Genomic DNA, 70,361 nt, shown 5'->3' with positions numbered 1-70,361 from the left:
TATTTTTCTTGAAAAAATGATAATGTGCAGGTATATTAATGTTTGATAAAATGTAATACTCTACTCCACTGTAGAAACAAATTTTTAAGATTTTTACACAATTTGTCCAAGATTATTTAGAAAACAAATGTTTCCAGCACGTCTACCACTTGATATTGCAATAACAAATATAATTTAAATTTAGAAGTAATCCTAATAAAATCTATTTTTGGGTGAAATTTGGAAATAGGAGTTATATTTGAGTGCACTCACAAACAATGTAGTGGATGAAATATTAAATATTAATCATTCCTTTGTGGTTACACCACTTGACATTTTAGGTCCATTTGGTCCTACCTTTGATAAAAAAATGGTGAAAATCCTATTTCCAATGAAATAAAATGTACAATAACACAAAATATACATTTTAACGAAACTCAAGGATGCCTTTAAAAAAGCTTTTTCAAAGTTTTTTAATTTTTTCATCTGGCCAACCCTTATTCGTCATTGACCCACATACAGACTCCAAGAAAAGATAATGCCTCAGGCCACACAGGCCGGAGAGAAGGCATAACACCTACCTTGCAGAGCAGCTGGTTTCTCGCGAGATCATGCGAGTATCGCAGGATCACACATCACAGGAAAATCCATCTTGCCAGGCTTTAAGTAATGCGTGTGTGTCCGAACAGCACTTGACCGAACCAATCAGCCTGCGGCAGCTACAGACATGGGTTTGATGTGTGTGACGGCCACAACGTGATACCTGCCCGCATATTTTTTTCCTCTTCCAAACAAGTTCCAGATGGCTCTGTATAACAAACCATCTAGCGCAGGGGTGGCCAACCAGTTAGGTATAAAGAGCCACAAAAAAAAACGCACCATAGCAAAAAGTCACACAACACATGCACGTCCACACTACAACAGCAACAGTGTCTTCCAGATCTGATGACAGTCATAATACATAGCAGTTTTCATAGTTTTTTTTCTCACTTAGACTGACTCAGTGGGAAACCTGACAGTCTTTGTTATCCACAATCCTTTTCAGGTCTTGCTTGAACTCGGTTGTGGCCACTCAAAGAACTCTCTCACTCATTTGTCACTGAAGGGGCTTTCAAACAATCAGATTCAGCAGTGAAAGGGTTAACGAGGAAGGTGATCTGTGGCCGCTGTTTTTCCTCAGGTTGCAGAATCTGTCCTCAACTCTGCTGCATTATTTTCCATTTTAAAATAACTGGCAAATGTATTGGCAGATGTATTCAAATATATTCAAAAATTTTTTTTTTTTTACTTATCTGAAATACTGTATGTTTCAGAAAAGTTAAAAACAACAATCAACCAATGACACAGCCCCCAGCCACACAGTAAGAGCCTCACAGGAGCAGGCAAAGAGCCGCATGCGGCTCAAGAGCCACAGGTTCGCCACCCCTGATCTAGCGTGTCAGGTTATAACACCTCCAAAAGACATGACAAACCATGCCACATGTCCCACAAACAAAAGACACACACACACACACACACACACACACACACGCATACCTAAAATAAAATGTGTGAGAATCACAAAGGCAAGCAATGAAGACTCCACCTCCACATTACCATTATAACATGGGTCAGATATTATAAGTTACTGAACAGAACTTGCTGTCAACAGCCGAGGTAAGACCCCTGAGTTCTCACCTATCTAGTCTAGTAGACAGGGGAGTATAGCATAGTATTTACATAGTATAGTACAACATTTTTGCATCCAATTCCTCTTATTCCTCAGTCATTAGTTTAGTGATATCCAATGTATATTGAAATATTACATGCATTGTTTAACTGATTCTGTGTCCATGCCTTTTATCTTCTGTTGCTTTTTATTTCTTCCATACAGATGGCAAGGCTGTGGCATCTCATGCTCCTGTTCTGGGCATGGTGTCCTCTGTGTCTTCTATCCAGTGTAAGCTTCACTGGTACACCGCAGCAGTGTGAAAAGGCTCCCTTTGTCCCTGGTTACAATCTGGGTGGAGAAGGCTTCGACATCGTCACAATGGGGCGGAAAGGTGCCTATGTCATCGACACTGAAACATGGAAGCTTGGCAATGGCACTTGCAGGCTATACACAAACAGCTACATGAATGGAGAGAGCCAGAAGGTTCCAGCTGTCGTGGTGGACTGGAGAACCCTCCCCAAGTGCAGTTTAAAGGTCTCCGGTATCCAGTATGATTCTGTCGAAACTCTTGTCAATGATTCTACATCATCCGTGTCCAATGATTGGAAAATTGGCCTTGAAATCCCTGTAGATCCGTCTGTCAAGCTTGGTGTTGGTTTTGGAGGTTCCCACTCCAAAGAATCTTCCTTTGCCATGCAAAAGTCGAAACAAGACCACTACACCTTCTTTAGCCATTCTGTCTACTGTAGCTTCTACCGGTGAGTATGTGCACAGATATTTGTCTTTTCGTCATTAACTTCATGCTTAAAGTGACAAATATGAACATTACTGTAATCTTAATACTTAATACTGCAATCGACAGTAACTTATGTATATGATCCCTGTGTTTTACAGCTATAGAATGGCAACAAACCCTCCACTGAGTCATGACTTTGAATCAGCTGTGAACTCCCTTCCATCCTATTCATGTAAGACAGAACCATCATATCGCAGTCTGATCGACACATATGGTACACATTACATCACACAAGTGTCTCTGGGAGGGGAAATAAAAGCAAGCACTGCTGTCCGGACCTGCCAGACAACCATGAGTGGACTGTCTGCAACAGACGTCAAAGACTGTTTGTCAGTCGAGGCCTCTGCTAGCTTTGCAAGTACTGCTAGCATTAAGGCCGAGTACCAACACTGTCAGGCAAAGAAGCAGAAGTTAGGCTCTGGTCAAAGTTTCAGCAGCACATTTAATGAACGTACCACAGAGGTCATTGGTGGAAACATCAACGGGGCTGACATCCTCTTTGAAGGCCAATCAAACCCCTCTGTCTATAACAATTGGCTTACCTCACTGAAAACCACACCTGATGTGGTCCAATACAACATAAATCCCCTGCACACCATACTGCCAAGTGGTCATATTGCCAGAGCCGGACTGAAGCAAGAGGTGGAGAAGTACATCAAGAAAAATGCAGTGTTGAAAACATGCTCAGAAACCTGTAAGATTGGGCACAGATCCAGCAAAAGAGATCCTTGTGCTTGTGTTTGCAATAGTAATCAGAATATCAAGTCAAACTGCTGTCCTGCTGGGAAAGGTCTTGCAACATTGAAGGTTTTCAGTCTCTATGCAGAAAATCTGTATGGTGATAAGTGGACTAAGACAGATGGTTCAGTGGTGGTTAGTTACGGTGATTTGAATAGGCGTACTGACATCATAAGTAACAATGACAATCCTAAATGGCCAGAGACATTTGAGTTTGGGCCCATCGTCATTAACATGAAAAACAGACTGAAGTTCAGTGTTTATGATGAGGATACTTACTGGAACAGTGATCTGCTTGGTGAGTGTTCATTTGATCTGCGTAGAGGAAAAGTGAGCGATAGCTGCATGTTAGATCACGGTACCTTCTTCTTCTCCTACATAGTAGAGTGTGCACCAAGTCTTGGTGGTGACCAATGTCAAGAATACATGCCCTCCCCGATGAGTCCCTCTTTGGCCAAGGACTTCCACACTAGAAACGGGGTCCTTCTTGGAGAGACAGGGAAGAGGAATGCTAAGGTTAAGGTCAGCGGTCAACATGAGATGGGGTGATGAGAGAATAAGGATTTAATTTTTTGATTATCTTGCATCTAGTTAATTGCATATTTCACACTGTTACTATTTCTTTATTTGACTTTTGTTAAGAAAATAATTACACATTCTCAATTTCTCAAATGTAATCCAAATACTGCATGTTTGTGAGGAATGTTCTTTTCTTCTGCTTCTTTCTGTTAGTTAAAAAACTCGGCCAATAAAGCATCAACAAAGACAACACAGGTGTCAGTGTGATTTATTGTATTAAAAATACTGTGTAGTTTTGTGGTTACATGTAAAATTGAAATGCATAATTATACAAATGCAAGCAAACGACTAAAGTCAAGACGGCACACATAGAAGGCTCTTCTCATTTTTCCTCTTCATTTCATCCGATCATTCCTATACATGTCAGGGCTGACAAAACTGACCAAAAATGTTCTGGGCATTATGTCCATGAGAGGGCAAATGTAAGAGATACATAACTACTTTATAGGTATATTTATTTCAACAGAAACATATTTTAACAGATATATATACCTACACATTACAAAATAAACCATAAAACATCATATACTGTAAATCTTAATTTAAAGATTTACAGTATGCAGTCATACTGTAAAACAGAGGCATTGAAATGCATAAATTGTTTTTTATATTGCAATTGTAAGTTACAGTGCTCAGAATAAGTGAATACACCCATGCTAAAAATGGGGAAAAATCCAACCTTTAAGGACCCCAATTTTCTTTGTGAATGAATAATGTATCATAAATAAATAAATGTTCTTCCTTAAAATACAGGAGGCATAAGTAAGTACACCCCTATGTTAAATTCTTGCTTATCCTCGTGGACTTTTTTACCAGCTGTTCCAGACCAAAAGAGTGACACAGGTCCTCCAGCATTTTGCTGAAAGGATGAGCACAGCCCGACACTTTTGTGTTCATATCCCCCATTAATATCAGCTCTGAGCTCTCTTTGTCTGATAAGTTTAAGAGAACCTGTTCTAACTTGTCATAGAAGGTGGCGTAATTATTAATCATCTAACCAACTTTCCGTTAAACAGATAACCCCGACCTCTCATTGTTTCACCAGTTGTCTAATTTCCTCAATTTTTGGTGGCAGACTTCTAACATTAAGATGTAGGAAATTTCACATACAGTGTCTGTATACTTATCACCAGTGCTTCATCCTTTTTCAGTGAATATGAATTATTATATATACATATTTTGTAGTTCATACGCAGGTAAACTTCCTTTTTGAGGTTGCAGCAGTGCTTTTAGTCTCACTGTAGGTAGGTGCAAAATGACAACAATAAAAAAACATATGCAAACAAGGTTACCTTCCTCCCACCCTTGATTCTCATGAAATGCTGTTCCCTTTTTTCTGAGGTCATAAACTACCTGGCGCGCCGCTCTCACTATGGAACCGGCAGGAATCAAGTGCGTCTCCCCTGGAGTTCTTAGTTGAGCCTACCACTTATCAGCCAATCAAAAAAAAAAGAAAGGGGCTACACAATAGCCAATCAGAAAAAAACACTATTGTATCTGGGTAAGATTTAACGCAACAACCAATGAAAAAAAAAGCATAGAGCAGCGTACAGACACTTCCCTAAACGTTCGCTCATTCAGAGACCAGAGACCCAAACGGGGCTCTGTGTCTGTCAGACGGTCTGAGATCTACCGTCTCAGCAGAGCAATCACTTAACACACAGCAGACTATGGTGCAGGTACATTATTTTCTGAAATATAGTGAATATTATAACTTTATTTTTCTCAAAATATCACGACTCCTCCAAATCTCAGAGAACACAGATATATTTTGAATGTGCACAAAGTTTTGAACATGAGCAGAAATCTTGCTCAAACTTAACAATATTACAGTCCAGGGGTTTATTAATAAATTAAAATGAAATCATGTATCATTGAGGTGAATAATTGTCATATGCACATTTAAGGAGCTTACTTCCTCAACAAAAGATGCAAAAGAGGAGGGAGGAGTAAATGATGCCTAGGCTAAATGTGTGCTGACTCAGATATAATTAGAACAGCCAATCTAAAGGAGAATAAATAGTTGAAAGCAATACAGAATGCCTGAGAGCCTTATTGCAATATATTCCATTATGTTTTCATATTTGGATTATAATCTATGTTTCCCTTTACATAAAGATATTTCCAGCATAAATTGATTCAGAAAAAGGTAGATATAGGTGCATACAAATTCACCAGAATGCAGGAAATGAATTGTTTAATGCTCAAAATTTTCTAGGGGAGGACCCACAGACCCCCCCATCATTAGTAACCATGTGGAAATGGAATAAATAATTTGTATTTGGCTGAATTGTCAGTGCCATGTGTCAAATCTTTTCTTCTGCAAGTCTGACCAAATATTAATAACAGAAAACACTAATAATAACAAACAACCCCATTCCCGTGAACCATCCAAACCAGTTAGGTCCTAGAGATGTGGTGACAACAGCTGTGCAAAGGGGGCCCAATTTGATTTTTTGTCATGGGGCCCAAAATTCCTGGCGGCGCCCCTGTTGATTTGCATTGAGAGATGATTTTATGGAAAGTACCCCATGCCAATCTCTACGTATCCTGTATCCTGGATCCATGAAATAACTTTTTGCTGAGACTTGGCTGTACCTGGTGTCCCATTGCCATTTAACCGGGTGACTCTTTCTGTGTGCCGATCTGACGGCCACAATCTCCTTTATGATAAATCATGCACAAGTTGAAGGAGCTGATGGGATTTTTATTTTTACATACATAGTTTTACATTTTTACTGGAGTTGTACTTCATATGATTTCATGTGACAAAATGAATATACATAGTTTGCAGTTTAAGAGTTAAACCTTCAAAGAGGGTATGGTTCCTTACAGTAACCTAATGACTGACTAACTAGGCCTACATGGCCTATTCAATATGGTGCATCTTCCTTCTTAGTTTAAGCTCTATAAACGGTAAAGCTTTTGCAAACGCAAGCTTTCTCATTCAAGTAAATGAGCTCGACCACATGAGACACAGTGAGAAATACGTCAGATGAACAAAACTGAACCAAGAACAAATGTGGTTAATTGTAGTGTGGGAACTGGGAACAGGGCAGACATTGCTGCTTTGATGGAGGGCCGTTCAAACAGTAAAAAGAAAGAATTGTGTACAGACAATAAATGCTGCTTATAGTTTATTATTGCACAAATTATTCAATATATATACAGTATCTAGAGATTGGTTCGCAGTGTTTCAAAGTGGGATGCATCTGAAAACGTGCAGCGCTAACAGATAGCACAGTTTCACTGTGTGACACAGGAAGTTTGTATTTATCTCTGGAGATGACAGTAACTGTTTTTTATTCTTAGTTGCTATTTATACTGCATGTTTAAGCGCTATCATCCAATATATTTGTTCCAGGTATTTATACAGTAGTGCCTATAAAAATTAGATGGTTCACCCCACTTGGATTTCATGTTTAGTTGATTTAGTTGACCTTGTTTGCTCTTTTTTGAAATAACAGCAAAAGTGAAAACAAAATCCTTTAAATCCGTTTAAATGACACATACATAGGCATCTCAAGAGATGCATACATTATTTCCTGTGTCACACGATTGAACTGTGCTCTTTGTCTGTGCTGCAAGTTTGCAGATGCATCCCACCTTAAAACACAACAAAACATGAAAGTATATATTGGCTGATTTGTGAAATGATCACAAAATCTTGTTTTGCGAAGTTTGTCAAAGCTGCTTCGTGTAGGATTAATCATAGCAACGTAGCATTAATTAAAAGACACAGTTCCTCCTTTTAATGTGTGAATGTTAAGTACTCGATCATAGCAACCCTGCTACACCACATGAACCAAAATGTCACACGTCATCCAATATGACATTTGTTCCAGGTATTTATACAGTAGTGCCTATAAAAATTAGATGGTTCACCCCACTTGGATTTCATGTTTTGTTGTTTGCTCTTTTTATAATAACAGCAAAAGTGAAAACAAAATCCTTTAAATCCATTTAAATGACACATACATAGGCATGATGCCTTGTATCCAGTCACCAACTAATTTGAATGGAGATCACCTGTGTGTAATTAAGATGAAAAAACAACTGCTGGTTACTTTACTGCCAAAATCCCATTACAGCGTATAAGGATTTAGAATAATTGGAGGGAGCATTAGTTGAAGGAGAGAAGAATACCTTGGACTAGACTGGCCATATGGGTCAGCCATGTAGGAACCCAGTAGAGGGTCAGTTAAAGGAGAAATCCGGCCGATTTTTACCTGAATCTTGATCGCTAGATGTCAGAGTACTGTCGATAGGGAAAAAAACGCGAGACTAGAGCTAGCCTTCACTAAAGGCCGTTTTATAGTCGTGCGTAGAATCGACGGCGTACCCCCGCAGACCCCTCTGCGTCTACGCCGGACCCTACGCCGTAGCCTGATGTGCACCTCTCCAAAAATGTAACTACACGTCGCGGCCACGCACGTGGCTCGGCCGTGGCTTGGTAGTGTTGCATTTCCCCCGACTCATTTCCTGGTTCTCCTTCTCCGTAAACAATATGAAATCAAGGAGAGGGTTAACTTCTCCTGCTACAAATTTCCCACCGTGGTCAGAAAGCACAGGGGAGACACTTTGTTTCTCTCACAATGACTCTAGAGTCACAACTTGCTCTGAAGACAATTGCCGTCACTCTCTCACTTTCTCACCCACTCCCCCCACATTAACATTAATATCTGTACCACCTTTATGTTAAATCCACCTAATCCTAACACCCACTAAAAACAAAAACGTCAACCTCATAGTGGTGCTAGAGGAATAGTCAGAGAATCACCAAAGTCATCAGGATGTATCTTCTGCGGACCACAATTTCACGGCAATCCTTTGAATATAAAAAAAAAATCAGATTTATAAAACCGTGCGTACGCACATCTGTAAGCAATGTTCCCTTTATAAATCACAGATTACCCACAGGTGTGCGTACGTGAATCAGCCTCTTATCCCACCCGGTACACGCCCATTTTTAACAATAAATAGTCAATGCAAAGCACCTCATGAATGCTGATCAGTATGTTAATGGCCTGGCAGTTGGTCTTTATGCCGAATCATGACGACTGGTGGGGAAAAAGCAAAGAACTTCTCAGACGCTCAGGAATTGCAGCAAATTGAATTATAATTTTGGTCTGTTCTCGCACAGTGTAGGTAAACCTGATCTATAGACTACCTATATTAATAATAAATTCCAAAACGGCAGGCATTACGCCACTCGGGGACAGCTTCGATTTACCAGACGTATATAAGATTTAACAGAACTATATATTATATCCAAACAAGCCTTAGCGATAAAGTTGAAGATTATATATAATATTTATATAAGCTATCTGCCATTTCCCTCTGGAAACAGCTGGTGGCCCCCAGAGTGGTGAGGACCTGTATTTGGACCGGGATGGCACGGTTCCGGCGCGATGCCCTCTCTACTGGACCCAATTCAATACATAGAATTTAAATCGGCATATTAGCCAGTCATCATATGGGTCAGAGTTTGCGTGGAGGACCGCACATTCTCCCGTCAAGTTTGTTTTTTATAAATCACAACCTTTGCGTAGGAAGTGGCGTACGCACATTTTCAGCCCCATTTTCTGTGTACGCCACGTTTATAAATGAGACCCCTGAGCATTGGCAGCATAGCAATGGTACAGCCATGTGAGTGTATGACAGCACCAAGAGTCCCTGTGTAGAGAAATCTAATTAAGTTGCTTACTTTATTCAAGGACTGCACTCTTAAAGGGATAGTTTGGAGTTTTGAAGTAGGGTTGCATGAGTTACTTAATTACTTGTATCCATTGTGTTTTATCTACAGAAGGCCTAGATGGCAGTCACCACACCACCAGTTTGGGGAAGAAGCCCACACACACACACACACACACACACACACACACACACACACACACACACACACGCATGCACACATGCACAAACACACACACACACACACACACACACACACACACACACACACACACACACACACACACAGCTTAAATGCAGGTGGTTAAATGAAAAAAAATGTGTGAGAAACACATATGCAATCAAGACTCCACCTTCATATCAGACTTATATATAAGATGGGTCAGATATTGTAAGTTACTGAACAGAGCTTGCTGTCAACAGCTGAGGTAAGACCCTGAGTTCTCACCTATCTAGTATAGTAGATAGGAGAGTATATTATAGTATAGTTGAGTACATTTTTGCATCCAATTCCTCTTATTCCTCAGTCATTTGTTTAATGACATCAAATTCATATTGAAATATTGCATGCATTGTTTAACTGATTCTGTGTTCACGCATTTAACCTTCTGTCCCTAATTATTTCTTCCATACAGATGGCAAGGCTGTGGCATCTCATGCTCCTGTTCTTGGCATGGTGTCCTCTGTGTCTTCCATCCAGTGTAAGCTTCACTGGTACACCGCAGCAGTGTGAAAAGGCTCACTTTGTCCCTGGTTACAATCTGGGTGGCGATGGCTTCGACATCGTCACAATGGAGCGGAAAGGTGCCTATGTCATCGACACTGAAACATGGAAGCTTGGCAATGGCACTTGCAGGCTATACACAAACAGCTACATGAATGGAGAGAGCCAGAAGGTTCCAGCTGCCGTGGTGGACTGGAGAACCCTCCCCAAGTGCAGTTTAAAGGTCTCCGGTATCCAGTATGATTCTGTCGAAACTCTTGTCAATGCTTCTACATCATCCGTGTCCAATGATTGGAAAATTGGCCTAGACCACCCTATACCTTTAGATCCAACCATGACAGTGATCCTCACTGTTGGTCTTGGTTTTGGAGGTTCCCATTCCAAAGAATCTACCTTTGCCATGAGAATGTCGAAACAAGACCGCTACACCTTCTTTCACCATTCCGTCGACGTTAGCCTCTACAGGTGAGTACGTGGACAGATATTTGTCTTCTTTTGCCATTACCCTAACTTTATTTGGTCAGTTCACTGAGAAATGCTTGGTTTTACAGTGTTTTAGGTGGTTGGCAGTAATGACAGCAATTTAGCTTAAAACAAACAACATAAATATTGATATGTGATTAAAGTGGAACTGTGATGTAACTAATTTGTATAATTCCTGTTTTACAGCTACAGAATGAAAGCAAAACCTCCACTGAGTCATGAGTTTGAATCAACTGTGAACTCCCTTCCATCCTATTCACGTAAGACAGAACCATCATATCGCAGTCTGATCGACACATATGGTACACATTACATCACACAAGTGTCTCTGGGAGGGGAAATAAAAGAATGCACTGCTGTCCGGACCTGCCAGACAACCATGAGTGGACTGTCAGAAACAGAAGTCAAAGACTGTTTGTCAGTTGAGGCCTCTGCTGGCTTGGAGAAAGTTGCTAGCATTAAGGCAATGTTTCAATACTGTGAGGCAGAGAAGCAGAAGCTAGGCTCTGGTCAAAGTTTTAGCAGCACATTTAGGGAGCGTGAAAAAAAGGTCATTGGTGGAGACCTTGCTAACCGCCCTAAATCCCTCTTTGGAGGCCAATCAGACCCCTCTATCTATGAAAGATGGGTTACCTCACTGAAAACCATACCTGATGTGGTCCAATACAGCATAAAGCCCCTGCACACCATACTGCCAAGTGGTCATATTGCCAGAGCCGGACTGAAAAAAGAGGTGGAGAAGTACATCAAGAAAAATGCATTGTTTAAAAAATTTTCTGAAACCTGTAAGATTGGGCAAAGATCCAGCAAAAGGGATCCTTGTGCTTGTGTTTGCAACAGTAGTCAGAATATCAAGTCAAACTGCTGTCCTGCTGGGAAAGGTCTTGCAACATTAAAGGTTTTCAGTCTCTATGCAGAAGGTCTGTATGGTGATGTGTGGACTAAGACAGATGGTTCAGTGGAGGTTAGTTACGGTGATATGAATAAGCGTACTGTCATCATAAGTAACAATGACAATCCTAAATGGCCAGAGACATTTGAGTTTGGACCCATCGTCATTAACATGAAAAACAGACTGAAGTTCAGTGTTTATGATGAGGATACTTACTGGAACAGTGATCGGCTTGGTGGGTGTTCATTTAAACTGCGTAGAGGAAAAGTGAGTGACAGCTGCATGTTAAATCACGGTACCTTCTTCTTCTCCTACATAGTAGAGTGTGCACCAAGTCTTGGTGGTGACCAATGTCAAGAATACATACCCTCCCCGATGAGTCCCTCTTTGGCCAAGGTCTTCCACACTAGAAACGGGGTCCTTCTTGGAGAGACGGGGAAGAGGAATGCTAAATCAGTCAGTCAGGTTAAGGTCAGCGGTCAACATGAGATGGGGTGATGAGAGAATAAGGATTTAATTTTATGATTATCTTGCATCTAGTTAATCGCATATTTCACACTGTTACTATTTCTTTATTTGACTTTTAACAAAATAATTACACATTCTCAAATACTGCATGTTTGTGAGAAATGTTCTTTTCTTCTGCTTCTTTCTGTTAGTTAAAAAACTCAAACGCCAATAAAGCATCAACAAAGACAACACAGGTGTCCGTGTGATTTATTGTAATACAAATACTGTGTAGTTTTGTGGTGTGGTATCTTTAGTCTTGTTGCTGTGATGCTGTATGGAAGAAGTATTCGCCGACACTGATTTCGATAATAAAAAGTTTATTACATCAAAGATTCAGCATCAATTAACAGATTCCATGGAAAGTCTGGAGAGCTCCTCAGTCAATATGGCTACTCTGAAGATTTCCTCTTCAAACATGTGGATATATACTGTCCTGTGTAACATGAGATGTGGTGATGGGGGTGTCAGTCCTGGGGCCACTCAGTCAGTGGTCCCCATTTGCTCCAGCAAAGTCACTTCCTCTAGAAGGTGACCTCTAACCATTTGTTTTAGCCAAATGGAACCATGTGTGTAAGTAAATCATATACTACATATTCCCCCCTTCGAGACTTAATAAAGTCTCGAAAAACAAAGAGTAAGACATACATGTTTAAAATTACAACAGCAGAACAATTTCTCCGACACAGCCAAATGGAACCATGTGTGTAAGTAAATCATATACTACAGTGATTACATGTAAAATTGAAATGCATAATCATACAAATCGACTGAAGTCAAGACGGCACACATTCTTCTCATTTTTCTCTTCATTTCATCCGATCATTTCTATACATGTTAGGGCTGACAAAACAGACCAAAAATGGCGTTGTTTCTGCGCATTATGTCTATGAGAGGGCAAACGTAAGAGATACATAACTACTTTATAGGTATATGTATTTCAACAGAAACATATTTTAAAAGATCTATATACTTACACATTAAAAAATAATCCATAAAACGTCATATACTGTAAAACTTAATTTAATGACTGGCTTTCAAACAGAGGCATTGACCTTATAAATTGTTCTTTATATTGCAATGCAGTAAGTTAACTTGAACCCAAGCTGCTTATTGATACAACTTAAGGACACATATTTCTCCTTTGAATTGCTTGATGAATGTTTAGTAGTGTCAACAACAGAACATAGTGAATAGTATTTGGCCATAACTCTGTGTTACAACAACCAGGTGGTAGCATAAAATTCTGGGCCCTGTAGAAAGGCATTTTCTATGGGCCCCTCCCCGCATCCACAGCTATTCATTCTAGTATATTTTTGGGCCCTCGTCACATGAGGGCCCAAAAATATGAGCCCTGGGTAGTCCCCTTTTTCCCCCTAGTCCGACTCCCCTGACGACAACCACAACAACGCCTATTTAGGCTACAGATCTCATACCTATGAGATAACTGATCTTGTAAGTGCAATATCTTTTTAGAAATTAGACGCAAGTTTTCAGCCTGTGGTGGAAGTCTGCTGTTTAGACTTCAGTAAAGAAGTTATTGAACCACCACATAGTCCTAAGAGTTAGAGGGTAGGTACTTTCCCAGAGGCAAAGGGGTGCACAATGGCTTAAAGGTAAGAAGGAAGGAGTTGTTTCCTTCACTGCCCTGTAAGCTAGTTTTAAACTTGAAACAAGCTGCAACAGGGAGCCAGTGTGGTTGTGAATATCAGACTGGCAGCAGCATTTCAAACTAGTTGCAAATGTTTGGTGGCAGTCACAGGGGCTCAGGCGAGGAGGGAGGTGCAGTTTTGGTAGGAGATGACAAGCACTTGGATGACATACTGTTCTAGTTACCTGTCCTCTGCATATTATATATATCCTAACCTTTTGCACATCACTTAACATTTTTTGCACATTCATACAGCATCTTTTTTCTTAATGTTAATAGTTATGTTTGTGTTACTTGTGTCTGTATGTATTGTTTGTTTATTTCATATTAATGTTTAATATGTTTATGTAAGCACCAACAACCAAGGCAAATTCCTCGTAAGTGCTACTTTCTTGGCAATAAATCCTTTTCTGATTCTGATTATTGCTTTATTCAAGGACTGCACTCTGGACAGTTGGGATCTTTTAAAGTGGGGTTGTATGAGGTACAGTGATGAAGGGGAAATGGCCTTTTCACTACTTCCTACCCTCCTACTTCCTTCTTCAAACTCAGCCTTAATATTGATCTCAACTGCTACCTTTCGGCGGTTTTGTGTCTGCATTTTGAACGGTGCTATCACGGTGACAAAATTTGGCCGCAGACAGACCACCTGGCAAAGTACTCAAAACTGCTTTTGTGACAGATCCAGATACAACACGTGTCTCCAGGGCTACATTTTACCATAATGACACACACAGACTCACAAGGTAAAAAACAACACCAGCGACCCACATGCTGTAGCAGATGGTAATTATAAATTGTTTTATTTGTGCATGTATTTGGCAAAATTACCAACACTTTATTGTAGGGTTACCTGGGTAGCTCACCTGGTAGAGCGTGTGCCCCATGTGCCCCAGGCTCAGGCTTTGCTGCAGGAAGGATTTTGAAATTAATTTTAAGTTAATGTCAGACTTAGTTCTCTCTAAACTGGGGATGAAACTGGGCACCTACTCTTTCACAATTTTAATTCTGTTACTCGGCAGGAGAAAATAGGACCCAAACGCAGAGAGCAGGCAGGCAGGCAGCGGAAGGTTCAATCTGAGACTTTATTAACAAAAAAACGGCAGTACAAGGACTGGAAAAACTGTGGGAAAAACTCTAAGGGAAAACTCACAAAAGCAGGGCAACGGACACACACGGACACAAAACAATCCAACAAGAGGCAAAGGGAACACAGAGGTTAAATACACAAGGTAATGAACAAATGAGGGACAGGTGATACGACAAGTGAAACACATCAGGGCGGGGCAGGGTAATCAACAGAGGTGGGAAACACAGAAATTAAAACTAGACATGACAAGACAGAAAACAGACTATCAAAATAAAACAGGAAACAGAACCTAAACAGGGAAGTACACAACAAAATATACACAGACCACAATACACAACCAAGGATAAATTTACAAGACAGGGAACAGAAAAATACAGAACATACAAAACAGGAAACATACAGAAATCATAATACAAGCAACAGAAAAATACAAAACCAGGCAACAGAAATGTCCAAACCATAACAGAGCCCCCCCCCCTCAAGGGGCGGATACCAGACGTCCAAAAAAAACCCAAAACAAACAGAAAACAACCCAGGGAGGGGGAGGCAGAAAGTCACTGGGGCACAGGGAACAGAGAGTCACTGGGGCACAGGGAACAGAGAGTCACTGGGGCACAGGGAACAGAGAGTTACTGGGGCACAGGGAACAGAGAGCACCGGGGCACAGGGAACAACGCACCGGGGCACAGGGAACAGAGTCACTGGGGCACTCGGGGGAAACAGAGGGCACCGGGAACAACGCACCGGGGCATAGGGAACAGAGAGTCACTGGGGCACAGGGAACAGAGAGTCACTGGGGCACTCCGGGGAAACAGAGGGCCGCAGAGGCCTGGGGGAAACAGAGGGCCGCAGAGGCCTGGGGGAAACAGAGGGCCGCAGAGGCCTGTGGGAAACAGGGCCGCAGAGGCCTGGGGGAAAACGGAGGGCCAGAGGGCCGCAGAGGCCCGGGGGAAACAGAGGGCCTCAAAGGCCTGGGGGAAACAGAGGGCCGCAGAGGCCTGGGGGAAACAGAGGGCCGCAGAGGCCTGTGGGAAACAGGGCCGCAGAGGCCTGGGGGAAAACGGAGGGCCAGAGGGCCCACTTGGGGAAGCAGGGGGGCTACTCAGAACAAGGAACAGAAAGGGGCCACTCAGGACAGAGAACGGAGAGGGGCCCCTCGGGACAGGGAACGGAGAGGGGCCACTCGGGACAGGGAACGAAGAGGGGCCACTCGGGACAGGGAACGGAGAGGGGCCACTCGGGACAGGGAACGGAGCGGGGCCACTCGGGGGAACGGAGCGGGGCCACTTGGGGGAACGGAGCGGGGTCACTCGGGGGAACGGAGCGGGGCCACTTGGGGGAACGGAGCGGGGTCACTCGGGGGAACGGAGCGGGGCCCCAGGACAGGGGACAGAGAGGCCTCGGCAACAGGGGACTGAGAGGCCTCGGCAACAGGGGACAGAGAGGCCTCGGCAACAGGGGACTGAGAGGCCTCGGCAACAGGGGACTGAGAGGCCTCGGCAACAGGGGACTGAGAAGCCTCGGCAACAGGGGACTGAGAGCAGCAACGAAGGCAGAAGCCTTCAGGCGGCCGGTGACGAAGGCAGAAACCTTCTGGCCACCGGCGATGAAGGCAGAATCCCTCAGGTGGCCGTACTGGACGTCGAGGGGGCCGAGCAGGTCGGCCAAGGCGGAGTCCCTTGGGAGGCCGCGCAGGCGAAGGATCAGCTGGTCCAGGACCAGGCGACTGGTCAGCAGAGCTGGGGCCAGGCGACGGGTCAGCAGAGCTGGGGCCAGGTGACGGGTCAGCAGAGCTGGGGCCAGGTGACGGGTCAGCTGGACTGGGGCCTGGTGACGGGTCAGCTGGGCTGGGGCCTGGCGGTCAGGCAACGGGAGCAGAGGTTGACTGGGGTGCCGACAGGACACGAGGGGCAGGAGTGGGTCTGACCGCCGAAAGGACACGAGGGGCAGGAGTCGGTCTGACCGCCGAGAGGACACGAGGGGCAGGAGTCGGTCTGACCGCCACAGGCAAAGTCTCTGGGGGGCAGGACAAAAGCAAAGTCTTTGGGGCGGTCTCAAGGGCGGTCTCAGGGGCGCCGGAGACCAGCAAAGTCTCAGGCACGGTCTCATGGGCGCCGGAGACCGGCAAGGTCAACGGGGTGGTCTCCAGGGCGACTGGGAAGGCCAAAGTCTTTGGGGGATTGGCCATGGCCGATTCAGAGCGAATGGTAGTCAGCCGGGGATCAGGGAGGCCGCTAGCCAGCCGGGGATCTGAGGGGGTGCTAGCCAGCCGGGGATCAGGAAGGCTGCTAGTCAGCCGGGAATCTGGAGGGCTGCTAGCCAGCCGGGGATCTGGAAGGCTGCTAGCCAGCCGGGGACCTGGAGGGCTGCTAACCAGCCGGGGATCAGGAAGGCTGCTAGTCAGCCGGGGATCTGGAGGGTTGTTAGCCAGCTGGGGATAAGAAAAGCTGCTAGTCAGCCAGGGATCTGGGATACAGGACAACCTGGGGACACTAGGGAACTCAGGGACGCTAGGAAACTCGGGAATACTAGGAAGCTCGGGGACATTAGGAAGCTCGGGGACACTGGAAAGCTTGGGGAAGCTGGGCAGTGCTGGGACACTGGGCAGCTTGGGGACACTAGGGAGCTCGGGGACACTGGAAAGCTCGGGGAAGCTGGGCAGTGCTGGGACACTGGGCAGCTTGGGGACACTAGGGAGCTCGGGGACACTAGGGAGCTCGGGGACCCTAGGGAGCTCAGGGACACTAGGGAGGTCGGGGACACTAGGGAGGCTGCTAGCCAGCCGGGACTCAGAGGAGCTACTTGCTAGCCGGGACTTAGAGAGGCGGCTAGCTAGTCTGGATTCAGGGAGGCTGCTAGCTAGTGGGGAATCTGGGAGGCTGCTAGCCAGCGGGGAATCAGGGAGGCTGCTGGCTAGCCTGGGCTCAGGAAGGATGCTAGCTAGCCTGGATTCAGGGGGGTTGCTAGCTAGCGGGGAATCTGGGAGGCTGCTAGCCAGCCGGGGCTCAGGAAGGCTGCTAGCCAGCCGGGGCTCAGGAAGGCTGTTAGCTAGCCTGGATTCAGGGGGGTTGCTAGTGAAGGATTTCGATCTAAAATGTGACCAATTTGACCGGTCTGGCCCTAAAAAGGCCAGACTTGATCTGACTCCAATTCTTTGGTCACTATTTGTGTTCGTTTACTGGTAGATCAGAGAAATAAAACTCAGGAATCAAATCAAGACCAGGATTCATCCAGTTAAAATTAATAACAAATTTAGTGAAAGATATTGCAGAATACAAGTACATGTACATGGATCTGATACACAAAGGCAGAGTCTCTATCACCTAATGAACTGACAGAGTTTCCCCTAGCATCAGGTCCTGCTAAGTTGGGATACTCTCTATTTATCCATTTCTGTCCCATCCCTGGTAGTGCCCTCATCAGTTTGGATCTGGTCCAGATCTTCTGGCTCCAGCCGGCTCCTGACTAATTTGTAACACTGTATAAAAAACATGACCTTAACTTCCAATTCTCAGCTCAGAAGAAACAAGCCACTATTGTTGGATTTTGAACACCTGTGTTTTAATCTCCAGCAAACTTTAAGGAGTTTTCATGAGAGCCAGGTCATTTCCATACAGTGTCACAAATCCCGCGCTTGCATAGTGCTGACCATTGTTTGCCTCGTTCGTTTCCCCTGATCAGAGAGTTTCTTTCTCACCCTTCCTTTATTATATCTAATCACTGTAAAACTAGATGGTCTCTCATAACCCAGGGAAACAGAGGCATTGAGGTCAGCCCCATGAACTCTAAAACCTTTTCTTAACACTTTCACAAAATATATTCTAACACTAGCTAGCGGGGAATCTGGGAGGCTGCTAGCCAGCCGGGGCTCAGGAAGGCTGCTAGCCAGCCGGGGCTCAGGAAGGCTACTAGCTAGCCTGGATTCAGGAGGGTTGCTAGCTAGCGGGGAATCAGGGGGGCGGCTAGCTAGCAGGGACTCAGGGGGCGGCTAGCTAGCTGGGGCTTAGAGAGGCTGCTAGCTAGCACAGATTCAGGGGGGCTGCTAGCTAGCGGGGAATCTGGGAGGCTGCTAGCCAGCAGGGGATCAGGGAGGCTGCTGGCTAGCCTGGGCTCAGGAAGGATGCTAGCTAGCCTGGATTCAGGGGGGCTGCTAGCTAGCAGGGACTCAGGGGGGCAGCTAGCTAGCCTGGATTCAGAGGGGCTGCTAGCTAGCGGGGAATCTGGGAGGCTGCTAGCCAGCAGGGAAGTTGAGAGGCTGCTAGCTAGCTTGGATTCAGGGAGATTGCTAACTAGACCAGAGTCAGGAGAGCTGCACGCCAGCCCAGGATCAGGAGAGCCGCACGTCGGCCCGGGGTGCACTACCCCTCTCCTTACGTTGTACAAATTCTTTTCATTCTTATTTATCTTAGTTATTGTGTTGACAAGTATGGGGCGGACGTACATACAGACTGCAAGAAAAGATAATGCCTCAGGCCACACATAGAGGTGCATCGATCCGATATTAAGATCGGATGTCGGCCCCGATATTGACAAAATAGCTGGATCGGGGATCGGAAAAATTAACAGATCCACAGGCCGATCCAGTTTTTTTTTTATTTCCCTCAGTCGCAGCACTGGGACCCCTGTTAACTTTGTTTACAGAGTGTGGTCTAGACCTACTTTATCTGTAAAGTGTCTCGAGATAACTCTTGTTATGATTTGATACTATAAATAAAATTGAATTGAATTGAATTGAGTTGAAATTGAATTAACTATAAACCCGTCACTCATGGTAGTAACTTTATAACACAACAATTAATAACCCACAACTAACTTTCTTTAAACGGATAAAACACCATAGCACATAACAATTTGTGACTTAAACAGTTTCTAACACTAATAATTTTACATTTACAAATGTAGCTACACCGCCGAACGGCATGTTGGGTAACATTATAGCTGCTAGCTAGCCAGGTAGCATAACAGTCTGTTAAACTGGGAAAGGCTCTGGTCACTACTGCACATTCAAGAACAGAGATACACCAGAACAACGTATGCTCAGGAGAGGAGACGTCTGTTGTTGCAAGGTTTTTTGTTTCTAAAATATCGAACATAATTTAGCCACTGTTGTTGCCCGTCGCTCTAACATTACTCGGCCGTGCTAACGTTACCGTGCTAATGTTACAGTGCTAACGTTAAAGACATGTCACTTCAAGCATGCAGCAGAGCAACATTATGAACGCAATCCAACTACGGTCCCGCTACAGACCGTTGAGAAAGACGGGTTCAGAGCAATGATTAAAACAATGGATTTAAGATGCCTTGCCTTGCTGAAATATGTCCGCCAACGTACTAACATTATTCAAACAGCGAAGGAGGCTGACAGCGGAGCTACGTTCTGTCGCCCACTACAACCACACTACAACCTAACTTACCTGTGGCCAAGGTAGTGTTTATACAACTAGCTTACAACTATTTTGTTTTGAAAGGGAAACAATGTTAAAGTTGTTTGTATGTGTATTCATTCGATTTGAGTTTATTTTACTAGTTTGCAGTTTGCAGAAAAAAAAATAGTTTAGATTCTGTAACTGTTTCATGGATTCTCCTTCATATAACGTTATATAATGTTAATATGATAATAGTTAATAATATAATGTTCCTTCATATAACGTTATATAATGTTGTGGAGCCAGGCAAACCCTTTAGTAATCAAAGCTTTTAGTAAACATGACATTAAAATGCTTTTGTGATATTCTACGTACTTCTGACAGTAGAATAAGCCATTATAAACCTATATAAAGTCCCATTATTGTTATTTATTTAAATAAATTTTAAGAAGTTTGATTACATTATATTTTCGATTTAAATGCACAATTATTTTTTAAAATAACAAATAAATAAGAAGTCAATACATTACATCTATGTTATTTTGTCTTAGTTAGGAAAGTAATGTTTAGTTAGGAAAGTCTGGTGCCTTGAGTCTCTTCCACATGGTGGAAGGAAGGTATAAGGTGCAAAAGGTATACAGTGTATTATTAATTCAACAACAGTATCGGATCGGTATCGGGTATCGACAGATACACAAAGCCCAGGCATTGGTATCGGGACTGAAAAAGTCGGATCGGTGCATCCCTAACCACACAGGCCGGAGAGAAGGCATAACACCTACCTTGCAGAGCGGCTGGTTTCTCGCGAGATCACGCGAGTATCGCAGGATCACACATCACAGGAAAATCCATCTTGCCAGGCTTGCCAAGCACTTGACCGAACCAATCAGCCTGCTGTCGGGGACCGGCTGCGCAGTGAGAAGCCGCTGCTGATGGGCGCAGAGCTCTGCCGGAACTCCGACTGCTGTCTGTCCGTGCGGCCGTCTGACGGCATCAGTATTAAATTGAGACAGTTTCATTACCGGTTAAAAACGTCTCGTTATCGCATTAAATAGTAGTCTAATTCGCTACAGTTGGTTTTAACGCCTGATGTGAAGTGTAGGCCTATAGGAGTACACATGAAAACCCTGAACAAGCAGCGTCGTTCTGCTCCGTCTTTCTGCTGTGCCCCGTAGTAGTTTTACACTATGTAGGTTAAACTCTATGTATGAACTGTGGTGGTCCGTTACACTGTAGGCTATATTCAACATCACTGTGTGTTGTCGTATCCGGCCCATGTCACGGATGTGGAAGCCCCCTTTTCTGGACTACTGAATATAATAATATTCCATTATATTTTGTATTTTGAATTGTTACCTGCCACCAGAATTTTGTGATTTCCTTGTAATAAATATTGACATTTTTACCATAAATTGGTGCCTAAAAATGTATCAGAATGCAGGAATTGAAGTCTTTTACACTCAAAATTTTCTGGGGGAGGACCCCCAGACCCCATCCCCCCCACTGCTTTATGTGTTCCCCCAAAGACCAATTCTGAGCAAGGAAAAACCCTGAAGTATAATCACAGACAGCCAAAAAAAACATTTAAATTGCAGAGTTAGAGAGTTAAAACGGATGAAAAGATGGAGAACCAGACAGACAATATGTACAGTGTCAACAGAGAGAAACACGGACAATCGATCAGACAGACAGTGGCAACAAAGAACAACATACTGTAGAGAATGACAGTAACAGCATACAAACGGCATAAACAGACAGTATGTGTAAATTTGTTATAAACGTGTGCTCTTTAAAAAGTAGTAAGCATTGTTTGCCAGTTACATTAAATGTTTAAAAATCTGTTACATAAGGTACTGCTTATTTTGTTTCACCATCTGTACAGAAATGTAATTAGTGAATGCACGTGTCCATGGGTGGGGCTGCATGGACGTGGTAATGTGGGCTGGTGTGTCTACAGTGCCAGGGCTGAATTTTTGTCCCAGTCCGCCCCTGCACACACACACACACACACGCACACACACACACACACACACACACACACACACACACACGCACACACACACACACACACACACACACACACACACACACACACACACACACACACACACACACACATACACAGACACCTATAAAATGTGTGAGAAACAAAGGCAAGCAATCAAGACTCCACCTCCACATTACCACTATAACATGGGTCAGATATTGTAAGTTACTGAACAGAACTTGCTGTCAACAGCCGAGGTAAGACCCTGAGTTCTCACCTATCTAGTATAGTAGACAGGGGAGTATAGCATAGTATATCCTATTCCTCAGTCATTAGTTTAGTGATATCCAATGTATACTGAAATATTACATGCATTGTGATTCTGTGTCCATGCCTTTTATCTTCTGTCGCTTTTTATTTCTTCCATACAGATGGCAAGGCTGTGGCATCTCATGCTCCTGTTCTGGGCATGGTGTCCTCTGTGTCTTCCATCCAGTGTAAGCTTCACTGGTACACCGCAGCAGTGTGAAAAGGCTCACTTTGTCCCTGGTTACAATCTGGGTGGAGAAGGCTTCGACATCGTTACAATGGAGCGGAAAGGTGCCTATGTCATCGACACTGAAACATGGAAACTTGGCAATGGCACTTGCAGGCTATACACAAACAGCTACATGAATAGAGAGAGCCAGAAGGTTCCAGCTGCCATGGTGGACTGGAGAACCCTCCCCAAGTGCAGTTTAAAGGTCTCCGGTATCCAGTATGATTCTGTCGAAACTCTTGTCAATGATTCTACATCATCCGTGTCCAATGATTGGAAAATTGGCCTTGAAATCCCTGTAGATCCGTCTGTCAAGCTTGGTGTTGGTTTTGGAGGTTCCCACTCCAAAGAATCTTCCTTTGCCATGCAAAAGTCAAAACAAGACCACTACAGCTTCTTTAGCCATTCTGTCTACTGTAGCTTCTACCGGTGAGTATGTGCACAGATATTTGCCTTTTGTTATTAACTTCATGCTTAAAGTGACAAATATGAACATTACTGTAATCTTAATACTTAATACTGCAATCGACAGTAACTTATGTATATGATCCCTGTGTTTTACAGCTACAGAATGGCAACAAAACCTCCACTGAATCATGACTTTGAATCAGCTGTGAACTCCCTTCCATCCTATTCACGTAAGACAGAGACATCATATCGCAGTCTGATCGACACATATGGTACACATTACATCACACAAGTGTCTCTGGGAGGGGAAATAAAAGCAAGCACTGCTGTCCGGACCTGCCAGACAACCATGAGTGGACTGTCTGCAACAGACGTCAAAGACTGTTTGTCAGTCGAGACCTCTGCTAGCTTTGCAAGTACTGCTAGCATTAAGGCCGAGTACCAACACTGTCAGGCAAAGAAGAAGAAGTTAGGCTCTAGTCAAAGTTTCAGCAGCACATTTAATGAACGTACCACAGAGGTCATTGGTGGAAACATCAACGGGGCTGACATCCTCTTTGAAGGCCATTCAAACCCCTCTGTCTATAACAACTGGCTTAGCTCACTGAAAACCTCACCTGATGTGGTCCGATACAACATAAATCCCCTGCACACCATACTGCCAAGTGGTCATATTGCCAGAGCCGGACTGAAGCAAGAGGTGGAGAAGTACATCAAGAAAAATGCAGTGTTGAAAACATGCTCAGAAACCTGTAAGATTGGGCACAGATCCAGCAAAAGGGATCCTTGTGCTTGTGTTTGCAACAGTAGTCAGAATATCAAGTCAAACTGTTGTCCTGCTGGGAAAGGTCTTGCAACCTTAAAAGTTTTCAGGCTCTATGCACAAGGTCTGTATGGTGATAAGTGGAGTCAGACAGATGGTTCAGTGGAGGTTAGTTACGGTGATATGAATAAGCGTACTGTCATCATAAGTAACAATGACAATCCTAAATGGCCAGAGACATTTGAGTTTGGATCCATCGTCATTAACATGAAAAACCGACTGAAGTTCAGTGTTTATGATGAGGATTCTTACTGGGACAGTGATCTGCTTGGTTGGTGTTCATTTGATCTGCGTAGAGGAAAAGTGAGTGACAGCTGCATGTTAAATCACGGTACCGTCTTCTTCTCCTACATAGTAGAGTGTGCACCAAGTCTTGGTGGTGACCAATGTCAAGAATACATGCCCTCCCCGATGAGTCCCTCTTTGGCCAAGGACTTCCACACTAGAAACGGGGTCCTTCTTGGAGAGACAGGGAAGAGGAATGCTAAATCAGTCAGTCAGGTTGAGGTCAGCGGTCGACATGAGATGGGGTGATGAGAGAATAAGGATTTAAGTTTATGATTATCTTGCATCTAGTTAATTGCATATTTCACACTGTTACTATTTCTTTATTTGACTTTTGTTAAGAAAATAATTACACATTCTCAATTTCTCAAATGTAATCCAAATACTGCATGTTTGTGAGGAATGTTCTTTTCTTCTGCTTCTTTCTGTTAGTTAAAAAACTCGGCCAACAAAGCATCAACAAAGACAACACAGGTGTCAGTGTGATTTATTGTATTAAAAATACTGTGTAGTTTTGTGGTTACATGTAAAATTGAAATGCATAATCATACAAATCGACTGAACTCAAGACGGCACACACTCTTCGCATTTTTCCTCTTCATTTCATCCGATCATTCCTATACATGTCAGGGCTGATGACCAAAATGGCGTTGTTTCTTGGCATTATGTCCATGAGAGGGTAAATGTAAGAGATACATAACTACTTTATAGGTATATTTATTTCAACAGAAACATATTTTAAAAGATCTATATACCTACACATTACGAAATAAACCATAACATGTCATATACTGTAAAACTTAATTTAAAGACTGGCTGTCGACAGAGGCATTGACCTTATAAATTGTTCTTTATATTGCAATGCAGTAAGTTAACTTGAACCCAAGCTGCTTATTGATACAACTTAAGGACACATATTTCTCCTTTGAATTGCTTGATGAATATTTAGTACTGTCAACAACAGAACATAGTGAATAGTATTTGGCCATAACTCTGTGTTACGACAACCAGGGGCGTAGCACAAAATTCTGGGCCCTGTAGAAAGGCATTTTCTATGGGCCCCTCCCGCATCCACAGCTATTCATTCTAGTATATTTTTGGGCCCTCCTCACGAGGGCCCTGGGTACTCAGTCCCCTTCCCCCCCCCTAGTCCGACGCCCCTCAACCGACAACCACAACAACGCCTATTTAGGCTACAGATCTCATACCTATGAGATAACTGATCTTGTAAGTGCAATATCTTTTTAGAAATTAGACGTAAGTTTTCAGCCTGAAGCTGGAAGTCTGCTGTTTAGACTTCAATAAAGAAGTTATTGAACCACCACATAGTCCTAAGAGTTAGAGGGTAGATACTTTCCCAGAGGCAAAGGGGTGCACAGGTTGCGCCAGAGAGTAGAATTTGACAATGGCTTAAATGTAAGAAGGAAGGAGTTGTTTCCTTCACTGCCCTGTAAGCTAGTTTTAAACTTGAGACAAACTGCAACAGGGAGACAGTGTGGTTGTGAATATCAGACTGGCAGCAGCATTTCAAACTAGTTGCAAATGTTTGGTGGCAGTCACAGGGGCTCAGGCGAGGAGGGAGGTGCAGTTTTGGTAGGAGATGACAAGCACTTGGATGACATACTGTTCTAGTTACCTGTCCTCATATTCTATATATCCTAACCTTTTGCACATCACTTAACATTTTTTGCACATCCATACAGCATCTTTTTTCTTAATGTTAATAGTTGTATAATAGTTATAATGTTTGTGTTACTTGTTTCTGTATGTATTGTTTGTTTATTTCATATTAATGTTTAATATGTTTATGTAAGCACCAACAACCAAGGCAAATTCCTCGTAAGTGCTACTTGCTTGGCAATACATCCTTTTCTGATTCTGATTATTGCTTTATTCAAGGACTGCACTCTGGACAGTTGGGATCTTTTGATGTAGGGTTGTATGAGGTACAGTGGTGAAGGGGAAATGGCCCTTTCACTACTTCCTTCTTCAAACTCAGCCTTAATATTGATCTCAATTACTAACTTTCTGCGGTTTTGTGTCTGCATTTTGCATGGTGACATAATTTGGCCGCAGACAGGCCACCTGGCAAAGTACTCAAAACTGCTTCTGTGACAGATCCAGATACAGCAACTGTCTCCAGGGCTACAACATACCATAATGACACACACAGACTCACAAGGTAAAAAACAACACTTACCAACCACATGCTGTAGCAGATGGTAATTACAAATTGTTGTATTTGTGCATGTATTTGGCAAAATTACCAACTCTTTATTGTAGGTTTTAGGTTAACTGCGTTTCACGAAGGCCAAGCCAGGCTGATGAGGAGCGACTAGGTTGAGCTAGGCTGAAGTAATTCGGATAGATGCGCGTTTACAGCTTTCCTTAACAGACCGCAAGGTCGATAACACATTTACTGATGCTAAAATGGAGGATATGCATTGTTCATACTTTATACAGAGTGAGCAGCAGCTTCTTGTGGAAGTATGATAACAGGAAACACATTATGCTATATTAGCTAGTTATTAATGATAAGAAAACTAAATATATGTTTTTTAACAGAACCCGTAAGCATGGACCTTTCCTGCCTCATCTCCACACATTACAGGGCAGGCCAATAGAACTAGTTCCCTCATACAAATACCTGGGATTTATATTGGAGAAAGACATGTCTTTTAAATTGCATATTGAGCAGTTAGTCATTAAATCGAAATTAAAGTTGGGCTTTTACTTCAGAAATAGTTCCTGCTTCACACAGAAAGTCAAGAGAAAATTGGTTGAATCTACCTTCTTGCCAATTTTAGATTATGGAGATGTGTTTTATAGACACTCCACGATGTCCCTGTTGAAATCTTTGGATTCTGTGTATCACTCAGCATTGAAATTTATAACCCATGCCAAGTACTCTACCCATCACTGTGTATTGTATGAAATGGTAGGTTGGCCCTCACTCAACACAAGAAGGCTCAAACATTGGTTGACCTTTGTGTATAAATCAATAACAGGACATACTCCTTCATATTTAACTACACTCTTAACATCTAGTAGATCAGAACATAATCTAAGATCAAGTAGATACATACTGTATGATGTTCCACAAACTAAAACAAAGTTTGGAAAAACTGCTTTTTGTTACAGTGCTCCAACTTCATGGAATGAGTTACAAAATCAGCTAAAATTGCAGGTTTTAATTTCACATACTGAATTCAAGTCCCGCCTACATCAACTATATCAACATGTTTGCGCTTGTTTTTAAAATGTGATTTTCTGTTTTTATTTTCTTATTTATTATTGCTGTCCATCCCGGTCTGTCTGTTATTTATTGTATGTTAAAGTGTATTTTTATGTGCTGCCTTCTCGGCCAGGGCTCACTTGTAAAAGAGATTTTAATCTCAATGTGACTTTTCCCTGGTAAAATAAAGGTTAAATAAAAAAATCAATAAAAATTATTTGTAAAAAATAAACACGGCCGCTGTAATAAAACAGCGAGAGAAAGCGTGGCAGACGATCACGGACAGACTGAATGTGTATGTAGCCAAAAAATATACATTAACTGATGACTGCTCTGTATTGAAACCGTCATAATCATACCATTCAAGGATTAAATAATAAAAAATAATTGTCACAACTTTAAATAATAACAGTAGACCTCAGACTCCGGGAAGGAGTGTGACGCTGTATTAAGGTAGATATATAAGAAAAACCTTGTGGGTGCAAGGATCTAAAAGGAAGGACCAGAATTTTTTAATAAATTTGAAAATGAACTAGTAACCAGTGAACTGATGCTAAAACAGGTGTGATGTGCGCTCTTTTGCTTGTTTGAGTTAAAAGCCTTGCAGCAGAGTTCTGAACAGCCTGGAGACGGTAAAGCTCTTTCTTGTTCAAACCAGTAAAAGACTCTTAAAGTAATCCAAACAAGACAAAATAAAAGCATGCGTGATCTTTTCCGATTCTACCATTGGCACCAGTGTCATTAGCTTAGATATGTTCCTCAGTTGGAAGAAGCAGTTTCTAACAAACTGTTTCAGGTGATACTCCAAGGACATCGCTGAATCAAAAACAACATCTTAAGTCAAGGTACCAATATGCTACTTAATCAGAGTAATGCTACTTTCAGGGGCTGTCCTAAGACGGAACACTGAGGTACCCCACATGACAACCCTGTAGTTTCAGACATTCTACTTTACAAAAACACTGAAAGTTCTGTCAGAAAGTTAAGATGTAAACCATTTAAAAACGTATCCAGACATCCCGACCAGAGGGCTATTTCACAAACCAAGATAAGGGATTAAGCCGGGATTTCCCAGTTATCCTGGTTCAATTTAGCCTTGACTCAGTTTCACAAAAGCAGAGGCACCTAAGTTACATTGGAGATTTATTCTGTACAGCCAGCCTGGTCCCGCTGCCTTTTCTGTTCACTCAGCAGTGGTTTTCCCTTATTGTTACCAGCCTGCATTAAAATACAACAGGTGCGTGTTGCTCTTCATTTTAGGAAGACAGTAACTTCCAAGACGACGGCTGCCTGTAACGCGACTGTCTTTATAATCTATCTTTTTAATAAACAGTCTGTACACTTACAAAGTTCTCAATGCTTCGGTTAACATTTATGGAACCTCATTATGCTACCATTGAAGTGTGGTGATATTTTGAGCCTTTTTAGTGGTATAATTTTTGATTTGATTTATTTAATTGTATCAAGAATGCCTTACATATGAAAAAAAGACAATCGAGGATAAAAACACAATAAAGTCCAGGACTTATTTCCATTGTGGTCCTCAACACATAACATCAGGACAAGACAAGAAATTCACAGAGTGTATAATAATCAATGACATAACATAAAAACATTTTTCTTAAATAAATAAAAATAAAAATGGTAACTTGCCCTTTGATCTATTTCGCAACCCTCTCTAGTAACCAGACCTTGATACTTTTTTTAAAAGAGTTTAGGCTGGAAATGACTTTAATATAACAATCTAACTTGTTCCACTGAACTGCCCCTATATAGGCAAAGGTTCCTTTCCCTAACACTGTCTTAAATTTATAAGGACACAGGTCAGATATGCTAGCCTGGTTGACACCAGACCCTTCTCAGTTGTAACTGAGAGTGGGTCTGGGAAAGGTTCATTGACAGTTCATTTCCAAAGGGGCGTCACCAACGGACGCCGCTCAAATGCTTCTGGGCGCAATGGGATAGTCCTTCAACCAATCAGACCAACGATCCGGGTGACGCTGCTTTTCGGTAGCCGTCCGTTCTCTTAATACATCCATGTAGCCGTCATATTGAATGTAATCAAAAAGCTGCTCGCTGCTCGCCGTCGCTGTGCTATCGTCGTCGCGTAAAGCCCGCCTCAACAGTTGTGATTGGTGTAAAGCCCGCCTCAGCGGTTCGAGACACCAATCGTGTCTCGATTTCGGGGACATTGGAAATGGGTTTGAATGGGCTCTTCGCCAGACTGACTTGCAGAGCAAATCTCAAATTTGCCGGAAGTTCGTCAGGGTTTACCCAGGCTACAGATATGCTGCCACGAGTATAAATATTGTGTGTGTCCTTTACCTTAGTTATAAGACACGACAAAAAAATTGGGACACTACCAAACAATATTTTATGGATCATGGTCAGTCTTAACATAGTAACCCGAGACTCCACAGGGAGCCAGTTGAGCTCAACAAATTGTGACCTACCTATATGCGATCTATGGCCCAAGTTCAGAATTACTCTTATTAATTTATTCTGTGCTGTTTGCAGCCTCCCTTTAAGTCGGTTTGTTAGGAGGTACATGTAAATTCAAAGTGGGTTAAAATTAAGGCGTTTGCTAAGATGATCATTGTTGACCTTTCTAAAAATTTAGAGTTTCTGGCTAAAAACTTTGTGAGCCCCGTGACTTTACTCAAAACCTTGTTGGCCATATTCCTGCCATCCAAGTTGTTTTCTAGGATGCAACCCAGGTATTTTACTGACCTTTTTGTACTGACCACAACATTTTTCAAACTGACCCTAAATTCCGAGCATCTACTCAATCTGTATTTTGAACCGAACAAGATAGCCTCTGTCTTACCAAAATGTAAGGACAGCATATTGTCAATCAGCCAGTTGTTTACAGACGAAAGCTCAGAGCTCAGGGTACTCTCTAGTGTTGATTGTTGTTTATGAGACATTAAAAGTGCCGAGTCATCAGCGTACAAAAACAGTTCACATGAACAGGAGTCTGCCATATCATTAATGTATGTTAAAAATAAGGACGGCCCGAGAATGCTTCCTTGTGGAACGCCGCATTCAACTACATAGGGTCAGACAGCACTCCCCCTAAGACCACCAATTGTTCCCTCCCTGATAGGTAAGACCTAAACCACCTACAGGTGGCACTGTCTGCCCCCAAGGGCTCAAGTTTGGCAATCAGTCTATCATGATTCACCATCAAATGCTTTTGGAAGATCCAATAACACCATTCCGCAGAGATTTCCATAATCTATTTCCCTGCGTATGGTGTCGGATAAATACAATAGGCATGATTCAGTAGAATGTGACTTCCTGAATCCGGATTGGAATTTAAACATGAAGTTGTTTTTATTCATGTATTCATTGAATTGCTCATTGACCAACTTTTCAAACATTTTAGAGACTGTGCACAAAATAGAGACTGGTCTGTAGTTACCAGGATCATGGCTGTTTCCCTTTTTAAAAAGGGGAACTACCTTGGCCCTCTTGAGGTCATTTGGGAAAACACCCGATTCAACAGACAGGTTAAAAATATGGGAGATGTAAGGGGCTATTTGGGCAGCGGCATCTCGTAAAAACCGAGGGGATAACCCATCTAACCCAGGGCCCTTAGAGCAGTCTAGCTGTAAGAGGTTTTTTTCCATCTCCCCTATCTCAGCCTTCCGTAAAGAAAATGAGTTGGGCACTGCTCCAAGTTTATTATAGAATGATTTCACCCTATGTATGCTAAATAACCCAGAGGAAGGATGAAGATTTGAGACCAGCTTTTCTGCTATAGAAGTGAAGTAAATATTAAAATGATTAGCAACCTCTTTCTTATTGAAATTCAGCACCTTAATTTTTAGTCCTGTGTTTCTTGGTTTCTTAGCATTTGTCTTAGCGGCCCCCAATTCTTTTAAGGTCTTCCACAACTTTTTTGGGTTATCTTTATTATTTGATATATCATTCTTATAGTGGGTTGATTTTGCGTCTCTAATAAGTTCCTGAGTTTTATTTCTCGCTTGCTTATATAAAATAAAATCATCATGATTTTTAGTTCTATGAAAAGTTTTAAGTGCTTTTTCCCTGGTTTTAATAGCATCATGTATAACTTCGTCAAACCATGCACTAGAACGCTGTTTAACTCTGATCTGTCTGAGAGGGGTCACCTTGTTGATGATTTTTAAAAATTTGTCATTAAACTGTGACCATGCTATATTAACACATGAACAATTTACTACTGGGGACCAATCCACCTCTTCCACATGCATCTTGAAGGTTTCCTGGGAGTAATGTTTAATGATCTTGATAGTACAGTCTTGTGAGAGTAAAAGATTTTTCTACCAGATTTTCTTGTGCAGAAAATTATATTATGATCACTTATGCTGTAAGTAATAGTACCACTTTGAGATATTTTAGATTTGTCTAAAACTAATATCAGATCAATAATACTCTCACAAGTCTTGCTTATCCTCGTGGACTTTTTTACCAGCTGTTCCAGACCAAAAGAGTGACACAGGTCCTCCAGCATTTTGCCGAAAGGATGAGCACAGCCCGACACTTTTGTGTTCATATCCCCCATATCAGCTCTGAGCTCTCTTTGTCTGATAAGTTCAAGAGAACCTGTTCTAACTTGTCATAGAAGGTGGCATGGCCTGGCGGTCTGTAGCAAGCCCCCAATAAAATGGGATTGGTTTTTGGTAAACATATGTCCAACCAAACAATCTCTAAATCACTAGCAATGTCATCTCTACAGTTAAAGGCCACATCAGAGCGCACATATACACAAACCCCGCCCCCTTTTCTATTTCAGTCCTTCCTAACTATACAGTAATTATTAATGGCAATTTCCTCATCGCTTATAGTTTCATCTAACCAACTTTCCCCGACCTCTGATTGTTTCACCAGTTGTCTAATTTCCTCAATTTTTGGTGGCAGACTTCTAACATTAAGATGTAGGACATTTCACATACAGTGTCTGTATACTTATCACCAGTGCTTCATTCTTTTTCAGTGAATATGAATTATTATATATACATATTTTGTAGTTCATATGCAGGTAAACTTCCTTTTTGAGGTTGCAGCAGTGCTTTTAGTCTCACTGTAGGTAGGTGCAAAATGACAACAATAAAAAAACATATGCAAACAAGGTTACCTTCCTCCCACCCTTGATTCTCATGAAATGCTGTTCCCTTTTTTCTGAGGTCATAAACTACCGTGGGTTCAGGTCTCTCTGCATTACTTGTTGACCTCACTGTTAGAGGCATAAAATATGGCCACAGGTAGTTCTCAGAATAGTTGTTGCCATGGTGTTAGAAGCTGTGGAGCATTTGAATTCAGACAGGCAGTGTTGATTTGTTGAGTGCTGTAGATCATTTGAGTGAAGTGTTGCTCAAAGGATCTGGTTGCGGGTGTGGATCTGCTTTACTCTCAGGGGAGAAGATGAAGAAACTGATATTGTAAAAAGCATCTTGTCTCACTTTTTATTTGACAAAACTTGGAAATGTGTTGGAGGTTTTTGGCTGGAAATGAGTGTTTCGACAACTGTGTGGGTGCCAGCAGCAAGCTGTAAATCTTTTATTGTCCGAATGTATGCATGCATGAAAATGGCTTTGTCTTCTATAGACACCTACACTGTAAAAAAGGGTTCATGTGTATGTGTGCATGCATGTTTTCATAGGGCATTTGCGACTATGTTCTTTGTTTGAGTGCATGTATTTACACAAGCACAAAGAAAGACAGTGGATACATCAATTCCCTCGAGTCACACAGCTCAAGTTCAGAAACTTGTGTTTTGACAGAAGGGAGAGAAGACACTCTCCACAAAGACAGAAGATAGCTGATAAGCTGTGCTAACCTGCCGCCACACAGTCATGGCTGTAATGTGTGTATTTGTATTCTTTTGTCTTAATAGCTTAATAAAAGTTAAGACATAACCTGATTAGTTTATGGTTAAGGCTCAGTTGGACAGTTTTAGTTTATTTCTCTTTTTTTTTTTATATTCATTTGATATTAAGATACAACTAGTTCCTTTTCATCAGAATCATAATTAGAATCAGCTTTAATGGCCAAGTAAGTGTGAACACATACAGGGAAATTGACTCTGGCTTTTTGTTGCTCTCACAGTACATACAGCACACAGAAATAGACATATACAGCTTAAACCAAGGACAACAAAGCTGTACATAGTAAACAAGGTATTTGTATTTTAATGCTGTTATCACCATAGGATGGCTATTAACAACAGGCGAGGGGACTGCCGATGAAAACTAGCCATTAAGGTAACTCGGGTGCATTTACTTACTTTTCATTTTTTTCTAAAGAATGTTAATGTCTGTTCATTTAAAAAAAAAGAAAAAAAGATTTTGAATAGAAGACTAAACATACACTTACTCCTTACTTACACAAAATATGTACAGATATGAATTTGTATATAAAATGTATATAAACATATACACGTACATACACATACACACATTTAAACAGACAACGAGGATTGTAAACAGGAAGACAATAGGGCAATGCAAAAGTGCAAATTGTGCTGGAATACATAATGTAATGTAATGTAATATAATGTAATGTATTCCTTTGGACAGAAATGTACTCCACTGTACCAAAAATATAAAATAAACACAAAACTACATTGTGGGAACAGTTTCCCAATGAAGGCTAGATAGTATCTATCTGAGCGAAAGAAGATTTGTTCTTCTTCGATGCCAGACTGCAACCCTGATACTTGATTGCTTAATTGTTTTTCCAAAATGATGTCAACAACATCAAATTTTAAAGGGGACATATTATGCTTTTCCGTGTTTTCTGTCATATCTCCAATGTTATATTTTTGGAATTTTATGTTAAAAGTTGCCGAAACTTCTATTAATGAGGTAAATGTATTTTAGACAAATCCCTGTGAGCTAAAACGTTCTGAAAGCTCCAGTTTCAACCGTTTTTTCTACTCTCGGAAAGGCTGTTTTATGCTTCTGCGTCTACTCCACGCCGTAGCTATGGCGTTGTGACCCTTTCGGAGTTCTGCATCGGGGTTGCTTTGCATTTAACCGCCATAATGCTAAGGGGTGTCGCCTGTGTCTATGTCGCTCACCACCGAAACGGTACTCAGAATGGCAAACCCCATAGACTGTCGTGCTAAAATATTAATGTTATTTGTTTGGCCTTTTCTTGCTTAGATTTTGTAAAAAGTATAGAGAAATAGAAACAGTAAAATCCATTGACCTAGTTACTGTCACCAGAAAATAAGTCTTATTTGCGAGGTGTCTGCCAGCCAGTTTATGTTATGTTAGCAGCAAACTTTAGCACAGCTGCCCACAAAGTACTGCTTGCTGGCGAATTGCTAATTTCAAAATGTTACTGACATATGAATGTCATATCCATATAAATGGATAACCCTATCATTGTAACCAAAATATGTCTGAGTTTATTTGCAAAGTTTATGTCAGTGAACTAGCATGTTGCTACTCCCCACAGTAGGCTGTATGAAACACCGACTATCAACACACAGGACGAGTTCACAGTCCTTGCGGTCTGTGCCGCCTCGACGCAAAGCATCTGCGGGGGTATGCCGTCGATTCGATGCCGAAGCATAAATCAGCCTTAAGTCTTACGCAACTCTAAGCCGAACTTCTATGATTGGTCATCTGCTCCAAGTAGGCAGCACTGGAGTTTTCTTTTTTTTTTTTTTTTAAGCCACTGCGGTGTTAACATTGTCTGCATGTAGCTAATTGCATGCTAACAGCATTAAAATATGTCATCTTGGTTGCCAGTGTCGTTAAATTCTTTCCAATTCCGGGTCACATTACTCCTGAAACATTTTCTGTTAGTAGTATTCGGTTTAAAAGCCTTTATCTTCAATTTTTGACGGTTGAAAGTGCTGCTTCGTTCCACTACAATCTAACATAAGCATACTGTTAATTATTAAGCAGCTACATGCTAACGCAACATAGCTGTAATCTTGGCCAATGCTGGTCATTTCTCCCCAAATTCCGGTCATTTTACTGCTGGGACATGTCCGGTTGTGTAATATTTGGTTTAGAAGCCTTTATTTGTGATTTTTCACGGTACAAAGTCCTGCTATATAGCTACTCCTTTGCAGTAGCTCCAGTTTCAACTAGCTAGTGAAAAACGGAGTGGAGGCTCCAGAGTTTCCAGGAAGCATGCTGACCAATCAGAGCAGACTGGGCTTTTTCGGGAGGAGGGCTTAAAGAGACAGGCATCTCATACAGAGGGTGAATACGAGTGCAGCAGCCATGGGCAGTATGAGAAAAATAAAGTGTTTTTAAATATTAAAGCATGTAAGCACGTTCCTATCTTTCCAACAGATCCCACTTCATCTCTCTCCATAACCACACCTCTGCCACAGCCACAGTCACTCAAGGTGTTCCCCAAGGCTCCGTATTCGGCCCCCTCCTCTTCATCATCTACATCCTCTCCCTGGGCAGATACTCCGCCACTTCAACCTGGACTTCCACTGTTACGCCGATGACACCCAGATCTACCTCAGCACCAAATCCCCCCACAAGCCTCCCTTCTCCCACATCAACTCCTGTCTGTCAGCTATTAAAACCTGGATGTAACACAACTTCCTCAAACTCAACAGCGATAAAACAGAATTCCTTCTCATATCCACACTCAGCAAAATCAATAATCCCACTCTCACCATCGACGGCACAATTGTCTCCCCAGGCCCGCAACCTTGGCGTGATCTTTGATTCCACCCTCTCCCTTGAGGCCCACATCGTCATGTCATTAAAACCTCCTTCTTTCACCTCCAACATCGCCAAAATCAGATGCTCTTTCACACGCCCCGCTGCTGAAAGACTCATTCACACCTTCATCTCCTCCCGACTGGACTACTGCAACTCACTTCTCCTTGCCATCAGCTCTACCAACATCAACCGACTCCAGCTGGTCGCAGCCGCCCACCTCATCACCTGCTCCAAATCCTGGCACCACATCACTCCAGTCCTAAAACAACTCCACTGGCTTCCTATTTCCCACAGGATCACCTACAAAATCCTGGTCCTTACCTACAAAGCCCTCCACCATGTGGCCCCCTTATACCTCACTGACCTCCTATCCCCGTACCAACCCTCACGGTCCCTCAGATCCAACTCAGCCGGTCTCCTCTGCATCCACAAGTCCAACCTCCGCAGTTTTGGGGACAGAGCCTTCTCCAGGGCAGCTCCCAGGCTCTGGAACTCCCTCCCCCAAGATATCCGCACCTCTGAGTCCCTCACCATCTTCCAGTCCCGCCTCAAGACCCATCTCTTCACCTCTGCCTATACATAGCCCCACGCCCCCTCCCTTCTCATTTGTGCCTGAATCTTGTTTTGTTTTGTTGTGCATTGTTTTTATTATCTACCTGCCCTGTAAAGCGACTTGGAGTTTGTGAAAAGCGCTTTATAAATTCAATTTAATATTATTATTATTATTAAACATGTTCTAGTACAAACACAAAATGCAAGTATAATCCTGAAAATGCTATATAATAGTTGCCTTTTAATAATGATTTAGTAATTCTTGCACAGAGAGGTTTCTGATACATATCATAAACTTGAAGATTTGCTTGAATCTACAGCTGTTTTTTAGTCATTTCTGCATGGAACTACTGCCCCTCTGTGGTAACAATATGAATCTTAACTTTTCACAGAGGTCCCAGATGATTGGAGCAGAGATGGAAGGCTGCCTGTAGTACTGGATGAGCAGCAGCAGAGGGGGAACATCTTCATGTTATGAACACAGATGCAGCAGGAAGAAAAACCTGTCTGTACTAACTACTACTACCTCTTTACTCGCAGAATACAATGTACCCACCTTCAAATAGTGACCAAAACTTACATCATACTGTAGATGAATGCACATACTTAGTGTGTGTGTACAATATACAGTATATATTGGCACCGAACCCCCAACTGCTAGCCTGTCCAGCAGTTGCAGCTCCCTCACTCTGTCTTCTCCACATGTGTGCATGTATAGGATCTGAGCATGTGTGTGTATTTCAGGCCTGTGTGTAGTGTGTTCGAACAGAGTGAAAAGATTTGTAAAAAAAAGTATTTATTATTATTATTATTATTATTATTATTATTATTATTATTATTATTATTATTATATACGCTAGTGGAAAGTACTACAGTAAGCACATTTACTCAAATACCGTACTTACGTATACCCCTAATGTACGCTGTATGCTACTTTATACATCTACTCCAATACAATTCAGAGGAAAATATTGTAAGTTTTACTCGTCTATATTTACTTGCAGATTCAGATTAAAAATACAATACATAATCAACACATGAATTATGATGTGTATATTCTGTTATTATAGTTTAAGATAGAACTTTATTGATCTCGGGGGAAAAATTCACAAGCTACCCAGCAGTACGTAAAATAAGTAAAATTAGCCCCACCCTGATCAGCTGTAACAGTAACGTGATTAATGCATCAATAATTATAATACAATGATATAATACACAGTATATTATTCTGAAATAGGCCATGATTGCTTTTTTTTACAAGCACCTGGGTGTTCTTCTGAACAATCAACTGGACCTGGACTGGACAGAAAACACATATGCACTGTTCAAAAATGTGCAGAGCAGACTCTAGCTAAGTTTCCATCCACTTGTCAATCGAATTATCTGAAGTTCGGTAAAAAAACTAATGCGAATAAAGCTGGTGAAAGTGTTTTTCCATCCAACGGCTTTAAAGCAAATAAAAACCTGTGCGTAATGACGTCACATGCTGTTTTGCGGTCAAATTGGTATATCGAATTGATTTGAGACATTTTAAGGTGTTTCCATTCATTTTCGCACTAAATCGCACAACATTCAAGCTGACATTTGCAAACAAAGTTTTGCTAGACAAAATGGATCGCGCCATCTACCAACAAATGATCAATATTGCACAAGTTGTAAAAGTGCTTATGTGCCAGCTGATAGCAACATATCAAGCTATAATAAGAAAACAACGATGCTATCAACACATTGCTATGATGATGCAGATGCAGATGCACGTAAATGCCCGACGACAACGGAGGCGGCCTGTGATGTGGGAACGACAGCATTATATTTTGCTCGTAAATTAAATTCAAAAAGTCTCTCGTCTCCTCGTTTGTCCACTTACATCTGTCTTTGTTGACACCTGCCATGTGTGCAAACAGAGCGGAAATACTGGGCGGAAATGAACTAAAACAAAAGTTTTGTGGCGGGTTGCAACCATAAAATGACAAGGATAAAAACGTGTGGATGGAAACATAGCTTCTATCTGCTGAGGAGACTCCGGTCTTTTGGAGTTCAGGGGGCACTCCTGAGGATGTTTTTTTTACTCTGTGGTGGCATCAGCCATCTTGTGGTCTGCTGAGGCAGCAGCACCGCAACTGCTGACAGGAAGGGACCGAACAAACTGGTTAGAAAGGCCAGATATGTCCTGGGATGCCCACTAGAACAAGTGGATTTGGGAAGAGAAAGGTGAAGGATAGCCAAGCTATCATCCCTGATAGACAACATGTCCCTGCCTCCTGCAGTACACTCTGACAGCACTGAGCAGTTCCTTCAGCAGGCAGACAGGCCGCACTGTGTGAAGGAGCGATAGCGCAGGTCCTTCCTTCCTGCTGCTGTCACACTTTATAATCAGTACTGCTCCAAGTACACTACTTACCAAAACTGACAACTCGCTCATGTGCAATATTATTTTCAATATTCTATATATATTATATATTTAAATTATTCAACCTTTAAGTCTGTTAACTTTCTATATTTCCCCCTCACTGTTAACTGCTTTTTTACTGTTTGCACTATCCCCTTTGCTGCTGTAACACTGCAAATGTCCCTGTTGTGGGGCTAGTAAAGAATTAGCCTATCTCTTACTTTTTAAATATGTTGCGATGAATACTTCTGTGTTTTAAATAAAGTGAAGTAAGTACAAATTTGAATGCAGGATGTTTACTTACTTACTTACTAAAATGGTACTTCTACACTGTATTGCTACTTTTACTTAAGTAAATGATCTGAATACTTTTTGGCTATATACAGTACATTATTGCTTCCTGTTGACAGTTGCATCCTTCTAAGTTGTAATTTTTGAATACCTAAATGATTTTTATCCACTGCAGTAATGTTGTAATTTTAAAGGCTGTTTTAATGGAGAAATAATTAAGAATGTTTCCTGAAATTAAATTAGATATGTGTTTATACTGGTTGTTGTTGTGATGATGTTGTTGTTGTTGTTGTTGTGGTTATTATTTTTTCAATTCATCCCTGATATAGCAGTAAAGTACTTACGATGATATTTACAAATAGATATTTTAACTGACAGTAGAGCTGTTTGTCATTTCAGCACACGCTTGACAGTGTTTTAAGCCCTCACCGTCGACTTCAAGGCAACACTGCGACCGTCGACTTCAAGGCACCTAACCCTAACCTTAACCGTAACCCTTGCCTTGTGCCTTCCATGCAGCGCTGCCTGGAAGACGACGTTGCATGGGGCTTAGGCCTGCAGTCTAGTCGGGTCTTAGACACATTCACAGACACAAACACATTTTTGTTTCTTGATCAGAAATGTAACTTGCTTGACATTTATCTGGCAGGAATATGGCCAGGAATATTTATCATATCAGGCAATATGTGCGTTTGAACTCAAAAGGACCAAGAGCGAGCTGTCAACAAAAATGGGAAATGAGGTAAAAGATATGTGAAAAGAGCTAAAGTACAAGTGCTTAGGGTTTCAATAAACACATTTACTTAGTGTAATTTAAATACCTAGGGACTGTTCGTTACTTATTTCAGGGGCCACCGGAGGAGTTTTGGAATCTTTAACAAAATAGACCTGACCCTCTCTTCACCAGCAATACATTTTGGATGACCCTCCAAAATGATAAGTAAAAAAGGGATGACCCTCCCCAACAATTTATTGATGCATTCTGTACTGGTTTGTGCTTGGCAATTACATACTGATACCCACTGTTTTTTCACAGCCATGACTTATGTGACTAAACATCTGCATTCTCATCTTACACATCACACTCCTCTGTTATGGTGTGGTGGCCATTTCAGTAGATTTACTCACTAACATTGTTGTGGAAACACAATAAGCATGGAAACTAAATGCACACTTCCTGCATTACTGCATTACTTCAAATACTAAGTTACTCCTCTAGTAAACTAGTATTCACGTGAAATAAAACAATAAAACATTGAGACCATTCAGCAAAGCACACTGGGAAATAACAAAGTCAACACTAGTTGCTATGGACTCGTCACTAGGCTTCCTCAGTCATTGTATATTTTAGCATAGGTAAACTTGCCGAAGCTGAACATTATCCAAAACTCCATTTCTCAGACAAGGGTCAATTTGGGGACTTGCATGCTACCACTCCTTCCTTCTCAAATGCCTTGAAAAGGCTGTCGTTTGCACAATTTCACAAATAATCACGGGGACCGAAAGGATATTTGAGTCGGGTATGGCTGCAGCCTGGAGACCTCCCGTCTCATTTATGTCCTCCCGGCTGGTGCAGTCCGCGAGCTTCGACTTTTTAAAAGAAAAGCTTGCGTCTGGTATGTTTTCGTATGGTGTTTTGGATGTTTTTGAACTAAACAGTACGGCAATCATGCTAATGAATACAATTATTTTTTCAGCAGATGTCTTAGTTAAAACATGATGCAGGTAGCAAAGTAGTTTTGTGTTTATATGTGCGAGCGGGATTTATTCAGTTTGGGAAATCCCACGGTCTATAAAGCTACAGCTCAAATTGTCTGGCTGACTAAACAGGGAGGGACCCATCTGCTAGCAATAGGGGCCGAGACTGAGAGAGCTACATGGAGCTACATGGATAAATATGCACCAAACAAGCCACTTTGAAATGTTGCTGTTCTCATGAATACAAAAGTTGGGTGATCCTCCCCCTAGACTAAAAAAAATTGGATGACCCTCCCATCAACAAAGAATAAAAAGACATGACCCTCCCCTATTTTCCTCCGGTGGTCCATACCATGAATACCGAACGGTCCCCTAGTTATTCTCTGAATCATAGTGTGTTTTATTTTTATCTAAAAAAGTTAATACTACTGCTACTACTACTTCTACTGCTTTAGTTATATAGCACCCTTCAAAACCAAGTTACAAGGAGATTCAGAAAAGACCAAACCAACAGATGTACACTGTAATAAAATACAAACTATTAAGATTAAAATCTAAAGAAATTTCACAGTTGAAATGAAAAAGAACTAATTTGTAGTAATTTATTTTCTATTTTCTGGAATTAATGACATGTCACTGAAAGCAAGCTAAATGAACAGAGTAATAATAATAATATCTTTAAAAAATAAAATAAAAAAATCTATTGGAACATTAAGCTTCCTCATTCCAGTAAAGGCTCCGACCACGAGAGACAAAGTGTGAAACACTTAAGATGAGCAACAAAGCAAACGTGTGACATTTTGGTTCATGTGGTGTAGCAGGGTTGCTATGATCGAGAACTTAACATTCACACATGAAAAAGAGGAACTGTGTCTTTTAATTAATGCTACGTTGCTATGATTAATCCTACACAAAGCAGCTTTGACAAACTTCACAAAACAAGATTTTGTGATCATTTCACAAATCAGCCAATATATACTTTCATGTTTTGTTGTGTTTTAAGGTGGGATGCATCTGCAAACTTGCAGCACAGACAAAGACCACAGTTCAATCGTGTGACACAGGAAATGATGAATGCATATCTTGAGATGCCTATGTTTGTGTCATTTAAACAGATTTAAAGGATTTCAAAAAAGAGCAAACAACAAAACATGAAATCCAAGTGGGGTGAACCATCTAATTTTTATAGGCACTACTGTATAAATACCTGGAAGAAATATCATATTGGATGATAGCGCTTAAACATGCAGTAGAAATAGCAACTAAGAATAAAAAACAGTTACTGTCATCTCCAGAGATACATACAAACTTCCTGTGTCACACAGTGAAACTGTGCTATCTGTTAGCGCTGCACGTTTTCAGATGCATCCCACTTTGAAACACTGCGAAACAATCTTTAGATACTGTATATATATTGAATAATATGTGCAATAATAAACTATAAGCAGCATTTATTGTCTGTACACAATGCTTTTTTTTTACTGTTTGAACGGCCCTCCATCAAAGCAGCAATTTTTGCCCTGTTGCCACACTACAATTAACCAAAATGTCACACATTTGTTCTTGGTTCAGTTTTGTTCATCTGACGTATTTCTCACTGTGTCTCATGTGGTCGAGCTCATTTACTTGAATGAGGAAGCTTTCTTTTGCAGAAGCTTTACCATTTATGGAGCTTAAACTAAGAAGGAAGATGCACCATATTGAATAGGCCATATAGGCCTACTTAGTCAGTCATTAGGTTACTGTAAAGAACCATACTGTCTTTGAAGGTTTAACTCTTAACCCGCAAACTATGTATATTCATTTTGTCACATTAAATCATACGAAGTACAACTCCAGTAAAAATGTAAAACTATGTATGTAAAAATAAAAATCCCATCAGCTCCTTCAACTTGTGCATGATTTATCATAAAGGATTGTGTGACTGTCAGATCGGCACACAGAAAGAGTCACCCGGTTAAATGGCAATGGGACACCAGGATCCAGGTAAGTCTCAGTGAAAAGTTATTTCACGGATCCAGGATACAAGATACCTAGAGATTGACATGGGGTACTTTCCATAAAATCATCTCTGAATGCAAATCAAACCAGCTATTAGGCTAACTGAAATAAAACCATGCCAATCACTAGGTATGGTGAAGGGTATGTGATGATGTTTTAATTCCAAAGGCCAAGGGAACTTTATCAGGATGCATAGTATCCTGGATACATGAAACAACTGGCTTTTAAAAATAAAAATCTGCCTGCCTCTATGGGAATTTAACATAGGGGTGTACTTACTTATGCCCCCTGTATTTTAAGGAAGAACATTTATTCATTTGCAATACATTATTCATTCACAAAGAAAATTGGTGTCCTTAAAGGTTGGATTTTTCCTATTTTTTTAAATTAAGGCATTAAGATCAATTTCCAAAAGATGATTTTTTTATTCCTCTTTTTAGTCAAATTTAGCATGGGTGTATTCACTTATGTTGAGCACTGTATTCAGTGCTCAGCATAAGTGAATACACCGTGTATATGTATATTCACCACACAAAACCACACACTGGTGTAGGAAGTTTCTTAGAGGTCACATATTAACTGAAATGGAGAGTCCAACGTGGTTTCCTAAATATGTTTATGTGTACGTATAAATATACGTGTATATGTGTTCTATTAGGCGCATAAACTTTGTCAGCACTGCAAAATGTATGTTTAACTGTCTATTTTACAAATAGTAGTTGTGCTTTATGTTGTTGATGTTGAAAGGTTATGGCATGTAACTAGCGACCTATGGCTACGATCCACACTATACGGACAAGCAAAACCATCTCTAGGTCCATATTCATCTCTACATCAGAGGGGGCAGTGAGGCAAGCGTGGTGAAATTGAGCACCAACTGCCACCTTTCTGCTGGGCATCCTGCTGGCCAGTGCACAAGCGTCGGACGGTGAGCTGGGTGGCCTCTGTGCCTCCGTCGGTTTCCAGCGGGATGTCGGGAGCTGAGCTGCCTTTTCGCTGAGACTTGGCTGGATCCTGGTGTCCCCAAGGGGGTAAGCGAGCGTCTGGAAAGCGTTCCTCCTATGGGGAGTTTCTGAGGCTAACAAGCCATCACCTGCCACTAGAATTCCATTAACTGCCATTCATTTTGGCGTCACTTTGACAGCGAATAACTTTACATCTGAAGCGTTTAAAGACACTATTTGTCCATTGTTTATTTCTAAAGAAATATGACAATGTATAAAAGAGTCCATTACCTTGTATCTCACGTTATGGCTCCGTAGCAGGCGTTTTTGTAAAAATAGGCTAAAGATTGTGTCATAACCACGCGACTTTCTGTCGCATAGTAGACAAATTACCGTATAGTGAAGAGAAGCTCACAGGCAGTTTCGACTTATATTAGCTGTTTAAGTTTAATTACTAATGTTAACTAGCATTTTAGTTAGCAATAATTAGCCTGTGTCTATGTTATCTCCTTACATATACCTACGCTCTCCGTCTCTGCTAGATTGGGAATGATTGAGATTTCTCTTGGCACAGCTACCAGAAGACTTCCAACTTTCAGACAGGTTGCTCACGTCACATCTACGTCTTCAAGCTCAGTTTGAGGCTGCCCAGCAACGCTCAGCCATCACCGGAAAAGTGCTTCTAATTGACTTCACTGGTCTCCGTGGAAGTATATGGCGTCGCTTTGTCAATGTATTTAACTGTCTATGGTTGTCCCATTGCCATTTAACCGGGTGACTCTTTCTGTGTGCCGATCTGACAGCCACACAATCCTTTATGATAAATCATGCACAAGTTGAAGGAGCTGATGGGATTTTTATTTTTACATACATAGTTTTATATTTTTACTGGAGTTGTACTTCGTATGATTTAATATGACAAAATGAATATACATAGTTTGCAGTTTAAGAGTTAAACCTTCAAAGACGGTATGGTTCTTTACAGTAACCTAATGACTGACTAACTAGGCCTACATGGCCTATTCAATATGGTGCATCTTCCTTCTTAGTTTAAGCTCCATGAACAGTAAAGCTTCTGCAAAAGCAAGCTTTCTCATTCAAGTAAATGAGCTCGACCACATGAGACACAGTCAGAAATGTGTCAGATGAACAAAACTCAACCAAGAACAAATGTGTGACATTTTGGTTAATTGTAGTGTGGCAACAGGGCAAAAATTGCTGCTTTTGATGGAGGGCCGTTCAAACAGTAAAAAGAAAGAATTGTGTACAGACAATAAATGCTGCTTATAGTTTATTATTGCACAAATTATTCAATATATATACAGTATCTAGAGATTGTTTCGAAGTGTTTCAAAGTGGGATGCATCTGAAAACGTGCAGCGCTAACAGATAGCACAGTTTCACTGTGTGACACAGGAAGTTTGTATGTATCTCTGGAGATGACAGTAACTGTTTTTTATTCTTAACTGCTATTTCTACTGCATGTTTAAGCGCTATCATCCAATATGATATTTGTTCCAGGTATTTATACAGTAGTCCCTATAAGAATTAGACGGTTCACCCCACTTGGATTTCATGTTTTGTTGTTTGCTCTTTTTTGAAATAACAGCAAAAGTGAAAACAAAATCCCTTAAATCTGTTTAAATGACACATACATAGGCATGATGTCTTGTATCCAGTCACCAACTAATTTGAATGGAGATCGCCTGTGTGTAATTAAGATAAAAAAACAACAGCTGGTTACTTTACTGCCAAAATCCCATTACAGTGTATAAGGATTTAGAATAATTGGAGGGAGCATTAGTTGAAGGAGAGAAGAAGACCTTGGACTAGACTGGCCATATGGGTCAGCCATGTAGGAACCCATTAGAGGGTCAGTTAAGGATATGGACGAATGAGGAAGAGCCATTATTGTACATAATGAAAAGAGAAGGGAGAGTGAATTGAGAAAGGTGAGGTTAACCAGAGATAATGGACAACCAGGCATGACTAGGTCTGTCTGTCACACAACATTTACTGACAGTCATACACCAAATTAAGATCACCAAAGTTTTCATGACTCATCCATGGGGAACATGTACCACCTTTATGTTAAATCCACCTAACCCTAACACCCACTAAAAACAAAAACGTCGTAGTGGTGCTAGAGGAATAGTCAGAGAATCACCAAAGTCATCAGGATTTATCTTCTGCGGACCACAATTTCACGGCAGTCCTTTGAATATTTTTTGAGATACTTAACTGTTGACCAAAGTTGTGGACTAACCAAGTGAGGGAGGTGCAGTCTTGGTGGGAGATGACAAGCACTTGGATGAGTATTTGGGTTGACTCCCTAGTGAGGAAGGGGTTAATCCTCCTGATGTTGTCCAGGAGGAATCTTCAGGAGCATGCCACCGGTGTGATGTTGGCCTAGAGCAACAGTTCATGTCTACAGTCACATCCAGGTTCTTCACTATCTGAATAGGTATCACTTCAGTATTGTCACTGGTGATGGACAGGTCTCAGCACTCACATCAGTTCCTCTGAAGGAACAGAAGATCAGTCTTCTCTAGGTCGAGCTTAAGTAGGTATCTTAACACCCACTCCGAGATATCTGTCAGGCAAGCAGTGCAAAATGAGAGAAAGATCTGGGGTCTCATTTCTAAAACTGTGTGTAGGATCCTTACTAAAAGTTTACGTTCCCCTTATAAATCACAGATTACCCACAAGTGTGTGTACGTCAATCAGCCTCTTATCCCGCCCTGTACACGCCCATTTTTAACCATAAATAGTCAATGCAAAGCACCTCATGAATGCTAATCATGCTGAATGCTGATGCTGATCAACTGCCAGGTTAATGGCAGGTTTTTTTTACGCCGAATCATGACAACTGGTAGGGAAAAAGCAAAAAACTTCTCAGACAGAATTATAATTTTGGCCTGTTCTCGCATAGGGTAGGTAAACCTGATGTATAGACTACCTATATTAATAATACCGTCCAAAATGGCAGGCATTTCGGCACTCGGGGACAGCTTCGATATACCAGACCTATATGATAAGATTTAACACAACTATATATTATATCCAAACAAGCCTTAGCGATAAAGTTGAAGATTATATATAATAGTTATATAAAACACTTAGCTGTCTGCCATTTCCCTCTGGAAACAGCAGGTGGCCCCCAGAGTGGCGAGGACCTGTTCCGGCGCGTTGCCCGCTCTACTGGACCCAATTCAGTACATAGATCCAAGAGCGCAGCTTTGTGGTCCCTGAAGTCTATTTCTCTCCTGATTCTTCCATTGGCGTAGTCAGCAGTGCCATCATGCAGCATTACGCACAGGGATCACCGCAGTATTTACATGTTTACAATAATTTGTGATTGTAGACACCTTGCCAAAATCACAGCATCAACTAGTGGTATCCCCCACCCCGAGATACAATTATAGACGAAAGTATAATAGGCAAACACACTTTTCATCATGCAGGTTTTGTCACAAACAGTATTAAAGTTCAGACCGATAACGAGGACATTAACCCCCAATTTCCACCAACTGCGGATCGTCAGTTGGTGGAAATTGGGGGTTAATGTCCGCAGCCCTCCGGAGCAGATACGCAGAGCTTCTATTTTTGCCGGACGCCGGAGAGCTCCACAGCAATTCAGCCCACGGCAGATAGTGCAAGACAGGAAGTCGAACACAGAAACAAAATAAAACATCCAGTTAATTTTCAAAATAAAATACACTGTGCTCACTGCAGATCATATTTCCCTGCACTACACCTTGAAAACACAGCTCAGAGTAGTTTCCCCTCTACTCCAGTGGATGGAAACAAACTGTTGTCGGTTTTGTGGTTCAATTCTTCGTGAATTCACGAGATCTCGTGGGTCCTCGTGACTACAGCTGTCAGTCATGGCCGCAGCCGTTCTGCAACAAATCCGGACCTGGTGGGTATTGAAGGACGGCAGAGCACGGAGCCGACACGCAGCGGAGCCGATCCGCAGCCATACCGCAGTTGGTGGAAATGAGGGGTAAGTGTCACGATTTAAAGGTTTAAAGTATCCAGTATGATTCTGTCGAAACTCTTGTCAATGATTCTACATCATCTGTGTCCAATGATTGGAAAATTGGCCTTGAAATCCCTGTAGATCCGTCTGTCAAGCTTGGTGTTGGTTTTGGAGGTTCCCACTCCAAAGAATCTACCTTTGCAATGCAAAAGTCAAAACAAGACCACTACACCTTCTTTAGTCATTCTGTCTACTGTAGCTTCTATGGGAGTGAGTATGTTCACAGATATTTGTCATTTGCAATTCACTGCTTGGTTTTACAGTGTTCTGGATAGTTGGCAGTAATGAAAGCGATTTAGCTAAAACCAAAAAACAAACAGTGACATGTGATAGACTGCAACTAATTTATATAATTCATGTGTTTTACAGCTACAGAATGGCAATAAAACCTCCACTGAGGCATGACTTTGAATCAGCTGTGAACTCCCTTCCATCCTATTCACGTAAGACAGAGACATCATATCGCAGTCTGATCGACACATATGGTACACATTACATCACACAAGTGTCTCTGGGAGGGGAAATAAAAGCAAGCACTGCTGTCCGGACCTGCCAGACAACCATGAGTGGACTGTCTGCAACAGACGTCAAAGACTGTTTGTCAGTCGAGGCCTCTGCTAGCTTTGCAAATACTGCTAGCATTAAGGCCGAGTACAAACACTGTCAGGCAAAGAAGCAGAAGTTAGGCTCTGGTCAAAGTTTCAGCAGCACATTTAATGAACGTACCACAGAGGTCATTGGTGGAAACATCAACGAGGCTAATTTCCTCTTTGATGGCCAATCAAACCCCTCTGTCTATAACAACTGGCTTAGCTCACTGAAAACCACACCTGATGTGGTCCGATACAACATAAATCCCCTGCACACCATACTGCCAAGTGGTCATATTGCCAGAGCCGGACTGAAGCAAGAGGTGGAGAAGTACATCAAGAAAAATGCAGTGTTGAAAACATGCTCAGAAACCTGTAAGATTGGGCACAGATCCAGCAAAAGGGATCCTTGTGCTTGTGTTTGCAACAGTAATCAGAATATCAAGTCAAACTGCTGTCCTGCTGGAAAGGTCTTGCAACATTAAAGGTTTTCAGGCTCTACGCACAAGGTCTGTATGGTGATAAGTGGAGTCAGACAGATGGTTCAGTGGAGGTTAGTTACGGTGATATGAATAAGCGTACTGTCATCATAAGTAACAATGACAATCCTAAATGGCCAGAGACATTTGAGTTTGGACCCATCGTCATTAACATGAAAAACAGACTTAAGTTCAGTGTTTATGATGAGGATTCTTACTGGGACAGTGATCTGCTTGGTGGGTGTTCATTTGATCTGCGTAGAGGAAAAGTGAGCGACAGCTGCATGTTAGATCATGGTACCTTCTTCTTCTCCTACATAGTAGAGTGCGCACCAAGTCTTGGTGGTGACCAATGTCAAGAATACATACCCTCCCCGATGAGTCCCTCTTTGGCCAAGGACTTCCACACTAGAAACGGGGTCCTTCTTGGAGAGACAGGGAAGAGGAATGCTAAATCAGTCAGTCAGGTTAAGGTCAGCGGTCAACATGAGATGGGGTGATGAGAGAATAAGGATTTAAGTTTATGATTATCTTGCATGTAGTTAATCGCATATTTCACACTGTTACTATTTCTTTATTTGACTTTTGTTAACAAAATAATTACACATTCTCAATTTCTCAAATGTAATCCAAATACTGCATGTGTTTGTGAGGAATGTTCTTTTCTTCTGCTTCTTTCTGTTAGTTAAAAAACTCAGCCAATAAAGCATCAACAAAGACAACACAGGTGTCAGTGTGATTTATTGAATTAAAAATACTGTGTAGTTTTGTGGTTACATGTAAAATTGAAATGCATAATCATACAAATGCAAGCAAACGACTAAAGTCAAGACAGCACACAGAAGGCTCTTCTCATTTTTATCTTCATTTCATCCGATCATTCCTATACATGTCAGGGCTGACAAAACTGACCAACATTTCTTTTCTGGGCATTATGTCCATGAGAGGGCAAACGTAAGAGATACATAACTACTTTATAGGTATATTTATTTCAACAGAAACATATTTTAAAAGATCTATATATCTACACACTACAAAATAAACCATAACATGTCATATACTGTAAAACCTAATTTAAAGACTGGCTCTCAAACAGAGGCATTGACCTTATAAATTGTTCTTTATATTGCAATGCAGTAAGTTAACTTGAACCCAAGCTGCTTATTGATACAACTTAAGGACACATATTTCTCCTTTGAATTGCTTGATGAATATTTAGTACTATCAACAACAAAACATAGTCAATAGTATTTGGCCATAACTCTCTGTTACGACAACCAGGGGCGTAACACAAAATTCTGGGCCCTGTAGAAAGGCATTTTCTATGGGCCCCCACAGCTATTCATTCTATCATATTTTTGGGCCCTCCTCACACGAGGGCCCTGGGTACTCAGTCCCCTTTCCCCCCCCCCCAGTCCGATGCCCCTGACGACAACCACAACAACGCCTATTTAGGCTACAGATCTCATACCTGAGATAACTGGTCTTGTAAGTGCAATATCTTTTTATAAATTAGACGTAAGTTTTCACTGTGGTGGAAGTCTGCTGTTTAGACTTCAGTAAAGAAGTTATTGAACCACCACATAGTCCTAAGAGTTAGAGGGTAGGTACTTTCCCAGAGGCAAAGGGGAGCACAGGTTGCGCCAGAGAGTAGAATTTGACAATGGCTTAAATGTAAGAAGGAAGGAGTTGTTTCCTTCACTGCCCTGTAAGCTAGTTTTAAACTTGAGACAAGCTGCAACAGGGAGCCAGTGTGGTTGTGAATATCAGACTGGCAGCAGCATTTCAAACTAGTTGCAAATGTTTGGTGGCAGTCACAGGGGCTCAGGCGAGGAGGGAGGTGCAGTTTTGGTAGGAGATGACAAGCACTTGGATGACATACTGTTCTAGTTACCTGTCCTCTGCATATTCTATATATCCTAAACTTTTGTACATCCCTTACCATTTTTTGCACATCCATACAGCATCTTTTTTCTTAATGTTAATAGTTTTATAATAGTTATAATGTTTGTGTTACTTGTTTCTGTATTTATTGTTTGTTTATTTCATATTAATGTTTAATATGTTTATGTAAGCACCAACAACCAAGGCAAATTCCTCGTAAGTGCTACTTGCTTGGCAATACATCCTTTTCTGATTCTGATTATTGCTTTATTCAAGGACTGCACTCTGGACAATTAGGATCTTTTGATGTGGGGTTGTATGAGGTACAGTGGTGAAGGGGAAATGGCCCTTTCACTACTTCCTACCCTCCTACTTCCTTCTTCAAACTCAGCCTTAATATTGATCTCAACTGCTACCTTTCGGTGGTTTTGTGTCTGCATTTTGAATGGTTATGACGCTATCACGGTGACAAAATTTGGCCGCAGACAGACCACCTGGCAAAGTACTCAAAACTGCTTTTGTGACAGATCCAGATACAGCAAGTGTCTTCAGGGCTACAATTTACCATAATGACACACACAGACTCACAACGTAAAAAAACAACACCAGCGACCCACATGCTGTAGCAGATGGTAATTATAAATCGTTGTATTTGTGCATGTATTTGGCAAAATTACCAACTCTTTATTGTAGGGGTACCTGGGTAGCTCACCTGGTAGAGTGTGTGCCCCATGTGCCCCAGGTTCAGGCTTTGCTGCAGCGACCGTGGTTGATTCTGATTGCTGCATGTCATTCCACCTCTCTCCCCCCTTTCATGTCTAAGCTTTCCTATCAAATAAAGCCCTAAAATGCCAAAAAATAATCTTAAAAAAAACTCTTCATTGTATGTGTAGAGGGCGAAGGATTTTGAAATTCATTTTAAGTTAATGTCAGACTTAGTTCTCTCTAAACTGGGGATGATACTGGGCACCTACTCTTCAAAAGATTCACAATATATTAATTAATTTTATGCTACTTGAAATTTCCAGTTTTAAAATATATGGCAGCCTACAGTGTGCTTTATAGGTATCAGGAAAAAGTTGTTTAATTAAGTTATACCATTCCCCACATTCCATCAGTAAAACGCACCGTACTACCCTAACTTTAATGTTATTATAAGTATTTTACAGTTGTTCTCATAAGTTTATGAACCCATGCTAAAGTTGACTAAAAAGAGGAATAAAAAAATCATCTTTTGGAAAGTACCCCATGTCAATCTCTAGGTAAAATCTGCTTGACTCTATGGGAATTTAACATAGGGATGTGTATACTTATGCCCCCTGTATTTTAAGGAATTTATTTATAAAATATTTATTTACAATATACGTTATTCATTCACAAAGAAAATTGGTGTCTTAAACGTTGGACTTTTCCTCATTTTTTAATTAAGGCATTAAGATCAATTTCCAAAATCAGAATTTTTTATTCTTCTTTTTAGTCAACTTTAGCATGGGTTCATGGGTTGTGCTTATAAGCACAACTGTATATCAATGAGCAGTCTGTGGCTTGAACTTGAGATTTATGTGACTTTTTATATTGCATATTTCATTCCAAGTCAACTCAATGTGCCTTACATTAAAGTGCATACAACAACAAGTAACAGGAAAATATTGAATACAGAACAATCTAGAATTACCGCTTTGTGGTTGTATGCCTCTGCCAATCAGTCAAGTGATTGGCAGATGCACTAACCCCAACATACAGCATGCTTTTATTTCGTCTTGTTTGGATTACTTTAAGAGTCTTTTACTGGTTTGAACAAGAAAGAGCTTTACCGTCTCCAGGCTGTTCAGAACTCTGCTGCAAGGCTTTTAACTCAAACAAGCAAAAGAGCGCACATCACACCTGTTTTAGCATCAGTTCACTGGTTACTAGTTCATTTTTAAATTCATTTCAAAATTCTGGTCCTTCCTTTTAGAGCCTTGCACAGACAAGGTTTTTCTTATATATCTACCTTGATACAGCATCACACTCCTTCCCGGAGTCTGAGGTCATCAGGTCAGATGTTGTTAGTGGTTCCCCACACTCACTTTAAAACCAGAGGGGATCGGTCATTTCAGGCAGTGACACCCAGGCTGTGGAATGCACTGCCCCTCTCCTTACGTTGTACAAATTCTTTTCATTCTTATTTATCTTAGTTATCGTGTTCACAAGTATGGGGCGGACGTATATACAGACTCCAAGAAAAGATAATGCCTCAGGCCACACAGGCCGGAGAGAAGGCATAACACCTACCTTGCAGAGCAGCTGGTTTCTCGCGAGATCACGCGAGTATCGCAGGATCACACATCACAGGAAAATCCATCTTGCCAGGCTTTAAGTAATGCGTGTGTCCAAACAGCACTTGACCGAACCAATCAGCCTGCTGTCGGAGCTACTGGCAGCTACGGAAATGGGTTTGATGTGTGTGACGGCCGAAATTGTCAAAACAACAATGGTGGACGTGATACCTGCCCGCGTATTTTTTCCTTTTCCAAAAAAGTTCCAGATGGTTCTGTATAACAAACCATCCAAAAGACATGACAAACCATGCCACATGTCCCACAAACAAAAGACACACACACACACACACACACACACACACACACACACACACACACACAGACACACACACACACACACACACACACACACACACACACACACACACACACACACACACACACACACACACACACACATCTAAAATAAAATGTGTGAGAATCACAAAGGCAAGCAATCAAGACTCCACCTCCACATTACCACTATAAGATGGGTCAGATATTGTAAGTTACTGAACAGAACTTGCTGTCAACAGCCGAGGTAAGACCCTGAGTTCTCCCCTATCTAGTCTAGTAGACAGGGGAGTATAGCATAGTATATCCTATTCCTCAGTCATTAGTTTAGTGATATCCAATGTATATTGAAATATTACATGCATTGTTTAACTGATTCTGTGTCCATGCCTTTTACCTTCTGTCCCTATGTATTTCTTCCATACAGATGGCAAGGCTGTGGCATCTCATGCTCCTGTTCTGGGCATGGTGTCCTCTGTGTCTTCTATCCAGTGTAAGCTTCATTGGTACACCGCAGCAGTGTGAAAAGGCTCCCTTTGTCCCTGGTTACAATCTGGGTGGAGAAGGCTTTGACATCGTTACAATGGAGCGGAAAGGTGCCTATGTCATCGACACTGAAACATGGAAGCTTGGCAATGGCACTTGCAGGCTATACACAAACAGCTACATGAATAGAGAGAGCCAGAAGGTTCCAGCTGGCATGGTGGACTGGAGAACCCTCCCCAAGTGCAGTTTAAAGGTCTCCGGTATCCAGTATGATTCTGTCGAAACTCTTGTCAATGATTCTACATCATCCGTGTCCAATGATTGGAAAATTGGCCTTGAAATCCCTGTAGATCCGTCTGTCAAGCTTGGTGTTGGTTTTGGAGGTTCCCACTCCAAAGAATCTACCTTTGCCATGCAAAAGTCAAAACAAGACCACTACACCTTCTTTAGTCATTCTGTCTACTGTAGCTTCTACCGGTGAGTATATGCACAGATATTTGTCTTTTTGTCATTAACTTCATGCTTAAAGTGACAAATATGAACATTACTGTAATCTTAATACTGCAATCGACAGTAACTTATGTATATGATCCCTGTGTTTTACAGCTATAGAATGGCAACAAAACCTCCACTGAGTCATGACTTTGAATTAGCTGTGAACTCCCTTCCATCCTATTCACGTAAGACAGAACCATCATATCGCAGTCTGATCGACACATATGGTACACATTACATCACACAAGTGTCTCTAGGAGGGCAAATAAAAGCAAGCACTGCTGTCCGGACCTGCCAGACAACCATGAGTGGACTGTCTGCAACAGAAGTGAATGACTGTTTGTCAGTCGAGGCCTCTGCTAGCTTTGCAAGTACTGCTAGCATTAAAGCCGAGTACAAACACTGTCAGGCAAAGAAGAAGAAGTTAGGCTCTAGTCAAAGTTTCAGCAGCACATTTAATGAACGTACCACAGAGGTCATTGGTGGAAATATCAACGGGGCTGACATCCTCTTTGATGGCCAATCAAACCCCTCTGTCTATAACAACTGGCTTAGCTCACTGAAAACCATACCTGATGTGGTCCGATACAACATAAATCCCCTGCACACCATACTGCCAAGTGGTCATATTGCCAGAGCCGGACTGAAGCAAGAGGTGGAGAAGTACATCAAGAAAAATGCAGTGTTGAAAAAATGCTCAGAAACCTGTAAGATTGGGCACAGATCCAGCAAAAGAGATCCTTGTGCTTGTGTTTGCAACAGTAATCAGAATATCAAGTCAAACTGCTGTCCTGCTGGGAAAAGTCTTGCAACATTAAAGGTTTTCAGCCTCTATGCAACAGGTCTTTATGGTGATGTGTGGACTCAGACAGATGGTTCAGTGGTGGTTAGTTACGGTGATAAGAATAAGCGTACTGTCATCATAAATAACAATGACAATCCTAAATGGCCAGAGACATTTGAGTTTGGACCCATCGTCATTAACATGAAAAACAGACTGAAGTTCAGTGTTTATGATGCGGATTCTTACTGGAACAGTGATCTGCTTGGTTGGTGTTCATTTGATCTGCGTAGAGGAAAAGTGAGCGACAGCTGCATGTTAAATCACGGTACCTTCTTCTTCTCCTACATAGTAGAGTGCGCACCAAGTCTTGGTGGTGACCAATGTCAAGAATACATACCCTCCCCGATGAGTCCCTCTTTGGCCAAGGTCTTCCACACTAGAAACGGGGTCCTTCTTGGAGAGACAGGGAAGAGGAATGCTAAATCAGTCAGTCAGGTTGAGGTCAGCGGTCGACATGAGATGGGGTGATGAGAGAATAAGGATTTAAGTTTATGATTATCTTGCATCTAGTTAATTGCATATTTCACACTGTTACTATTTCTTTATTTGACTTTTGTTAACAAAATAATTACACATTCTCAATTTCTCAAATGTAATCCAAATACTGCATGTGTTTGTGAGAAATGTTCTTTTCTTCTGCTTCTTTATGTTAGTTAAAAAACTCAGCCAATAAAGCATCAACAAAGACAACACAGGTGTCAGTGTGATTTATTTAAATTAAAAATACTGTGTAGTTTTTTGGTTACATGTAAAATTGAAATGCATAATCATACAAACGCAAGCAAACGACTAAAGTCAAGACGGCACACATAGAAGGCTCTTCTCATTTTTCTCTTCATTTCATCTGATCATTCCTATACATGTCACGGCTGACAAAACTGACCAAAAATGCCGTTGTTTCTTGGCATTATGTCTATGAGAGGGCAAACGTAAGAGATACATGACAACTTTATAGGTATATTTATTTCAACAGAAACATATTTTAAAAGATATACAAAATAAACCATAAAACGTCATATACTGTAAATCTTAATTTAAAGACTGGCTGACGAACAGAGGCATTGACCTTATAAATTGTTCTTTATATTGCAATGCAGTAAGTTACAGTGCTTGTAAGTAAATACACCCATGCTAAAAATGGGGAAAAATCCAACCTTTAAGGACATCAGTTTTCTTTGTGAATGAATAATGTATCGTAAATGAATAAATGTTCTTTCTTAAAATACAGGGGGCATAAGTAAGTACACCCCTATGTTAAATTCCCATAGAGGCAGGCAGATTTTTATTTTTAAAGGCCAGTTATTTCATGGATCCAGGATACTGTGCATCCTGATAAAGTTCCCTTGGCCTTTGGAATTAAAATAGCCCCACATCATCACATACCATTCACCATACCTAGTGATTGGCATGGTTTTATTTCAGTTAGCCTAATAGCTGGTTTGATTTGCATTCAGAGATGATCTTATGGAAAGTACCCCATGCCAATCTCTAGGTATCTTGTATCCTGGATCCATGAAATAACTTTTCGCTGAGACTTGGCTGTACCTGGTGTCCCATTGCCATTTAACCCAGTGACTCTTTCTGTGTGCCGATCTGACAGTCACACAATCCTTTATGATAAATCATGCACAAGTTGAAGGAGCTGAAGGGATTTTTATTTTTACATACATAGTTTTACATTTTTACTGGAGTTGTACTTCATGTGATTTCATGTGACAAAATGAATATACATAGTTTGCAGTTTAAGAGTTAAACCTTCAAAGAGGGTATGGTTCTTTACAGTAACCTAATGACTGACTAACTAGGCCTACATGGCCTATTCAATATGGTGTATCTTCCTTCTTAGTTTAAGCTCTATAAACAGTAAAACTTTTGCAAACGCAAGCTTTCTCATTCAAGTAAATGAGCTCGACCACATGAGACACAGTCAGAAATGTGTCAGATGAACAAAATTGAACCAAGAACAAATGTGTGACATTTTGGTTAATTGTAGTGTGGCAACAGAGCAAAAATTGCTGCTTTGATGGAGGGCCGTTCAAAAAAAAGAATTGTGTACAGACAATAAATGCTGCTTATAGTTTATTATTGTACATATTATTCAATATATATACAGTATCTAGAGATTGTTTCGCAGTGTTTCAAAGTGGGATGCATCTGAAAACGTGCAGTGCTAACAGATAGCACAGTTTCACTGTGTGACACAGGAAGTTTGTATGTATCTCTGGAGATGACAGTAACTGTTTTTTATTCTTAATTGTTATTTCTACTGCATGTTTAAGAGCTATCATCCAATATATTTCTTCCAGGTATTTATACAGTAGTGCCTATAAAAATTAGATGGTTCACCCCACTTGGATTTCATGTTTTGTTGTTTGCTCTTTTTTGAAATAACAGCAAAAGTGAAAACAAAATCCCTTAAATCTGTTTAAATGACACATACATAGGCATGATGTCTTGTATCCAGTCACCAACTAATTTGAATCGAGATCACCTGTGTGTAATTAAGATGAAAAAACAACAGCTGGTTACTTTACTGCCAAAATCCAATTACAGCGTATAAGGATTTAGAATAATTGGAGGGAGCATTAGTTGAAGGAGAGAAGAAGACCTTGGACTAGACTGGCCATATGGGTCAGCCATGTAGGAACCCATTAGAGGGTCAGTTAAGGATATGGACGAATGAGGAAGAGCCATTATTGTACATAATGAAAAGAGAAGGGAGAGTGAATTGAGAAAGGTGAGGTTAACCAGAGATAATGGACTAACCAGGCATGACTAGGTCTGTCTGTCACACATCATTTACTGACAGTCATATACCAAATTAAGATCACCAAAGTTTTCATGACTCATCCATGGGGAACATGTACCACCTTTATGTTAAATCCACCTAACCCTAACACCCACTAAAAACAAAAACATCAACCTCATAGTGGTGCTAGAGGAATCGTCAGAGAATCACCAAAGTCATCAGGATTTATCTTCTGCGGACCACAATTTCACGGCAGTCCTTTGAATATTTGTTGAGATATTTAACCGTTGACCAAAGTTGTGGACTAACCAAGTGAGGGAGGTGCAGTCTTGGTGGGAGATGACAAGCACTTGGATGAGTATTTGGGTTGACTCCCTAGTGAGGAAGGGGTTAATCCTCCTGATGTTGTCCAGGAGGAATCTTCAGGAGCATGCCACCGGTGCGATTTTGGCCTAGAGCAACAGTTCATGTCTACAGTCACATCCAGGTTCTTCACTATCTGAATAGGTATCACTTCAGTATTGTCACTGGTGATGGACAGGTTTCAGCACTCACATCAGTTCCTCTGAAGGAACAGAAGATCAGTCTTCTCTAGGTCGAGCCTAAGTAGGTATCTTGACACCCACTCCGAGATATCTGTCAGGCAAGCAGTGCGAAATGAGAGAAAGATCTGGGGTCTCATTTCTAAAACTGTGCGTAGGATCTAGAGCTGGGGGTAAACGATTATTTATTAAATGATTAATCGGGCGATTATTTTATTGATTAGTCGACTAATCTAACGACTAATTGGACGATTAATATAACGATTATTTTTCTGTTGCTCGATTAATAAAAACCATAATGTATCTCAAATAAATACCAAAAAATTCTTAATAATATATTTTATTAAACAAATACAAAATGAAAGGCCAGCCTGTTTACTCTTTTACAGTACCAACATAACTCTCTTGTTCAAAAAAATCAAGTTGTAGTGCAAAAAAGAAAAACACTGTGCAGTGCACAGTACAGACATTCCTGAGAGTGTTTAACACAACATAACAGTCCCAACATAAAGCCTGATGCATAATCAAACTGACTCTCTTAACTGCTATTGTGTAGGTTTACATGCTAATGCAGCTGTGCACTTTGGTGGTGCTAGGCTAACCAACGCATCTTAGCTCTCTCTGCAGTTTGTTCGTGCTAGGTTAGTAGCTAACGTTCACGTTAGCTAACGTTAGCTACTATATATAGCTGTGTTCTGCAGCCGTAAGCTAGCTACCATTCAAGCCAACATTAGATGATAACTAACGTTAGCTAAACACAGCTGTCTAGGCGCCAGTAGCTAGCTAACGTTAACGTTAGCTACTAACCTAGCACGAACAAACTGCACGGAGAGCTAAGATAGTTAGCTAGCACCACCTAAGTGCGCAGGCTACACAACACACTACACAAACATGAAATTAATTTAGCCAACGTTAGTACTTGGGACTATATTTTAAGTATTCCCATACCTTCGATGATTAAGGACTTTTTCTTTTCATGGGGCTTTTTGCATTGCTTTGTTGGGAATTCTGTGAGGAGGTTGCTGTTTCGTCCTCCATCCTGCAATGTTTTGGTCTCCCACATGTGTGTGTGGCGAAGCGTCGACGCAAAAATACGACGTCGACATAATTTTGACGTCGATGCGTCGACGTCATCGACGTGTCGCTACAGGCATAGTAGGATCCTTACTAAAAGTGTACGTACGCCCAAAAGCCAAAAATGGCGTACGCCAAAAAAAATCTTATTTATAAAACCGTGCGTACGCACATCTGTAAGCAATGTTCGCCTTATGAATCACAGATTACCCACAGGTGTGCGTACGTGAATCAGCCTCTTATCCCACCCTGTACATGCCCATTTCTAACCATAAATAGTCAATTCAAAGCACCTCATGTATGCTGATCAGTATGTTAATGGCCTGGCAGTTGGTCTTTATGCCGAATCATGACGACTGGTGGGGAAAAAGCAAAGAACTTCTCAGACGCTCAGGAATTGCAGCAAATTGAATTATAAGTTTGGTCTGTTCTCGCACAGTGTAGGTAAACCTGATCTATAGACTACCTATATTAATAATACCGTCCAAAATGGCAGGCATTACGGCACTCGGGGACAGCTTCGACATACCAGACGTATACAATAAGATTTAACAGAACTATATATTATATCCAAACAAGCCTTAGCGATAAAGTTGAAGATTATATATAATATTTATATAAAACACTTAGCTGTCTGCCATTTCCCTCTGGAAACAGCCGGTGGCCCCCAGAGTGGCGAGGACCTGTATTTGGACCGGGATGGCACGGTTCCGGCGCGTTGCTCTCCCTACTGGACCCAATTCAGTACATAGATCCAAAAGCGCAGCTTTAGGGAATTTAAATCGGCATATTAACCAGTCATCGTCGTGGTCCCTGAAGTCTCTTTCTCTCCTGATTCTTCCATTGGCGTAGTCAGCAGTGCCATCATGCAGCATTACGCACAGGGGTCACCGCAGTATTTATATGTTTACAACAATTTCTGATTGTAGACACCTTGCCAAAATCACAGCATCAACTAGTGGTATCCACCACCCCGAGATACAATTTGAAGACCAAAGTCTAATAGGAAAAACACACTTTTCTTCATGCAGGTTTTGTCACGAACAGTATTAAAGTTCGGACCGATACTAGATGTAAGGATTGCGCAAGAGCTTAACGGCTGTATTTCCAGACTTTGACATTTGATGATATATGCACAGTATTAAAGACAGATATTTAGTTATTTACAGTGTTCAGCAGTTATCTTATGGTAGGGTATGTGATGCTATCCTGTATTCCATGGAGTCGGGCCATCTCATCCTCCTGCGCTCCGTAGCGGACAACATAACGGTGAGACAGCACCGATTAAATATTAAGAACAAATTTTGATTTAAGATTTGAGTTGGATTTTACAAGGTGTTTATAGAACAATTATCACTCAGTACAAGCACAAATAACACTGCTGAATTTAATCATTGTGGTAACATGGATGATATAGAGTGAAGAAATGTGCGTGAGACATCAATACTTGAAAATATTAAGAGTAATCGTTATTCCCACATTTACTTTCTGCAGTCTGACTTCAGTTCACCACCTCACCATCTGCGTCGCCAATTCCCATTGTCTCCAAAATGTGTGTACACATGGGTCAGAGTTTGCGTGGAGGACCGCACATTCTCCCGTCAAGTTTGTTTTTTATAAATCACAACCTTTGCGAAGTAAGTGGGTAACACACATTTTCAGCCCCGTTTTCTGCGTACGCCAGGTTTATAAATGAGACCTCTGAGCATCGGCAGCATAGCAATGGTACAGCCATGTGAGTGTATGACAGCACCAAGAGTCCCTGTGTAAAGAAATCTAATTAAGTTGCTTACTTTATTCAAGGACTGCACTCTTAAAGGGATAGTTTGGAGTTTTGAAGTAGGGTTGCATGAGTTACTTAATTACTTGTATCCATTGTGTTTTATCTACAGAAGGCCTAGATGGCAGTCGCCACACCACCAGTTTGGGGAAGGAGCCCACACACACACACACACACACACACACACACACACACACACACACACACACACACACACACACACACACACACACAAACACACACAAACACACACACACACACACACACACACACACACACACACACAGCTTAAATGCAGGTGGTTAAATGAAAAAAAATGTGTGAGAAACACACATGCAATCAAGACTCCAGCTTCACATCAGACTTATATATAAGATGGGTCAGATATTGTAAGTTACTGAACAGAGCTTGCTGTCAACAGCCGAGGTAAGACCCTGAGTTCTCCCCTATCTAGTACAGTAGATAGGAGAGTATATTATAGTATAGTTGAGTACATTTTCGCATCCAATTCCTCTTATTCCTCAGTAGTCCTTAGTATAGTGAATATAGTGATAGTTTAGTGACATCAAATTCATATTGAAATATTACATGCATTGTTTAACTGATTCTGTGTTCACACCTTTTACCTTCTGTCCCTAATTATTTCTTCCATACAGATGGCAAGGCTGTGGCATCTCATGCTCCTGTTCTTGGCATGGTGTCCTCTGTGTCTTCCATCCAGTGTAAGCTTCACTGGTACACCGCAGCAGTGTGAAAAGGCTCACTTTGTCCCTGGTTACAATCTTACGATTATCTTGCATCTAGTTAATTGCATATTTCACACTGTTACTATTTCTTTATTTGACTTTTGTTAACAAAATAATTACACATTCTCAATTTCTCAAATGTAATCTGTGTAGTTTTGTGGTTACATGTAAAATTGAAATGCATAATCATACAAATGCAAGCAAACGACTAAAGTCAAGATGGCACACATAGAAGGCTCTTCTCATTTTTCCTCTTCATTTCATCCAATCATTCCTATACATGTCAGGGCTGACAAAACTGACCAAAAATGGCATTGTTTCTGGGCATTATGTCCATGAGAGGGCAAATGTAAGAGATACATAACTACTTTATAGTAGGGCTGGACGATTTTGGCTAAAATCATAATCACGATTAATCGAACAAGTTACCTCGATTACGATTATTGAACGATTATTTAAAAAAAAAAATCTTTTCTTATACTGTAAATATGTTCACGGTTATTTTTTTCTAATGAAAGAGTGCATCATTCTATCTTTGTGATTCTAAAATAAGGAAACAACACACAGATAGCAATTAATGCTTATTTATTAAATATTTCAAACAACTGAACTGAAATCTACAACAGTAGATTTTACAATGAAATAAAAACGTCTTATAAAAAAGTAATTTAAGTTTTAATGTAAAAAGAAAAAAAGTTTCCTAACAATGTAGAAAATAAATAATAAATGTCCATCATAAGCTTAACGGGAACCTGTGGTTAACTGTCTTTTCGGAGTTAAACTCCACAAGCGTATCCTGCGTCTCACACACACACACACACACACACACACACACACACACACACACACACACACACACACACGTCCATAGCGCAGCAGGCAGAGGCAGGGTCTGTGCCGAGTATAATAAAGCCCCGTCTGTGTTGAGCAAAACATTACGTGAATTACTATGAGAATGGACGTGCATTTAATATAGGAAAAGTGCACAAGTATTAGCATCATTTGTTGTTGTTGTATGTGGCGCTAAGGTCTAGTGACGATGCTATAAAGACCGTTGCCGTGCTTGCGTCACTCCCTTACCCCTCCTACCAGTCGCTATTGCCACTTGGCCAGTGGGAATGCAAACGGGGAAAAAAAGATTTTGGGGGAGAGTAGTTCTTAGAACTGCTTAGAAGTGTACTTATCCTCTAAAAAGTACAAGTACTATCCGATCGGAAAGCACCTATGGTCGCAGACTGGACGGGGCGGAGTCACGTGACTACACACGCGGCGGCCGTAATATGTTTTAAGGGGAAAGTACATTAACACACAGCGGGCGGCGGAAATATTAATAGGATTAAAAGACCGAAATAACCGACTTGGTAAAATTACGTCGGTTATAGGTTCTGAATTTCGGTTACGATTATTTTTCGATTAATCATCCAGCCTTACTTTATAGGTATATTTATTTCAACAGAAATATATTTTAAAAGATCTATATACCTACACATTACAAAATAAACCATAAATCGTCATATACTGTAAAACTTAATTTAAAGACTGGCTCTCAAACAGAGGCATTGACCTTATAAATTGCACGGTTGTGACGCTATCACAGTGACAAAATTTGGCCGCAGACAGGCCACCTGGCAAAGTACTCAAAACTGCTCTGTGACAGATCCAGATACAGCAAGTGTCTCCAGGGCTACAATATACCATAATGACACACACAGACTCACAAGGTAAAAAAACAACACCATCCACCCACATGCTGTAGCAGATGGTAATTATAAATTGTTGTATTTGTGCATGTATTTGGCAAAATTACCAACTCTTTATTGTAGGGGCGCCTGGGTAGCTCACCTGGAAGAGCGTGTGCCCCATGTGTCCCAGGCTCAGGCTTTGCTGCGGCCCTTTGCTGCATGTTATCCCCCGCCTTTCATGTCTAAGCTTTCCTATCAAATAAAGCCCTAAAATGAAAAAAAAATAATCTTAAAAAAAACTCTTCATTGTTTGGGTAGAGGGCGAAGGATTTTGAAATTCATTTTAGGTTAATGTCAGACTTAGTTCTCTCTAAACTGGGGATGAAACTGGGCACCTACTCTTCAAAAGATTCACAATATTAATTCATTTTATGCTACTTTAAATTTTAAAATATATGGCAGCCTACAGTGTGCTTTATAGGTATCAGAGAAAAAGTTGTGTTAAATTAGGTAATACCATTCCCCACATTCCATCAGCAAAACGCATTGTACTACACTAACTTTAATGTTATTGTATTATCCTCTTGGGTAAAGTATTTTATATCAATGAGCAGTCTGTGGCTTGAACTTGAGATTTATGCAATTTTTTATATAGCTATAGCATATTTCATTCCAAGTCAACTCATTGTGCCTTACATTAAAGTGCATACAACAACAAGTAACATAGGAAAATATTAAAGGGGTGATAGAATGCAAAACCAAGTTTACCTTGTCATAGTTGAATTACGACAGTTCGGTGGGTAAAAAGGACATAGAGAGAACCTCAAAGTCCCATTGACATCTCTTTCCAATGCAAATGTCACAATTTGAAACTGCTGCTGAAAACGGGCGAATCTCAACAAAGCTAAAAGTTGACGTCAACTCCTCAACTCCTACCTTATTTGGCTCTACCTTCTATCTTTATAACGCCCCAAAATTTACATAGGCCACTGACTGATCTGGGACCAGTTTGTCTTGTGAATCTAGGTCGCGCAGATCTCAGAAATTTTATACATTGTTCGTCTACTATTTCATCACTAAATTCACTTTTTTATGCGAGAAATCAACAATGTAGAGGTCAAATATGGACCGTTTTACAAAAATGTATGGCTAATTGCAAATTTTGTCCGACTGTGTGTCGAAGTTCAGGAGGCTAACGTGACAGCGGCCGGTGCTGGCTGGGTTGCTGCCTTGCCGCCTGGCCTGTCCTCCTTCACAGACCCCGGCCCACTGTGAGCTAGATGCATCCCACGGCACTCCATACCCACGCAAAGTCACTGTTTCTGTGTGCTGGACTACCAAATGCCGAGGCCCTGACGGAGCTCCAGGGCCTGCAGCTCGTTGCTCTCCCTCCCCTCTTCCTGCTAAATGGCCGGTGTGTGTGAGTGAGAGCGCGGTCAGCGAGCTTGTTACGCCCACAATCTCTTAACACAGGTTCCAGTTAATCTTATAATGGATATGTGTGTTGAGTTATTTAAACAAACGATCGGGAAAATAAACGCCTCTTGTCCACGAGTTTCATTGATAGTGCCCGCGGTGAGCTGGATGGAGCTCTATCAATGAGAGTTAGCTAGCCTCCCCCGAACTCTGAAATTCACAAAAATGCATTAAATTGAAATCGGACACAAGTGTTAGCTTTGTAAGACCATAGGGTAGCTGTAATATAAGTGGCGTGACAAAGTTCAAACTGTAAATATACTATAGTTATGCCGGCAGCCGGCCAACTCCGCAGAGCCCCGAGCCCCGGTAGTCCAGTAACCCAGAAACGGTGACTTTGCCCTGGGTATGGAGCACAGCGGGCTGCCACTGTCTCGTCAGACTGTGTGGAGCTACTGAAGTCCGACACGTCTTACCAAATTTGCAATTAGCCATCAATTTTCACAAAACCGCCCATATTTGAGCTTTATATAGTTGATTTCTCGCATAAAAAAGTCTCAGAAGTGAATTTAGTAACAAAATAGCAGATGAACAATGTATAACATTGCAGTGTCTGAAATATGAGACCTGCTGTCTCGTCTCCAATGTATGTGTATGTGGTTTGCTCAACCAATCAGCGCGCAGGTCATCTAAATATTCATGAGCATACCATATTTGGGAGAAAAGGAGAGCCATTCCACAGGGATGCATAAGGGCCCATAGAATAGCAACTGGGTCATTTTTAGCCCAACCAATGTTACATACCCTATTAGGAGACCTTAAGGAACAGTGTGAAATACCTTATATAATCTCCCCTTTAAATACAGAACAATCTAGAATTACCGCTTTGTTGTTGTATGCCTCTGCCAATCAGTCAAGTCATTGGCAGAGGCACTAACCCTAACCCTAACTCGCAGTTTAAATCTGTTTCTTTCCCGACTCATATAATATAAGAAGTATATGTAAGACTTTTGAGGCAATTTATTAAAAGCTATGAAGTGTATTTTTTAACAGGGTCTGTATCCCAACCCTTACCCCAACCCCCCTTCCCCTAGGGGCCCACTCCGAGCCTCCACACAATCAACCACCCAACCTACCTAGACCCAACCCACACACACACACACACACACACACACACACACACACACACACAGTGCGTTTCACTATCTTTGTGGGGACCTGTCATTGACATAATGCATTCCCTAGCCCCTTACCCTAAGGGCCCTGACACACCAACCAGACGGGCCGACCATCGGCAGAAAAGCCAGTCGGACTGATCAGTCAGGTCCCGAGGTCCAAAAAATGCCTCAGAACACACTGAGGCGACGCCAACTTGAGCGTAGGCTCTGCGCGTGCGCGAAACGTAATACGTCTCCATACCAGCAGGCAGCGCTGCTCTGTATTGTTTCCATTAACAGTCTGATTATTTCCCAGAAAATGAAAACCAGCAGCTGATTGGACGAACATGTCTGCGTGGTTCTTTTTTCTCCGGAAATTCACAGCCAGATTGTCATGGCGGCTTGTTCAGAATACGATCTCATATTGTACTAAAATAGTTAACCGAAATGTGTTTCTGAAAACATTTTAAGCGAGAAATAGGCCATACAGTTGCTGAATCTGTCTTCATTTCAGATCGACAAAGGTCAGTTTAAAAGATTTTCGTCAGATTTTGAGCGGCTCTTCCGCTCCAAATTTCCGGGTGAGTCCCGACTGCCCTGTCCCCGACTGAGCATGTCGGGTCGGCCCAAATGAAGGCCGACGGCTCCTCAGACGGCCGACGGCACACACCGAACAGACTCGAGTCACGGACCTCGCCAGACGGCCCGACGCCCGATTATCGGGCTGGTGTGTCTTCTCTCTAACTTTAACCATCACAACTAAACTCCTAACCTTAACACTTACCCTCACCCTAACCATAACCTAATTCTAACCCTAATCCTAAAACCAAGTCTTAACCCTCAAACAGCCCTTTAACCTTGTGGGGTCCAGCATTTTGGCCCCACAAAGCTGTTGGGACCACACAAGTATACTGTATTCCTGTTTATTGGACCCCATGAATACAGTTAAACAAAAACACACACACACACACACACACACACACACACACACACACACACACACACACATACACACACAGACACCTATAAAATGTGTGAGAAACAAAGGCAAGCAATCAAGACTCCACCTCCACATTACCATTATAACATGGGTCAGACATTGTAAGTTACTGAACAGAGCTTGCTGTCAACAACCGAGGTAAGACCCCTGAGTTCTCACCTATCTAGTCTAGTAGACAGGGGAGTATAGCATAGTATATCCTAGTCCTCTGTCATTAGTTTAGTGATATCCAATGTATATTGAAATATTACATGCATTGTTTAACTGATTCTTTGTCCATGCCTTTTACCTTCTGTCCCTATTTATTTCTTCCATACAGATGGCAAGGCTTTGGCATCTCATGCTCCTGTTCTTGGCATGGTGTCCTCTGTGTCTTCCATCCAGTGTAAGCTTCATTGGTACACCGCAGCAGTGTGAAAAGGCTCACTTTGTCCCTGGTTACAATCTGGGTGGAGAAGGCTTCGACATCGTTACAATGGAGCGGAAAGGTGCCTATGTCATCGACACTGAAACATGGAAACTTGGCAATGGCACTTGCAGGCTATACACAAACAGCTACATGAATAGAGAGAGCCAGAAGGTTCCAGCTGCCATGGTGGACTGGAGAACCCTCCCCAAGTGCAGTTTAAAGGTCTCCGGTATCCAGTATGATTCTGTCGAAACTCTTGTCAATGATTCTACATCATCCGTGTCCAATGATTGGAAAATTGGCCTTGAAATCCCTGTAGATCCGTCTGTCAAGCTTGGTGTTGGTTTTGGAGGTTCCCACTCCAAAGAATCTTCCTTTGCCATGCAAAAGTCAAAACAAGACCACTACAGCTTCTTTAGCCATTCTGTCTACTGTAGCTTCTACCGGTGAGTATGTGCACAGATATTTGCCTTTTGTTATTAACTTCATGCTTAAAGTGACAAATATGAACATTACTGTAATCTTAATACTTAAGGCGAGACACGGCAGGCAAAAACATCGTTTTTTTTTCACTGGTCAATTTTGAGATTTTGGGCTATTTGGCTTCAATAACATGTCTTCTTTCAGACTTGTGGTGAAATAAAGTCCGAAATACACATTTAGGTCTTTATTTTACTACACTTTGTCTGTTTGCGTCGGTAGATTTCACCTAAATTCAACAAAAGTTGGCGTTCTAAATCATCGCGCTGCTCCACGATCGCTGTCTGCACCCTGTCATCACATATACCGTAATATATATGGTCATTTCCTTTTTATCAGCAACCAATCGTGAAAGTAAAAGGGGGGATTTAACTCAAAATGCGCAATCTCATTGGCTGATGCCAATTTCTGGCAACGTGATTCGTTCAGAATGGTCACGTGACGCGCTCTGACATTTCCGCGGTAGCTCAAAATGTTGAAAGAAGTGCGTCGAAAACGGCCGAAAATCACCTCAGAGAAGACGAAAACAGTTGTTATTAGCAAGAAGACACAGGATTACAAACTAAGACAGCAGATGATGAAATGACATCACATAGTACGTCGATGTTTAAACTGTCGTTCAGAAAACAGGAGTGTTCAGACAGCGGAGGTAATCAGACGCTCTCTCTCTCTCTCTCTCTCTCTCTCTCTCTCTCTCTCTCTCTCTCTCTCTCTCTCTCTCTCACACACACACACACACACACACACACACACACACACACACACACACATACAGTTTTGTATAATATAATTACTATATAATAGGCTACTAAACAAATCTGTAATTTTGGGATCCTAAGTGGTGTGAGTCCCTCAGGCTGTAGCAGGCAGATCCATATGTAGCTGTCAGTGGAGCTGCTGTCACCTCTCCTAGGAGAACTACCAGCTTCTCTTCTGGTGTTAACTTTTTTTGGCTATTTTTCCAAGGTGTAAATCTCTTAGTGAAGATAGTTTTTCCCAGTGGAGGAGGAAGTGTATCTCTGTCTGACCCAGCTGATGGTCACTGAGCTTGTATTTAGTCAGGATCTGTCTCTTCTTTGTATCTCTGACAGTGTGAAGATAATCTGTCAAATAATAATTTAGTCTACTTTGTTTGCTTTCTCCAATGTTCTAAATATTGGTCTTTTGAATGAGTCATAATTAGTTTTGTTCTGTTGTGTTATGAACCAGTGCTGATGGGAGCCTGGTTAGTTATCTTCATCATCAGCTGTCTGAGAGGACTGGTTCTGGTTAGTTATCTTCACCATCAGCTGACTGAGAGGACTGGTTCTGGTTAGTTATCTTCACCATCAGCTGACTGAGAGGACTGGTTCTGGTTAGTTATCTTCACCATCAGCTGACTGAGGGGACTGTTTTGTGGGAAAAGTAAGCTGGAGGCAGCAGCAAGTATGGCCATCTCCACCTTGATGAAGGTGCCTCTGCCATGCTTTCTGTTATGGAGAAGTTGTGGCTTCAGAGCACATGTGACGGTCAATTCAATGAGAGAAACTGATATGCTCAGGATCTCGAAAGCTGAGGCCGTCACAGCTGCCAGTGTAAAACATAGGCACAAGAGTCTAAGCACAGCTAAAATACATATGGTGCTGGAATGGACAATTCGATTTAAAAAAAAGCTGTGACAGCTACTGTTGGTCTTGTTCTGTGTCCATACAACTGTCCAGCGTGGGTTTTGTCTGCAACTTTGTGCATGATACGCCAATGTTAATTCATTAAGTTACTGCAGTTGTAGGCCTTATATGCCTGCCATTTTATTAAATAATCAATTTTCATGAGCTTGAAATATTCTATATTATTATCACTAAGGGCCTGAGCATTTATTCTGTTTTTGAGCAATTTTTCCAATAGAAATGTATTAAATTCCACTATTTAAATCTTTAAATGCCGT

The 70,361-nt window shown here is 41.4% G+C and overlaps 4 protein-coding genes and 1 pseudogene across 5 annotated transcripts in view; all 5 read left to right on the top strand.

Moving 5' to 3' along the window:
• The first annotated feature begins 1,852 nt into the window (after positions 1 to 1,852).
• LOC116039631 (perforin-1-like) lies at positions 1,853 to 3,713 on the top strand. The gene is made up of 2 exons (XM_031284559.2): positions 1,853 to 2,388; positions 2,525 to 3,713. Exons 1-2 carry the CDS (start codon positions 1,853 to 1,855, stop codon positions 3,711 to 3,713), a joined length of 1,725 nt encoding a protein of 574 aa, XP_031140419.1.
• A 6,359-nt stretch (positions 3,714 to 10,072) lies between these two features.
• Positions 10,073 to 24,532, top strand: LOC116039630 (perforin-1-like). Of its 2 annotated transcripts, none has more exons than XM_036000337.1 (3): positions 10,073 to 10,626; positions 10,831 to 12,007; positions 24,399 to 24,532. In XM_036000337.1, the coding sequence occupies exons 1-3, from the start codon at positions 10,073 to 10,075 to the stop codon at positions 24,438 to 24,440; spliced, it is 1,773 nt and encodes a 590-aa protein (XP_035856230.1). In that variant the 3' UTR covers positions 24,441 to 24,532. The 2 variants fall into 2 exon arrangements, with proteins under 2 accessions (XP_035856230.1, XP_031140418.1); XM_031284558.2 differs by lacking the exons at positions 10,073 to 10,626; positions 10,831 to 12,007 and adding exons at positions 22,327 to 22,394; positions 22,569 to 23,104 and having other exon boundaries at positions 23,240 to 24,532.
• A 14,381-nt stretch (positions 24,533 to 38,913) lies between these two features.
• On the top strand, positions 38,914 to 49,821 carry LOC116039677 (annotated as a pseudogene).
• A 3,929-nt stretch (positions 49,822 to 53,750) lies between these two features.
• Positions 53,751 to 56,092, top strand: LOC116039676 (perforin-1-like). Its single transcript, XM_031284627.2, has 3 exons — positions 53,751 to 53,824; positions 54,005 to 54,540; positions 54,670 to 56,092. The coding sequence occupies exons 2-3, from the start codon at positions 54,005 to 54,007 to the stop codon at positions 55,868 to 55,870; spliced, it is 1,737 nt and encodes a 578-aa protein (XP_031140487.1). The 5' UTR covers positions 53,751 to 53,824; the 3' UTR covers positions 55,871 to 56,092.
• An 11,775-nt stretch (positions 56,093 to 67,867) lies between these two features.
• Positions 67,868 to 70,361, top strand: part of LOC116039704 (perforin-1-like) — a 4,487-nt gene continuing 1,993 nt past the window's right edge. The window contains exon 1 of the mRNA XM_031284669.2: positions 67,868 to 68,403. Coding sequence (XP_031140529.1) covers positions 67,868 to 68,403 — 536 coding nt within the window. The remainder of the gene's footprint in view (positions 68,404 to 70,361) is intronic.

This window comes from Sander lucioperca, chromosome 4, assembly GCF_008315115.2.
Source record: "Sander lucioperca isolate FBNREF2018 chromosome 4, SLUC_FBN_1.2, whole genome shotgun sequence".
Taxonomy (NCBI): Eukaryota; Metazoa; Chordata; class Actinopteri; order Perciformes; family Percidae; genus Sander; species Sander lucioperca.
This window is presented reverse-complemented; position numbering and strand designations above follow the sequence as displayed.

Coding starts and splice junctions, on each gene's coding strand:
- LOC116039676 (XM_031284627.2), top strand. CDS start 54,005: ATGGCAAGGCTGTGGCATCTCATGCTCCTGTTCTGGGCATGGTGTCCT. Junction 54,541..54,669: donor GTCTACTGTAGCTTCTACCG/GTGAGTATATGC, acceptor TGTGTTTTACAG/CTATAGAATGGCAACAAAAC.
- LOC116039630 (XM_036000337.1), top strand. CDS start 10,073: ATGGCAAGGCTGTGGCATCTCATGCTCCTGTTCTTGGCATGGTGTCCT. Junction 10,627..10,830: donor GTCGACGTTAGCCTCTACAG/GTGAGTACGTGG, acceptor CCTGTTTTACAG/CTACAGAATGAAAGCAAAAC. Junction 12,008..24,398: donor AATCAGTCAGTCAGGTTAAG/GTCAGCGGTCAA, acceptor AATGCTAAATCA/GTCAGTCAGGTTGAGGTCAG.
- LOC116039631 (XM_031284559.2), top strand. CDS start 1,853: ATGGCAAGGCTGTGGCATCTCATGCTCCTGTTCTGGGCATGGTGTCCT. Junction 2,389..2,524: donor GTCTACTGTAGCTTCTACCG/GTGAGTATGTGC, acceptor TGTGTTTTACAG/CTATAGAATGGCAACAAACC.